The following is a 69,718-nucleotide window of genomic DNA, read 5'->3' as shown; positions in this document are numbered from 1 at the left end:
GGAGCTCACAGAGGTGGAGGAAGGGATGTCCAGGAGGCAGCCATCAGCTGCCATGTAGCTCGACAGGAGAGGACAAAAGTCTGAAAGCTGAGCTGGATGGGGGAGGGGTGGGAAGGGCCCCGACACGGATGTATTTGGGGGGGGGGGTCTAGGAAAAGCTCCCCTCATGCGCTAATCTGAGCCACATCGAGTACAGAACTTGTGTCCAAGCCCCATTGGCTGATCCCCCCAAATCCCCAAAGCCTCCAGCTGTGTGCAGGGGTCATTCCGCAAGAGCGCCAGGGAGGGGACCTCCCCTGCTGCAGAGCCACCCCAAACCCAAAAGAGCAGGTCTCCGTCATGTGCCTGCCCAAAGTACTGGGTCTGGTGCAGGGTGGGGGTGGACCACTGCTCCTACGGCAAGTGGGGAGGGGGCATCAGAGGCGTGGAGCCTTCTGGAGTGGACCCCAGTGTGTGGGGGCATACCGTCCTGTGGGAGGGCGCACAAGAAGACTGTGCACGGTGCGACCTCCCAGTAGAGGGCTGGGGGAGCCCAGGCCCAGGTGGGCCCAGAGGCAGGGGTGCAGGTGACCAGAGCGAGGGGTGCCAGGTGTCCTGAGGCCCAGTTGCTGGGCGTGGGGGGGGGGAGGGGGTCCAACTGGAGGGCATCTGACCAGCTTCCAGCCACAGCTGGGAGATCTTTGGGAGTCAGGGGGACTCAAGAAGCCCAGAGTGGGTGCTGGGAAACTTGACTGTCCTCACCAGTGTCTGGGACCCAAACAGCAAGCACCTATGGGCACTCGCCAAGCCCTCGAGCTCATTACCTGTCAAGTATCAGGCAAATAAGGTCCTCTATTATGCACAATGTCCCCACCACTGCCCGGCCCTGGCTTCTGGCCTGTGACCCTGACTCAGTCTGCTCCCCAAAGGCAGGCCACGGCTCCACTCCCAGGCTCGGAGTAGTGCCTGCCCCGTCCAAAGGGCCGGCCCAGGACTCGAGGAGATGTGGCCCCCTCCCAGGGGGTGCCCATGGTGGGGAGAGGGGCAGTGGTCTGTGCCTCCTTCTATCCTGCCCCGCTCCCAGCTCGGAGAGACCAGGGAACTGGGGCCAGGGGGGGAATGTGGGGGTGTGGGCTGTGTGCCAGGGGCCTGGCTCCCAGGGCACTCCCAGGGGAGAGTGGATTCCTGGAGGGCAGAGCCCGCAGCTGCCCCTGCCGGCGGGACACAGGGTGGAGGTGCCTCGGACTCCACTCACCAGGGTCGCCAACCAGGGTCACCTGCCTACCCAGCAGGAGCGTCAGGGAACCGGCCTACCAGCTCGTCCAGCTGGGGTGCTCCTGCTGCCCCCCCCTCCCTGGCTCTCACCACAAGTCGGGCAGGGTTGAGGGGGGCACCTCCAGGGGAAGGACCGGCCTGCTAGGTGGTCTCCGGGCGGCCACCCAGCTTGGCTCCCCGTCCAGTTCAGTCGGAGACGGTTACCCTTTGCCTCCGGACCCCGCTGGGGCACAGAACGCCCTGGACAGAGCTGCCCACCGGGCACCCTCAGCTCATGGGTCCTCCAGAGGCGGCCAGAGCCAGTGGTCCCCGGGAGCGTCCCACTGTAAGCCGTAGGGCAGGGGGCAAGGGACTCCGCGCGGCCAGACGCCTTACCTGGGCCAGCAGCCCGAGGGCGACGAGGAGTGCGGCGTCCATGGGCCGGCGGAGCGGGGGCCGAGTGTCGGGCGGGCAGCCTCCTGCTCGGACACAACGCGGGCTGAGTGACAGCACAAGTGCGCGGGCGGGGGCCCCGAGTGAGTGACAGCACATGTGCGGGGGCGGAGCAGGAGGCCGGGGGCGGGGCCTGGGGCTGAGCGGCAGCACGTGTGCGCGGCGGGAGGCGGGGCCTGAGTGACAGCACGTGTGCGGGGGCGGAGCCAGGGCCTGCGGCTGAGCGGCAGCACGTGTGGGCGGCGGGGCGGGGCGGGGCGGGGCGGAACCGGTCCGGAGGCGGCTGTCCAGGGCGGCGAGCCCTGGGAGTCCAGTAGTAAGAAGAGGAAGCCGGCAAAAAAGGCGGAGGTGGGTGGGGGCTGGGCTGGGAGCCAGAGTGGATCGATTCGTCCATCCACTAATTTTTACGTTGCTGCTCCGTGAATTCACCAGACACACTCTTGCCTCAGGGCCTTTGCACTGGCTGTTTCCTCTGCCCCTAGTGCTCTTCCCCTGGCTATCCCGGAGGCGTGTTGCTTGCCGCCTTGAGGGCTTTGTCTGATGGCAACCCCTGAGCACCCTATCGGGCACTGGCACCTACCTGCCCATCTTAGGTCACAGTCTCTCGCACTGGGGTGGGGCTCCCCTGTGGCTGAATTGTTTCTGTGGATCCTCAGGGCTAGCACAGAGGAAGGCCTGTGGGTTGGCCCTCCCCACCCCAGCCGCAGCCCTTCCTCCCTCCCCTGGTCCGCCCCCCCCCCCCCCCCCCGCCTCTTGTTCTGGGGCTGCTCTCCTCTTCAAGACCTGCGCCCCTGGTGTGTGTGCGTGTGTCGCTTACAGGCCCAGCACACAGTAATGGAGGGTGGAGAGCGCAGGACGGAGGAAGGACCCTAGGAGCTAACACACTGCCCTCCGAGCAGGAGGGGGTGGGGGATGTCCAGGGAGCCTGGGTCTTCTCTGTGGCAGGGGCGGGTCCTCCGCGCTCCTGTCCAGATCGTGGGCCGTGGAGCAGGTGTGGCACCATCTGTGCCCTTGGCCTGCCTGGAAGGAGGCCAGGCCGCCTGAAGGAGACTCTGGCAACGTGTCCCTGGCACTCACTGCTCCGAGGTGGGGAGTCAGAGAGGGGGCCTTTCCATCTCCAGGCTCTGAGACCCTGGGCCTGGGGAGCAGCCTCTAAGGGCCACTAAGGGTAGGGCTAACCTGTAGCCTTAAGAAATAACAGCTTTGTTTTAACACTATAGGTGAAGAGAGAACAGCCTTACCCTATCAATCGAGGGATGGATTAGCGAGTGATTGGACTGGGGCAAGGGCCTGTTTGAACTGTTTCCACCTGGGAACTATTCCTTTGTTCTGTTCCCAGGTGATGATAAGACGATGTGGTCGGCTATAAAAACTCTGTACCCCGGCTGTTCGAGGCTGCACTCTGGTCAAGAGAATCGGTCCCGATCGATCGGTTTGCCTTGCCTCTCGTTGCAGTAAACTTTGTTGTGACTGTCACTGGTGCCCGTAGCATTCTGTTTCAGGAGTCGTGTGGATGCATCGCCACCATGCTGCCTCTGAGATTAGGGACCCCGAACAGGGGCGGGACAGCCTTCTGAATGCCTGGGGCTCCTGCCTTCTGGTACTAGTGCAGGGGTGAGGTAGAAGGGGATGGGTGGCTGAGCCTCTGAGTCCCCTGGTTAACCTCAGGCACTCTAAAGGGGGTGAGGGGAAAAAGCCTTGTAAGACCCCCTCCTCTCTGCTTGTTTGCCCATCCTTCTGGCACCTTGCTCTTGGCCATTTGTCCCCCACCAACAACCTCTGGGGGTAGGGGTTCTCCAAGGGGTGGGTGAGCTGGGTCCGGTCATGGGTTAGCCCAAGCACAGGGAAAGGCCACTGCGACCGGGTGTGGTCCCAGGTTGGTGAGCAATCCTCCCCATGGGGGTCCAAGTGCAGGGCCTTGGGGAGGTCGTTCTCTCCGCCACCCTCGGTTTCCCCTTGTGCCCAAGCACAAGCATGGGGGGCCTTGTCCAGGGCTGGGCCACCCCAGCCGCAGGACCAGTTCCCTCTCCTTCCTAAAGCAGGACCGCCCCTCCAGAAGAGCCCTATCATTTTCCCGAGGACTGGAGGCACCCGACCCCCTGGACTCTCCAAGCCTGCAGCTCTGCCACCTCCCTCGGGGTCACCCCCTCCCCAGACTCTAACCTGCGGCCCTGAGGTGGCACCAGAGCCCACACTCCACCCCCAACCCCTGCAAGGAGCAAGGGCGGCTCAGACGTGGGGGGGGGGGGGGCGTGGGGGGCGTGGCCTCGGGGTGGCCGGTGGGCAGGGCACACGAGTGGGCGGGGTTCAGGCTGCTGGGTGGACGATGGAGGCGGGGACCGGTGGTGGACACAGAGGGGAGGGGAGCGGAGGATCGCCGGGGTCCGGAGGTGCTGAGAGAAGGAGGTGACCTGACCCCAGGTGTCGGCCTGGGCAGGGAGAGTTTCCTTGTGGACGTTCCCTGGGGTGCCTGTGGTCACCCACATGGAGATGCCTGGGGGACAGCCACCTATAAGGACAGTAAAGCCCAAATGGTGGTCCCCGAGACCCAGGCACCAGGTGGCCCCTGTCTCTGGGCCCCTCACTTCAGAGGCAAGAGCAGGAAGTCCCGAGGAGGCCAAGGTGACAGACCAATACAGGTGGGGCCTGGCCAGGAGCCCGGCCAACTTCTGGGAGCCTGGTCTGGAGGTGAGGAGAGAGGCTAGGTGGGGGCACGCCCACTGCCTTTCCTTTCTTCCATGGTTCCCGGGTCTGGGCTCTTGGGCTTTAGTGCTGAGGACAGTCCTGCTGGGGCTGCCTCGCAGAGGGGTCAGAAAGCACTAACAAATCCTAATGGGGGGGGGGGCAGCAGCGTAAGGGGTTCCTCAGTGGATGATGGGTGCAGAGTGTGTGGGGGGGGGGCGTCCCGAGGCCCTGACTAACTCTGGTGGCCTGGATGAGGCAGTGGGGTCCTGGGCTGATGGGCCCCGAGGGCTTGGCAGCCAGGCACTCACAGCTTGACCTGGGTGCTGGTTGCAGGGTTTGGGCTGCAGGTGACCCAGAGGCTCTGGTCTTGGCCTCCCTCCAGGCCTGTCCCTGACCTCCATGTCCCCAGCCCCAGTGGCTGTCCTGCCCAGTGGCCACGTGCCTGCACCTCTGATACAGTGATGGAGATTCCAGCCACGCAGTGGCCCCAGGTTCACTGGATGTGGTATCCTGTGTTCTTTAGGGGATAATCAGTCCCAGGGATTCGGTGGCTAGGGAGGCTTGGTGTCCTCACGGCTCCTGCCATGTCTGCTGGCACCAGCAGGGGGCAGTGTGGCTCTAGGGAAGCCCTGGGAGGGGTGGCCGGGACAGTGGGCTGGACCTCCCGCTTCTGGCCCAGAGGTCACCCTGCTCTGTGCTCAGGGGCCAGGTGGGTGGGGTGATGTGTCTTCGCCCCTACCCTGGACACAGCTGCCCCTTCCCAGGGCGAAGGGACCCCAGCACGGACTCCTCAGCCTTCTTGCTGTCCCAGGAGGAACAAAGGGAATGCTGGCTTTGGGACCTGCACAGATTCCTGCCCACGTCCAGCCCAGACCCCTTGCCCACCACGGCCGGACCATGCGCAGCCTGCCCGAGGTTTGTTTGGCCCTGGTGCTGGCCCTACAGGCAGCCTGGACTCCTCCCCGCAAAGTGCTGGGGCAGCCCGGCCGGCACGGACTCCAGACGAACGGCCTCTGCCACGGGCACTGCTGTCGGCTGAGTCAGGCCGCCCCGCGAGAGCCCCGAGGTCAGCCCAGGAGTGCTCAAGAACCCGAGGTTAGGGGAACAGCGTGGCCATAGTGATGCAGGCACACACACAGGGCTAAGTGGGGGCCAAGCCAGAGCACAGAGGTCACCGGGCACAGATGGTCAGATTTTAGAGGAATCTGTGAGCTGTCCCCAGGCCAGTTTTGATGGAAAACTCACTCTAGTAAAAACTCTCACCCAGACAGGCCGGGGGGCCCATGTACCCCAAGGCCCTAGGGCAGGTGTGCGGGCCCCCCATCCTGCTCGTTCAGTCTCAGGGTGCTGAGGACCCAGGGGAGGGGACGATGTGGGCGGGAAGGTGTGGAAGGCAGGAAGGGGGAGGGCAGGACAGAGGCGTGTGGTGAGACGGTGTCGGGGGGCCAGGGCGGTGTGACACATCCCTCAGGGCAGGCGCACCAGGCCGGGCCTCCTTCACCAGTGTCTGTGCTCCCAGCGGGCCTGGCTGGCGGTCTGTGCCCGTGGGCCCTGGCAGTAACACCTGACCTTGGCACAAGGAGCAGGGCGCAGAGGGAGCAGGAGGCACACACCCACTCGGGGTCTCGTGGAGCCTCAGGATAAGCTCCCTCTCTTCAGAGTGGCCTCCGTGCTCTGTTTCGCGGCTGTCACCACATGGGTGGGTTTGCAGGGTCCTTGAGTCCTGCTGAGTCCCACACACCCAGGCACATGAGGCCACCTAGTGGCTGGTGCTTTCCAGGCTGGGGGGAGGGGAGGCCAGAGGGCCACCCGAGGGGCTGCAGGCCGCACACCTGTCCCTCACGTGCCTTACCCTTCTGTGCACGAGGCCCAGGGACACGGCCAGCAAAGCCGCGTGCACACTGGCACCTTCTCAGTCTGGGTGGGGGAGGGCTGGGGGGGGTGGAGAGCCATGCAGGGGTGGGGGCTTCAGACAGGGGTCCCTGAGCCCAGTCAGCACGGCCCCCTCCACCCCCGCCCCGCTCCACTCAGCTAGCGTTGCCTCCATTGTCTCTCATCAATATCAAGTGGACTGGTGACAAATTCACGAGCAGAGAATCCAAATAACTGTATAAATCACATTAACGATCATTCAGATGAAATCCGTGGCTGTAACAGGATCGGTGTGGTCTGGCAACGCTGCCCTTCATTCTGGGGCCACCGGTGGTGGCACTCTGCCTAGGGGCAGGGTCTTGGGGGGCCTCCAGGGACAGGGCCCACGAGACAGATGCAGGGCATTAGAGCCTTCCCATCCGACCTTCTCCTGCAGACAGACAGACTCGGGGCAGAAGGGTCAGGTCGGTGCAGAGCCGGTGTGTGGCACAGAAAGCCCCCCCCCCACCCCCACCCCATCCAGGACTGCAGGCTGCTGGGTGAGAGGCCGGGCCACACCACACAGTCCCCCGTGGATGGCCTCCTTGCCTCTTTGGGGAGAATCGGCACGCTTCAGCCATTCTCCTTGGTCCTGACCCTCCCGGCCCTCCCCCGGATGTCGGGGGCCTGCGTGCACCTGTACGGGAGCCTCCGACCCTCACCTGCTCTCACCCAGAAGTCTCTGGTGGACATCCAGGCTTGCCCAGCGCCCTCTGCCAGCTCATGCTTAGCATGTTCAGGCCTGAGCCCCACCTTGCCCTCTCTCCAGCCCCCCGGTTCCCCCTCCTGTACTCTCCATTCAGGCTGCTGAGCTGGAAACCCCAGAACGTTCCAGACTCTTCCTCCTGCACCTCCTATACTCGGCATCCCCGAGCTGGCACGCACCTCCCGTCAGTCAGCTGCTCTCTCAAGTCCTCTGACGTCTCCGGACCCTGCTCTGGTCCTGTCCCTGCCTCAGGCCCTCAGGGGCCGACCTGACCTGGGCACCTGGCTTATTCCCGGCACCTTCCTCGGTTAGAGAGAGTCCCCAGCTTCCATTTTGGGGCGGTACTGCTGCCCCACTGTGGGGCTCTTGCCCTCCCCAGCCAAGGAGGCATGTGGCCAGCCAAGGCCCAGCACCTCGTCCCCCCGGGTGAGGCTCCATGGGGCAGGCCCGTACCTGTACCCAGTGAATCTGAGGTTTAACAAGTAACCGCATCTGGCAGACAGGCCACGGCTCCAGGCGGGTACGGGAAGGGGCTTCCGCAGACGCAGGGTTGTGGCTTTGGGAGGTGCCTGCCTGAGTCTCCGATGACGCTCGCACCTTTGGAGTGATGGTGTCGATGTGGGTGGATGGCCCGCCGGCAGTCTTCACCCGAGCACGGGGCCTGGCGGGGCCCACCCTGCCCTTGGCCTTGCCCTGGCAGGTGGTTTCATGCCTGCCTGGGACGCAGTCACGGTGGCCCAAGGTCTGTGTCTGTTGAGAAAAGCAAGATTCAGAACTCTCTAGAGAGCCTGCGGCACTAGCCCTCCAACAAGATGAAACCACACTCACGTGCCCAGAGACCAAGGCCTCTGCTGAGCTCCGGGCATGTCACCTGGGGTGCGGGGGGGCCGGCCTGGATGCCGTCCGCACAGAAGTGGGGTCAGCAGGGCGGGGCCGAGCGCCCCAGTGTACGTGGATGGCAGCAGAGGGGCGTCTGCGTGTGGACGGCGCTCAGGCAGCCGAGAGGACACGGGGACCGGAGCTGCTCATCTGAGCAAGGCCCCCCGTCTGCTGGCTGTTCCCGTCGTGGAGACGCACTGCCGTGTCCAGGTCAAAGACAGCCTCCACGGCATCGGAACAAAAAGGCTCACGAACTGGGAAGACGTGAACGTCAAAGGTGCCGGAGGCAGAGACACAGAGGGCTGGCTTGGGCCCGGGCAGCTCGTCTTTGAAGAGTGGCGACAAAACGGAGGCTCGGACGTGCGGAGGCCACGCAGGTTGACCACTCGGAGATGCTTGCCAAAACATCGGCGAGCGTTATTTATGACAAGAAATCCGTTGAGCCAAGAAATTCAGAAAACATCACTAAATTTATCCAGTCGCTGTAAAAACAAGCCTATTAATTTTTGTTTTCAAAACAAAACAAGACTGAAACTCTAGAGGTGTATCAGGATGGGAGGGGCAGGGAGGAAGGTTACATCCTGGCCACAGGGCCCGCCTACTGCGTAACTACAAACTTGGAAAAAGAACTGTGAGTGTTATAGTACGCATTTAAAAAAATTCAAGGGTACTCAACAGAAATTTAATTTATATTTATTATTTTTTTAAAAAAATTTTAATGTTTTTTTATTTTTGAGACAGACAGAAATAGAGGACGAGCAGGGGAGGGGCAGAGAGAGAGGGAGACACAGAATCCGAAGCGGGCTCCAGGCTCCGAGCTGTCAGCCCAGAGCCCGACGCAGGGCTTGAACCCACGAATAGCGAGATCATGACCTGAGCCGAAGTCAGATGCTTAACCAACTGGGCCACCCAGGAGCCCTTACCATTATTATTTTTCAGTCATTTCCATGCCCAGCATAGGGCTCAAACTCACGACCCTGAGATCAAGAGTTGCATGCTCTACCCACCGAGCCAGCCAGGTGCCCCAGAAATTTAATTTATAATTTCCAAATGCACAAAGAGAACAAAGTAGAGGATGCAGGATGAGGGGCGTCTGGGGGCTCAGTCGGTTCAGTGTTTGACTCGGTTCAGGTCATGATCTTGCGGTCTGTGGGTTCGAGCCCCGCGTCGGGCCCTGGGCTGACAGCTCGGAGCCTGGAGCCCGCTTCGGATTCTGTGTCTCCCTCTCTCTCTGCCCCTCCCCTGCTTGGGCTCTCTTTCTCAAAAATAAATAAACATTAAAAAAAAAACAAACAAAAAATGCTTGAGGGATGAAGTCTATTTAAATACATCAAATCGTCACAATAAATGGCCTACATTCAGTAACTAAAAGACAAGCCATCCCCTGGAGTCAGACACGTGGGCTCTCTGCTCACGACAGACACACTGAAACCAAACGGAGCCCATGAAGAAATGGCTCGGGGTTAGACGGTCTGTCTGTGCCCCCAACAGGGGAAGAGCAAGATTTCTCAGAAAAATAAAACTTACGGAAAAAACACGAATAGGTATAGAAATGCTAACTAACAATTCAGCAAAAATACATAATAATCAAGAATAAAAGGACCAAAGAACCTAGCGCTAAGACATAGGAAGGACAGACAAAGCAGCCTGCCGTGTGCAGATTTGAACAGGCCACGTCCCGGAGGGGAGGCTGACCCTGAGGTGACCACACTGTCACGTGTCCAGTCACTTGGCTCTGGAGCAAAGCTGACCACGTAGGGGGCACAAAAGGTGCCTGGGTTTCTAAGACCCGGGACCACAGGCCTGTGCGCTCAGGATGGCGGGAGAGCAGGAGGAGCTCGGCGGGCTGACAGGTGCTCCCAGGTAACTCACGGATTAAGAGATTAAGTCAAAGTCGAAATGACGACGGTTGGAACCAGAAGTGCCCCATCGCCAAGCACGAGGACGCCTCAGTGGTGCCTCGGCACCGGGCTGTATTCACAAGAACGAGCCTGGTGGGCCAGGCAGGGGACGGCCCAGCCGAGGCCACCGGGGGAAGGTCAGGCGGCCTTCGGGAGGCCGGGCTGCGGTGTAGGGTCCAGCACATTCCGAGTCCCGCAAGGGCGTCCTGGCTCACGGCCGTGTCTTCCGGCCGCGTCCCCACGAGGCGAGAGCGGCCAGGGCGCTCGACTCCCACGTCGTGACCTCACCGCCTCCCACAGCCCCACCTTCTGACACCTTCACCCAGGCCGGTCACTTTCAACGTATGGATTTGGGAGGGGGCACAAACGTTTAACTGTGCAGCATCTGCCAGATCGGTTTACCCCCAACATAAAAAAAAAAAAAAAAAAAAAAAAAAGGGCAACTTTGGTTTTTAAAGCTTCTTGGACTTTGGAATTGTAGATCAGAAACCACAGGGCCAGCTCAACAGTCGCATTAAACGGAGTACAGCTCAGGCCCCCTGACCCCATCCGCACACTGTGACCCCGCAGGGTTTCTTCCAGGGGCACGACTGTGCTTCGGTGCACAATACCATCAGCAGGGTCCAGAGTAACAAAGACGGGGGCGCCTGGGGGGCTCAGTCGGTTAAGTGTCCGACTCTCGGTTTCAGACCAGGTCACGATCTTATGGTTCGTGGTTTCTAGCCCCTCATCGGGCTCTGCACTGACCGAGAGGAGCCTGCTTGGGATTCTCTCTCCCGTCTCTCTCTGCTCCTACCCTGCTTCCTCTCTCTCTCAAAAATAAGTAAATAAACTTAAAAAAAAAACACAAAACAGTCAAAGACAGACAGGATGGCCAATTTAATAGAGAAGGAAACATTTCGGTGAAATTCAGCGTGCGTTCCCAGAGCATCTTAGCAATAAATGTGCTGATCTGCGCCAGGCGTCCGCCTGCACTCACCTGCAGAGCTGGAGGGTGGCTCTGGGCCATCTACCCCCTTTCCTGGTCTGTATTCCACGGGGCATTTCAGTGGCGCGATGAGAGGAGAAGGAGCGGGGAGTCACAGGAGGAGACGTGACCTGCTAACGGGCAGGCGTTGATGACCCGCGGGAGGAGCCCGCCAAGAGGCGAGCAAGGCCGCAGGATGGAAACGCAACACACAAACCATTTCGGCGAGCAGTTAAAACACGGGATGAAAAGTCCCACTTGGGATCTCAACAAAAACAAGAAGGACCTGTGACCAACCCTCTCGAAAGACGGGCACAATTATTACTGGGAAAACGACAACACTGGAAGGAGCCCACGACACAGAGCTGGGCCGTGTTTGTGGGCTGGAGGGCGCACTTTTGTGAAGACGTCAGATGTCACCGCGTTAACTTATAAATCCCATCACCCCCAGCAAGTTTCTTTAAAAAGGAACTTTAAGCTGCTCTTAAAATTCTGGTGTAAGAGCAGAGGGCCAAGAACAGCCAAGACGGTTCTGAAGAAGGAAATAGAGGTGCCGTGTGCTAACAGGCGCCTCGGCTTTGGAAACAGGGCAGAGGGCGGCACAGCCTGGAGCAGGACGTGCCCGGATGCTGGGCAGAGAGCGGAGGCCCACGTGCTTCAGTGGACAGAAGGAAACACTGGTCACTCCACGTGGGAAAAATCAGGGCCTTTCACCCAACGTGTGAAAATGAATTTGCAATGAATGAAGGGTTTACACGAGAAAAGCAAAGCTTTGTAACTTTTGGAAAAACACATGGGAAAGTGTATTTAAGAACTTGGGGTAGGAAAGGAAGTTTTAGACAAGAAAAACTCAGACCATAAAAAACCTGAATGCATGTGAACACATTAAAATTTAAAAATTCTGCACATCAATAGACACCATTAAAAAAATAAAAGGCAAGGGGCCGCTGGGTGGCTCAGTCGGTTAAGTGTCTGACTTCGGCTCAGGTCATGATCTCACGGCTTGTGAGTTTGAGCCCCACGTCAGGCTCTGTGCTGACAGCTCGGGGCCTGGAGCCCGCTTCAGTTCTGTGTCTCCCTCTCTCTCTGCCCCTCCCCTGCTTGTGCTCTCTGTCTCTCATAAATGTTAAAAAAATTTTTTTTAAAAAGGCAAGCCATGCAACCAATGCATAATCAAGAAAATTACCAACAACCAACTCGAAAATGGGCAAAGAACACAAACAGGCAATTCACAGAATAAAAAATTCAAATGGACAATAAACATATTCAAAATACTCCACCTAAGCAGCAATTAGGGGAGTACAAATTAAAATAAAGGGATCCTATTTGACACTGAGCACCGTGGCAAAGATTTAAAGTCTGTTTTGCGTGGAGGTGAAATACGGTGTCTTGTCTGCTGGAGGCTGTCTACGCGACATGGTCTTTTTGGGAAGAGGCCCATGCCTACGACCATGCAATCCACCCGTGAGACGGGTGGGCCTCTGCATGGCAACTCAGAGCTTAGGTCCACAAACACAGCCAGCAGCAGAACAGCATGAACTCAGTGGCAGATTTGTGTCCCTCTGAGAGAACATATCACGAGCACCCGGCACCATGTGTTCAGCTCCTGAATGTGGGACAGAGGCTGGGACTGCTGTCGTTACTTCTCGAAAAGGATCTAAGGCAAGTCCTGCCCGAGGCTAAGACCCAACAGGCCGGGTGGACACGGCACTGGCCGGTCTTCTTTCTTCTGTCCTCAGTGTTTAAAGTGGTTCTGAAAAATGTACTTGAGCCACTGTGAAGAGATGTCACCATTCTGGGGCTGGGAGGAGCAGGGTCCACATGCAGGCTGCTTAGGGGCGACAGGGTCCCAGGCTGGAGCCCCATGCCAGCTGCTGCCGGCTCCCAGCATGTCTCTGAGCTATCCCTGACCCTGATCTGGCCCTCACTGGTCACTGGGGGCCCAGGGGCAGCCGACACCTGGCAGGAGGCTTCAGAGCCCAGATCGGTGTTGTTTGTAAACATTTGTGTGTCTGTGAGCGTACCTATGTGTGTGTGTATACACCCATCAGTGTGTCTGTGTACGTCTGCTCGGCGGGCCGCCCGTCCGGCTGGTGCAGTGTGACATCGTCTTCTCAGAAGCGGCCCTTCCTCATTGAGGCAGGCGCTAATGGGAACGTCACAGACGCCGTGTGGGCGCGGCTGCTTGTTCCTGGTGTCATTTTAATGGTTATTGTGTGCTGGTGGGGACAGCGCCGATGGGCCGGAATGAAGCAGACTGACAGCTTAATGGCCTGTAACCCTTAAGGAGTAATTGGACGGCCGTGTATCTACGAGCAGACTGTTAGCGACGACGTGACTGGCAAGCCGATGACGAGACGCGGCCCGTGTGGGAGGGGCTGCAGTGGGGCCAGGGCCACTACGTGCAGAAGCACGCACATGCGTGGACCCTACACGCAGTCCCCACCATGCACACACGTGCACAAGGACGCCCTGCCCTGCAGGCATGTGCTCACTCCCTTACACTTGACACGCGGTGGGGAAACTCCACCTGCCAGCAGACGCAGGGGGTTGGGGCCTTCGGGGAGGGCCTTGGCCAGCCACCTGTCCCAGCCCCCCTCAGAGGGGCCGCGTGGTCTCGGGGGAGAACAGGTCAGGTGGGAGCTGCCCTCCTGGTACCTGCTCTGTGCTGGGCCACGGCTGCGTTGCAGGAAGGGCCCCGCTTCTCAGATGCAGCCTGAGCCCCCCGGGGCCCCGGCCGTCCTGAGCTCCTGTTCCCGTGCCTCCGCTCCTGGGGCTGGGCCCCTGGATAGAGGACCCAGAAAAGCCACCTGTTAGGGGCTGAGGGCCAAGGAGCAAACCCCTTGCCAAGCCTGCCACCTGCACCAGGCACAGGGAGGGACCTTCGGGAATGGGATTTCCACCAAGTCCTTCTGCCTCAGGCGTGGGCGCTTGTCCCTGCCTTGCCCGTGGAACAGGCTCTGAGAGGCACGTGGGCTGTCGTGCGGGTGCCCTGGCCGCCCACCTCGGTGCTTTCCCCACAGATCCGCCCCCGACCTGGGACCCAGAAGAGAGAAGCGAACGCAGGATTGCTGGGAGGTGTTGGCAAGGACACAGCTGGGGCCTCCTGTCCCGGCTGAGTGACCGTGCCTGGAGACCCTCCCCAAACCCCTCTGTTCCTGTGCCCAGACCCGCTTCCCACATTCTGCACCCGCCACTGTCACAGCCGCGTGGGCGTGGAGGGGCTGAGTCCACAGGAACCAGAGGCTGCCAGCTGAGGGGAGACTGCCACCACGCTCCTGGGGGCCGCTCGTCCTCTCAGGCTGGGGTGCATGTGCTGAGATGTCGCAGGGCTGCTTCCTCCTGGAGGCTCCAGGGGACGGTCCGTTTCCTCTCTCTCCCGGCTTCTAGAGGCATCCACGGCCGGCAGAGTGTCTGACTCTGGGTCCCCAGGGATGGCCCTGCTGCCACAGTTCCAGGCTGCCGACCAGGTCCCGGGCTCCCGGCTGCCCCACCTCCCTGCAGGCGGCCTCCTGCCCAGACCACCGTACGCGCACGGTTACGCATCTGTTGGCGGCCTCGCTGTTGGGCTTGGTTAGTCGTCTGACCTCACCCCCAGACAGAGAGTGGTTTGCACCCGGCCTCCCTCTTCCTGGGACCCTGGGCCGTCGCCCACCACACGGCGCCCGTTTGTCTGGACTACAGGCTGGGAACGCCCGGGGCGTCTGTCCGACACAGCCGGGCTACGGGAGCGCGGCCGGTCTGGTCCGGTTTGCTGCACGCAGGGGGGACCTGAGTGGGGCCGCCGCCCTTCCCTCCCTCGTACTCAGGGTGCACCCCACCCCCCACCTCGTGGCAGAGAAAACAGAAGCGGAGTCTGGCTTTCAGAGCTTCAGCCGTTCCAGGGGCTCTTGGGAAAGGACCTCCCGACCCTGGCCACAGGGCTCGTGCGTGCGCAGGCATGGCTGTGGCCCGAGCCCCTGAAGGCACGCGTCTCCCACACGGGGCTGCCTCCATCCGTCAGGCTCTGCCCCGCTCCACACGGTTACGCCGTCCTCCCGACACAGCGAGCAGGGCCCGTCTCCAACCCTCCCAGACGGGAACCCCAGCCTTAGCGCCCCAGGACCCGGCTCTCGGGGCGCTCAGAGCGCTCGCACGACTTCCTCCCTCGGGCACCTGGCCCCTGCCCTGGGCTGCTGGGGGCGCCCCACGCTCACCTGTGTTGGCGGGGGGGCCCCGCTGCCCCTGCCTTCAGCTGGAGAGTCCGATCCCAGGGCCCTCGTGGGGACTCGCCCCTGTCCCGACGGGAGAGGCCTCCGTCCTGGGCCCGAGGGTGCCGCACAGAGGATCCCTACTCTCGTCCGGTGTCCGTCCGGTCTCACTTCCCGCCGTGCCCCTTGGAGGGGCGTGGGAGGAGGGTTTCAGGAGAAGCCAGATGCCACGTGTGAAGGTGGCAGGGGGAGGCCCCAGGGCACAGAGGGGAGACACGGAAAGATCTGAGCGTGGACAGCAGTGGCCGTGGCCTGGGACAGTCCCTAACCATCGGGGACTCTGCACTGTTGACGGTGGCCGGTAAAGGGATTAGGCATGTGGCGACAGCCGTGCCCGTGGCGGACGTGGTCAGGGGCGCATGGCAGCCTGGCCTGTGCTGGCCCAGCCCTCGAGGGAGCTCAGGTGGGAGGCCACGCTGGGGCCACCAGCCTCCACGGACTGGGCTCCCAAGGAAGCAAAGCCCTCAGTCCTTGGCCAGAAGAGCCCTAAGGAAATGCCAGCCTCAAGTCACAAAGAGGGAAACTGAGGCAGAGACGAGGCTGTTTCCAGCCTTTCCCCCACGTCACGGGGCCCGGCTTCTGCTGGCCCCGGTGCCCGTACACGTGGGCGCGGACCTGTGCCGTCTGCACCAGCTGTGTGTGCTCCTTCCCTCCGGGGCCCGCCCGCTGCCCTCCAACGGCCTCAGCCCCAGGGCGGCTGACGCCTCCGCAGGAGTCCCTCTGGGGGTGAGGGGGACCAGGGGCACCAGCGGCCGCTAACCAAGCTGCCCACGGCCAACCTCAGGCACCTGCTCCTGGCCCTTCTTTGGGAGTGGAGTGCAGGACGGCGTAGGGCTGTCCAGCCAAGGGGGAAGCTTCGTCATGCTCGGTCACACGGACAAGGAGGACATGGCATTCTGTGTCCTCAGAGGCACATGTTCCCGAAACAAGCCAACATCCTTCTGTGGTCTTGTTGGTAGAAGGTGACTATTAGGCTTTCAAGGTATTTGATACAGAGTATAGCATAAACTAAATAATTTTGTAAATGGTTTCAGGAATCAAAGCTTTCAGGATTAAGAGGTGTCAGATCAGTGGGATTAAGTAAAGACCCTGCAACCTTCGATCTGATTCCCCCCAGTGGCAGGTGGCTCCCTAGTTACAAGGCCAGACCAGGGTCAGCCTGAGCACAAGCTGACCCGTGTGGTGCCGAGGGCCACGCCCCCAGAAGAGTCGGATGGCAGGCAGCCAGCTGAGCCCTTCCGGTGGCCAGCCTGCCTGGCAGGCAGTGACCGGTGTGCGTGTCCCGGGCTCAGGCAGGAGCACGGGCTGGTCACCCTGGAGCAAACACCACGCCTGGGGTCAGGCTTTCGGGGAGCCAGGCCGCACACTGCACGGGAGTAGGGGAGTAGTCGGCCGGCTTCCACAGCGTCTCGAGCACCTGGCCCCTGCCCAGGGCCAAAGTGGCCCCTCCCGCCCCTAGCCCCATTTTGCTGGTCTTTTAGGCAAGTGTTCCGGGCACGTAACGTTCAGAAAGAGCTCCAGACTCCAGCAGTCTTGGGCACAGCAGCTGCTGTGGTCTCCGATAAACTATCCAGAAGCTTCTGGATTTTCTGCTTGCAGTGTGGGTGGGGCACCCATGTGCCAGAGCCAGCACCACTAAGAGCAGAGGTGCAGGGCTGTGGGGCGGACGCAAAAGGGCGCCGTGGGGCCCTGGGGAGGGCGTGGCACAGATAGGTGGGTCAAGGCAGGGCAGCCGTCAGCCCATCAGCCGGACTCTCACACCAACAGCAGGATCGACAGCAACAGGGGCCGCGTGGCCACAGAGCCAGAAACTCGGATCCCCTGGCTCATCCATCACAGAGGCCCCCCGGCCCCTGGTCTAGAAAGCTCCTGTGGGGGATCATGGGGCCACATGTGGCCGCCAGCACGGCGTCCAGGCACTCTGCTCCGAGCCCTGAGTCCCCGTGGCGGTCTGCTTGGCCCTGTGCAGAGGGACGCCCCTTGGTGACGCTGCGCTCACGGTGCGGGGCTGTCCCCACCAGGATACCCAGGCCCACTCTCCCGGGTGGCTTCTCTGAGCAGTCGGGTGTCCAGCCAGGAGGGCCTGGAGGGGTCACAGGTCACCTGGGGAGGCCACATGGACAGCCCAGACTGTGGGAGACACTCGGCTGTGCACACAGAGGCAGGACTTCTGTACCCGGCACGCGGTGCCCCCCTGCGCCCCTGGGCAGACAGCACGGCACATGCTTGTCTTTTCTGCACAGACTTTACTGAATTTTGCTTGGAGGCCCGCTGCCCTGGGGCGTGCCCCTGGACGCTGCGGGGACCTGCCCAGCAGACGGCAGCACAGGGAGCTACGCTCGGTGCGGGTGTGGCTGTGAGGACGCAGCAGAGCCGACAGGGGGTCACGTCGGATCTGAAAATCAGCGCTGTGATCTCATTTCTGCTAGCCCCAGCACTGTTCCCTCTGATCTGGGGGGTTCTAGTTTACAGGGGACGCTGGCTCACCGGTGCCCGGCCTCGGGGCACCCTGGTCACTCGGGTAGAACTGCCTGATGAGGTCTCTCTTGTTGATCTTCCCCATCTGGTTCCGTGGGATCTCCTCCACCAGCAGCAGCTCAGAGGGCACGGCGTACGGGGCCAGGACGCCCCTGCAGACAGGAGCAGCGTCTGAGTGGCAGGCACTGGGGCCCGGACAGCCCCCTCCCAACGCAACAGGGAGCCCGCAAGGTGGGCAGATGTCCCACGGGGCCCCGAAGCCCGGCCACGTCCCAGCCGGCTCTGGAAGGGCACCCCGCTGCAGGACAGCAACATGGAGGGAGCTGCCTCCGCCTGGGTTCCAGGCTCCCTTGTGGGCAGAGGACGAGCCCTCCTCGGGGTCAGGCCTCCCAGGGCAGGGCAGGGCTGCAGGGCTGCAGCCAGACGGACGGAACGGGCAGGCGGGCAGGGCTGGGGGCCCCTCGCGGGCTGGTGCTGCCCTCCCTGCACTCCGCAGTCCCACGAGGGGCCCCATTTGATGGCCTGTTTTCCTGTGAGTGGCCATGTGGTAGGATCTTGCCACCCCCGGGCTCTACTCTGGGACTGCTCCTCGGGCCGTAGGCACTGGCTCCCCTGAGGCCCTGTCTGAGCCACCTGCCCCTTCGTGAGGAGACCACAGGATTCGGCCAGACAGTGGGGGCAGGAGAGCACAGCAGCTCCTGGCCTCCCGGGCCACTGAGCTCCACTCTCTGGGGCTGTTGACCACAAGCTTCAGGCCAGAGGGACACGGCATCCCAACGTCCGCCCGGGGCCAGCAGGCACATGTGGCCTCTGGTCTGCAAGCTGTGGGGGCATCTCAGCCGCTGGGGAGGTCATGGTGAGCTCGTGAGGGGCCGTGGCAGAGAACTCCCAAATCTCAGCCTTAGCGGCCGGGTGCTCATGAACACGCACTTGTCTTCGTGGGCCGTGTCCGTCTGGCCATGGGCAGTGAGCGTCACCAACACCACACTGAACGCATCATTAGTCTGGGGGGCTCGGGGTTCAGGTGCTGGCTCGTGAGGGGAGAGGGGGGCCCACCGGTGGTCCCGGCGGCTTCGACACACGGCCAGCTGCCCACTAGGGCCCAGAGGACACAGGCAGCTGGGCTGGACTTTGCTGCGAGGCCACCAGGACTGCCGGAGGGGCTCTGGAGCATGGCAGGGCGAACCTGGAGGTCCGATCCAGGGACGCAGCCCCTCTCAGCCCCCCACCCCGCCGCCCAAACCCCGCGCCTCCAGTGCCTGTGGGTGGCCCTCCCCTGCGTCCCCTTCGGCAGGCCAGTGCGAAGCTGGTGCCACGGCCCAGAGAGAGAGGGCAGAGGCGGGCCTGGGGCCACAGGACGGAAACACGCATCACTTCCTTGTGACTGAGCCCTGAGAGCCGATGCTCGAACAGAAATACAGCTGAGCCTTGAACACTACCAGTTTGAGCTGCATGAATCCGCTTGTCAGCGGAATTTTTCGATAAATACAGCATAGGACTGTACATATATCTTCTCTCCCTTGTGATTTTCCTAACATTTCTTCCCCGCATCCCTCCGGGCTGTAAGAGCACAGTAAGACACACGACCTACAAAGTGCCATTGATCGACCGCTATCCGCTCAACGGCAGGCCATTAGCAGGTAAGTCTTCGGGGTCAGAACACACAGAGTTTCGTCTGCGCGGGGGTCAGCGGCTCGAGGGTCAGCAGAGTGAAGAACGCAGTGTGGGTGAGTGTGCATCGGGGGTGGCATTCGCACGGAGGGGCAGGACGTCACGGGGGGCAAATGGTGGTTAAGTTAGAGCCCAGGGTTACAAACCCTAACTTAGCAGCCACTTTTGAAAAAAGGAACAAAAGCCATGAAAATCAGAAAGCGACCTAAAGGTGTGATGAAGGATGCAGGAAGGTTTAAATCCTGCGGACCCTGCCATTTCCAAGGACAGCAGTCCTTCTGGACCGAGGACTCTGACCCTGGGGACGGTGGGGTGTGCTGCCCCAGCCTCTGCCAGGGGGTCTCAGCTCAGCAACTGGCCAAGCAGGAAACTTTTAGAAACACCGCAAGGCAAGCTGTGCTCTCAGAAGGGGATCCTGCGGAGTTGTGTGCTAACAGCAGGCTTCCTGGGGAAATGGACGCGTGGACACGGAGGTGTCCCTCCCCCCAACCTGCTACTTCACGGCGCTTCTCCCGGGAGAAAGCCCAGCAGGCACTAAGCCAATGCCCACCACTCCTCCGTGGCCTCATCAGACATCAACACCGTAGTTCAAGAGCACAGACCCCAGATTCTTCCCTGGTGTGTAAATCCACACCCCTTCCCGACCTGGTATTTGGGGGGTGGAGGGGTAGTGGGTGGTCCACGTCCCAGACCCTGCAAACGTGGCCCTGTCGCCCCGTCCCAGGCCACACTCATCCCCTCCGAGGGGACGTGCTGCCTGAGCCCCCAGGTCTGGCTCGGGTACAGCACAGAGAGGAAGTCAGCCCTCCCTGAGGAGTGGAGTCTGTGAGGGCGGAACCTTCAGAAAGGAAAAACGTGGGAGCATAGAGGAAAATGTCATTTGCAAGAACCTTTAGAAAGACTCCCAAACGGCAGTGAGCATGACAGAGAGAGAGAGAGAGAGAGAGAGAGAGAGAGAGAGAGAGAGAGAGAGAGGACCTTCACTAAGAGCCTCATCCGGCAGAGCTGGAACCCAGGTCTAGAGTCAGACCTGCCCATTCGGAAGGAGGATCCCTCTTCTCCCTCCGCGGGGTGGGTGGCCTCCGTGCCACCGCCCAGTGACTGCCCCGCTCGAGGACACAGAAGCCCGGACACTGGCCTCACTGTGCTAGGGTCCTAGAGACGGCAGGTCGGCCGCCTGCCCTGGCCTCCCAGGGGGCCCCCCCGAGCAGAGAGAGCCCCACCAGGCGTGTGCATCCCCCAGAGCACGGAGAGCCTGTCCCGCGCCCTCCCCGGCCCCGAGCCAGGCGTGTGCACACACACCTGCGGGGTGGACACGAGCCCTGGGGTGCGGGGCTCCCCACACGGGGGCGGCCAAGACTGCGCCCTGACAGTCTCCGCAGAGAGCTCAGCTCAGGGTGTGTGCTTTCTTCTCCTTCACAAAGTAATTTGTCTAATCAAAGCAGCTACAGCCACTAGAACCTTCTCCTTTGTTAAACCGATTCTTCCAACTGTGACTTCGAAAATCCAGGGGAAGCTCCTGGCCCAGCTGTGCTGCCCCTCACGAAACAAGGCTCTCCTGCTGTTTGTGAAATCACGTTGGATGAGCTAAAAAGATCTTAGTGCTGAGGAGAGGGAGGCAAGTCGGGAAGAAGGGGTTGTAGGGGAGAGGGTACGGGCAGGAGAAACTTCCCAGAATCTGGGGCCATTACTGGCAGCTTCCTTTCTGAGCTGCCTCCAGACCCTGGTCCCTGCCCGTCGGTTCCCAGCCCGATGGATCACGGGGCACCGCAGACACAGGGAAGGGGGCCTGTGAGGCTGGCAGGCACAGAGGCCCCGGGGTCACGGCATATGGCACACAGGCTCCCGGGAAAGGGACACATGGTGAGGGACGGGCCTGCGGCTAAGGTCGGCGCGCAGGACGGGAGGGCTCTGGCCCCGACTCCCAAAGAGCACGTGCAAATGCCTGTGTCCAGCGGACAGAAGGGAGCCCGGGGAGGGGGAAGGGAGAAGAAGGGGGCGCCCTGCCCACAGATTCCTCTGGAAGGCTGGAGAGGCCCCCCAGCACGCACCCTGTCCCACCGCTGGAAGGACGGGGGCTCCCACCCGGCACCCTCGTTTCGCTGCCTCTGCTCTACCTGCCATTACAGACCTTTCCTGGGGCCCCTTGTGTATGTGTGTGTGTGTGTGGGGGGGGCGGCCTGGGGAACGTAACACGTCACCTGACCTTTCAGGCTCCCCCTGACCCCTAGATGGACAGCAGCAGGACCGGAGACCCCCTCCACCCCTCCCCCGACAGCAGGACCGCTGCCTGCCTGCCCCTACCTTGCCCATTCTTTGAGCTCCCTGTGGGACAGTGAGTGTCCCTCCTGAAGGGTCACCACTGCGGTGACCCGCTGGCCCCATGTCATGTCTGGAACTCCAATCACAGCCACATCTGTGGACAGAAGAGCAGGGAGGGACGCCTTGGAAATGCCACGATGGCTAACACGGGCCCGGGACATGCCCGGGATGGGGGCCCTGAAGCAAGGGCCCGGGAAAAGCCCCACTTAGCAGCCACCTGGAAGGGGCGTGGGGTCAGCATGGGGTCACCCTGCTGGGGATGGGGGGGGGCAGGTCCCCAATGGCCCTTGGATGGAGCTCAGGGTGGGGGTCGGCTTTCCCATGTCTCTGCCTTCCCTGCACGGCCCCAGGAGACAGTCACCGCTAAGTGGACTGGGCACAGCGACAAGTCCAGAGTGGGTCACGTTGGGGAGGCTCTGCCGTCCTCAGGGTCCTCACAACCTGTGACCTGAGGTCAGGAGCTTCCTGGACCCGCAACCGCCGGTGCCTCTGGGCACAGCTCCGGATGCCCACGCCTCTGCTCCAGCCCTCCCTGGGGCCGTGCTCCTGAGCACAGGGGCTGTGCGAGGGAGGAGGTGGCGAGGGAGGAGGTGGCGAGGGAGGAGGTGGCGAGGGAGGAGGTGGCGAGGGAGGAGGTGGCGAGGGAGGAGGTGGGCGGGCCCCAGCAGACGTGGGGGCGGGGCGTGGGGGCGCCGTGGACCTGTGATGCTGGGGTGCGCCAGTAGGAGCCGCTCCACCTCCAGGGCGCTGATCTTGTAGCCACCGCTCTTGATGATGTCTACGGACGTGCGACCCCGGATCCAGTACCTGCCGTCCTTGAACACGGCTGTGTCGCCTGAGGGAAGGGGCTCTGGTCACCAGCAGGCACGCGTGTTTACAGGTGCATACGCGCGGCTGGGTGCCCGTGTCTGGGAGCAGTACCCCCCAAGTGGTGACCCCGTGGGACGGCGGTGGATGCGGGGTCTCAGGACAAGGCGGCAAAGCCTGAGTTCCAACGGCTGTGACCTCAGCCTGAGGTCCCCACGCAGACAGCAGTGTCCCAGAAGGGCCGATGGAGACCGCCCGCCCGTAGAGACCAGGGCTCAGAGGCACGGTGGCTGCCTCTTGCTGCCCCTTCTCAGGCCCGTGACAACAGAGGCAGCGAGGCCCAGCTGCCTCGGCCATCCCACCGCGGGGTCCTGGTCCCAGCCGGGTCCCGGCGCGGCGGGTCCCGCCGCAGCTGCCTTTCGTCTGTGGGGTCCCCTGGGCTGCGCACAGTCACACGGGGTCTCTGACAGCAGAAAGTTCTCCTGCTCCCCCACCCCGACTTCGTGGTCCCCCATCCCGCTTCCCCCGGCGGTCCTCTCTCGGGCAGCACTGGGCAATATGACGCTCGCCCGCATCCTAGCGCGAGCAGGCGGGTGGCGTGGGGACAGCGAGTGCCAGCCCAGGACGTGAGGGCGCGGAGGAGGTGGGCGTGTGTCTGTGCGCCGACGTGTGTGAATACGTGTGGGCACGTGCACGTGGGGACGCCCCCCCCCCCCCAGCCCTCTGAGGACAGCGCTGGTACGCCCTGCAGACGACCGCACACCTCGCGCTCCGTGCCGGGTTCCTGGCTGGAATAAATCATAAGTGTTTCATTAGGAGTCACGCCGCCCGTGCGGGAAGGCACCATCCATCATTCCGCACCCCGCCCCGAGCTGCCGCAGCGTAGGGCGTGATCCAGTCTACTAAACCAGACGGAAGCCTGTGGGCAGCCGGGCGGCCGGCTTGCTCACGATGGCGCGGGAAGGCCAGGCTTCAAGAGCACAGGGCCACGAGCGTGACGGGCTCTCCCCCGCCGACAGGAAGCAGAAGAAGCCAAAGGCTTGGCAAGTGCAATTGGAAAGGGCGTCGTGGCCCCAGGACAGCCGACTGGGGGGCTGGCTGGCCAGCAGGGAAGGGGCCCAAGTGTGGAGGAGCACGGGGGCGGGTGCAGTCGGTCTTGGGTCCTGCGAGGCCCACTGTGCCCCCCATTCCTGGGATGCAGCCCCAGCCCTGGCTGTACCCCTTCCCCACTGGATGGCTGTGTGGTCTCCTGAGAGCTTTCTGACCGCCGGCCACCTGCTCCTTAAATACCCCAAATGGCCCTAGTCCAAGCAGTTACTGCTTCCTGCTTCTGGAGGGGACACCACGCTGGCACTCGGGTCCTCCAGCAGTTTTCGTGGGCCAGCCCCCACCATCTCTACTTGCCCAGAGGCCCAGCGGCTCGAGCGACCCTGCCCCGGGCTCAGGCTCCTGTCCCTGGTCCTGCTGAAGATGCCCCATGTGCCCACACCGGGGCGGGTGAGGCTGTGCGGCAGGCCACCTGCCCTGCCATACTGCAGGGAAAGGAGGCCCAGGGCTCTGGCTCGCTGCCCTGGACAGGGGAGGGGCCGGGTGGGGGACCACCGTCTCGGGGGCGAAGGGGACCAGGATGGGATCGCCCTGCTCTCCCAGGGACCCCTCCCCACTGTGCCTGGAGACCCTGAGGCCCCAGGCACCTCGGTTCTGAGTGCGGGACCTCGGGCGGAAGGGTGGGGGCTCCGGCTAACCCGGTGACACACTCAGAAGTGGGAGGCCTGGCCCGCAAGGCTGCTGGACGTCCCAGAAAGCAAGGGCCTTCACCACCCCCTTCAGGCGTTCTGCTCCATTTCCCTGGGCGCTGGCTGAAACAGAGGCTAAGTCCAGCAGAGATGGTGGCTGGCAGGAGGCCACTGTCTCCAAACCCCGACCCCGCAGACCCCACAGGCCCCGCGGCCACCTTGGTCCCTGCGTCCCCCCTCCTGCCCCCCCCAGACCTCGCAGTCAGCGACGCAGCCCTGCCGGAAGTCGCCGATCCCACAGCCCCCGCCCACCGCGCACCGGCCTGCCATTCACGGCGTTGAGAAACACTAGCGCCTCCCAGACCCAGGTGGCACCGGGACAGCACCCACCCGCCCCACGCGTTCACGCACCCGGCCTCCTCGACAGCACGCCCACTCCTTCCAGCGCCGACCCCGCTGCGCCGTGGACGCCACCTGGCCAGTGTCCAGCCCTGCCCCCGGGGAGATGGGGGGTGAGCCTGGTCGGCGGAGACACGGGTTCTGTTTTTGGGCGGTGACAGCCGACGCGGGACGGCTCAGGCCTGCCGCACACCATGGGGCCGCACCTGCTTGCAGGGACACCCTCGCGTGCTCCCCAAGTGTCCGCGTCCGGCGGGTTGGGTGTGGAGCCTGGAGGCCTGCCCGGAGGACGCGGATTTCCCGGGAACCATGCCGGGTACACTTGTAGGACCTATTTCGGCGCCACGCCCTAAACCACAGGGATGGGGGCGGAGGGAGGGGGGCCCCATCTACTCTTGCGATGAGGGCAGTGAGCACACGTGTGTGTAGGGCTGGTGGGCTTTGGTGTTGTGCGGGGGACGAGGACGCTGGGGAATGGTGTGAAGGTGACCGGCCTGCACGCCATCTGCACTTGCCGTGAGTCTGTGCCTATTTCAAAGAAAAAGTTTTAAGAAATTGCTGTTTGGCCTACGGAGAAGTTTCCGGCCTCCCCTGGCGGGCTCACTGCCAAGTCACTGCAGCCTCTGAACCGCCCCGCAAGGAAGCAAGAAGTCCTTAAAGAAAGAATCTGTGAACTAAACTCAGGACTGAGACCCAGCACAGGAAATTGCTCAGCAGGGTGCTAATCAACGTGCCTGGTGAGGTCCCCTCAGGTGTCAGCGCTCCACCCTTGCCGGGAAACACCTGCCTCGCTCTCCGGGGGCGGACGTGGGGGGGAAGGGTGCATGGGGGTGCAGGGCGGCAGGAGAACCTGGCCCTCCACTCTGTACCTGTGCGTGTCGGGCCCCACCAGGCCCCGCGACCCTGCGTCGCCCCCAGCCAGTGCTAGGAGGCAGCTCCGTGGTGGGTTGACTCCCTCTGCCACAGGCCTCTGCCCCCCAGGCCTCCCCACCCCGGGAGGTGCCCGTATGCGTGCAGACCAGCCAGGGCCACCACCGTACCCAGCAGGCCGTGGCTGCACACGGGGTTTCCACCCGCTGATGCGGAAGGCTGAGTGGGAGAGAGGACAGTGCGGGTTCAATGTCCTTCCCGAGGCACATGGTTTCTGTGTCGGGGAAGGAGGCAGCCCCTCGCCCGCCAGCGAGAGGCCAGGCAGCAGGGCCGAGAGCCTCATCCTTCCATTAGAGCCGGCTGACGGGCAGTCAGCCCAGTCCCGTGCCTGCCTCGGGGGGGCCTCGGGGGGGTCCAGTTCTGCATCCAGAGTGTGCACACGAACACCGGGTCCTGGGGCACGGTCAGGACTGAGTGCTGACTTTCACTCCGGCCACCCACCCACGACTGCTGCTGCTTCAGCAGAACCCTTGCGCCCGCTGGCCGCCTCGGGATGCCTTGCCAGCCGCAGGGGGTGGCCTCCTGGGGCCCACAGAAGAAATCCCAAGTCCCTTGATGCCTTTCACAAAGCCGAAGGGACACTTCTAGGATGGAATTTTCCAGCTCTGCCCACTCGGTCCCCGGGACCTGCCTCTGCGCCCACTAGGCCGCTGCCTTCTCACAGCGGCCCGGACCTCGGTCCGAAGGGGCCTCCTTATGAGTTCCCTCTGGCACGGGGCCCATCCTCGGGGCTTGTGATTCCCTGCTTCCCTGTGAACAGTCGCTGGAAGGCATCTGGGACCCTCCTGCGTGTCCCCGGGGACTCCCTGGGCCTTTCCTGCCCCACCATAAGGGTCTAGGGCACAGAAGCCACGGGTCTAAGTAAGTCCCAGCAGAGCAACAGAGGCTGGGCCCACGGGGAGACCACGCCTGCCACCCAGAAGGGGCCTCACACACACAAGACCCCAACCGAGTTGGTAACTTTCACTTTTTATAACAACGTATCTATCAAAGGGCGCGGATTCTGGAATCCGCGTCCCCTGCCAGTGACCATCCTACCTCTCAGCTCTGGAGCTCACTCTGCGGGGGTTTTATTCGGACAGATGCGGTATCACCACCCGTAAACCTTAGTGCGGGTTTGCGGGTTTGAGCAGGACATGTGCACTGCTCTCAAAGCCACGGCCACTTCCTGTCTCTGCCTCAGTCATTGGAAACAAACCTCCCGACGCCCGGAGGCTGCTTTTCCGGATGCGTGGGCGTGCACGGGCGGCAGACCTGGCACCCTGGGCCGCTGGCGGGCACACCGTCCTCGGCCGTGCAGGATCCGGGGCAGGCAAGTGACGGACCCAGGGGCGGGACCAGCTGGCTCTTCCAGCAGCCACGGGGACTGAGGCTTTGGCTCCTGGTCCCTGGGGAGATGGAGGTGGCTCCCCCCCACCGCTCCTGCGTCCGTCTGCGGGCACGGAAGCCTAGGCCGGGCAGCGGGGGGCACACGCGCCAGCCCCTCTCCTCGGCTCTGCTACCCAGACAGCTGGGCGCCTGAAAGACAGAGGAGCCGCTGTCACCCGCCTGCACGAGGGGGACCCCAAGGCCCCACTCCTCCCTCATGCGGTGGCCTCCCTCCTGCCGCCCGGGGACTCACTCCTGTGACCAAGAGGCCTAGGAAGACGCCGGAAGGAAATGACACAACTCCCGGGAGAATTAGCCCCCTAAAGCCCGCTGGTGTGACACACACTGTCTCCCTCTTGAGAAAACCAAGAGAAAACCAAGAGTGACCACGTTTCCAGGGCCCGAAGCCTTCAGTAGGGACGGTAGGAAACGCTGGAGGCTGCAAGCTGGGAACCAGCGGTCGGGAACAGCTGACCTGCGGGGTGTGGACAGGCGCCCCGGGAAGCTGGTCGGCACTGGAGGCTCGGCGGATGCGCCGGGGGGGGGCCGGGGGGGCGGGTGCGTCGGGGAAGGAGGCCTGTGAACACGGGGCTCGGCCTCCCGCCTGCCCTTCCTGCTCTCAGCCCCTGTGCGCCGGCCGGGCTCCAGGGGGAGAAAATCAGCCGACCGACTCCCAGAATCGCAGGCCGTGGGGATCCGAGCACCAGCATCAGGACAGAGTCAAAGTCGGAGCGGCCTCGGTGCTCGGCTTGTCCGACTTCAGGTGTCTGGGACGGAGAAGATTCTCCAGGACCGCAAAGAGGGGAAAGGCCGTGCAGCGTGAGGAAGGGCGCGGCTGCGGCAAACGCGGAGGCTCCGACCCCAAACTCTACCGGCCCGACAGAACGAGCACGTCAGACACACGTGCCCCCTGAGTGCCCCCCGAGTGTGCACCCGCGTGCCCGTCGTCAGGGGGCTCCTGGGCTCCGGAGCAGAAGGGAAGGAGGCGGCCGCGGGTGCAGGAGGGGCCCAGTGGGGGCGGCCGGCACCGGGGTCTCCCCCAGGAGGCGGGGTGGCGTAGACGCCTTGCTCAGGGAGGCAAGGACAGAAGGACCACGGTTACCATGAGCCTCGGGTCCGAGTGCCCCACGCACTGAGGGCGGGGCCTCCGGGGCGGGCTCCCAGACTGCCGGGGCCACAGGGGTCCTCAAGCCGCGTGTACAACTTTGACATAAACCGCGAACTCACAGTCATCCGCCGCCCAGGGTGTGGGGCCGAAGGAGCAGCACGGTGGCCCGCAGGGGGCAGGAGCTCGACATCCAACGGGGGGCGCCCTCCGCATCACTGCCCACAGGAGCCTGTCCCGGGGGGTCTGAGACTTAGCTTTATGAAAGCAGAGCCTGACAAGTGACACAAGATGACACAGGACAGCACCCCCGGGAGCCCTGGGAAACAAAGGATTCTTAAGCAAGACAAAAACTAAAAGACACGACGCACTCAGGAAGGAGACGCCAGCACGGGGGCCGGACCAGTAGCAGTCTGTGCCCCGTCGCCTGGCACAGCCTTCACTGTGACCCCGCCTCCCAGGTCGGTGACAGCCCTCCCTTCCGCGCACCCACACCCACGAACACGCGTGGCCGATGCCCGGCACGGCATCCCTGGGTGTAGGTCCTGACTAGGACTTATCGGCCAAAACGGAAGATCCCTGGTTGGAGAAGCAAACCAGAACTCAGGACAGCCGCGAGGCGGCAGGTGAGCAGGGCAGACTCGGGGCCCGAGCGCCCTTCTGGGTCCTTCTTCACCAGGGGAGCGGGGAGTATGAGCATGGCGTGTACCGCCGTGTCCGTGAGAGCAGGAGCTCGCTGTGGGAGCGCCGGGGGCCAGAGACCCAGGCAAAGAGGGAGCCCCTCACACGGGTGACGGGGGCCGGCGGTGTGCCCAGCGCACAGGAACCCGGCTCGCGCACGGCACGCGTCACCAGTTCACGCTATCATTGGTCTCCAAAGCATGGTTTCTAAAGGCCTCTCAACACCCACCGTTGGGCGCGCCTCACGACCGGCAGCCTCCATCACTGCCCTCCCGCCTTACCAATAACGCCCCAGTGGACGTCTGCACACCCGTCTCTGCCCATTCTCCTCATTTCCTTGGACAGATTTGCAGAAACACTCCTGACACGATCCCACCTGCAGGAGGAGAAGTACCAGCCTCATGGCGGCGAGTGCCAAGCGTTCAGAAGCTTTACCAATTTGGTGAAGGAGTAAATCTCGGTCTCTGTACTTTCCTCTTTCGTCACTACGAAGTGAGACCGTATTTTGTGTATTTTTACGGCCAACCGCCCTTCTCTGCTGTGATCCGCCCATCGCCTTCGCTGGCTCCCCCCGCCCCAGGGCTGCCTGGGCTCAGGGAGCGATCCTCTGGGGGGCACGGCTCTGGAGAGGACCCCTGTGTACCCCGATGCCCGCCAGGGCCCCTCTGTCGCCCTGCTGCTGAGTCGCTGTATTGTCGGTCCCCAGGAATGACGTCGTGTGCTCGCTGGGGAAGAAGGCAAGAACCCGCTGGTATTCTGGTGGATTTGCTCAGGGCACTTGCTTCCCACGCCCTAACGACCTTCAACCAACGCGTTAATGTGTTCTTAGCACGCACGGTTTGTGAGGTCACTTCCTAACACTAAACAGCATATGATGCAGTATTTTTTAAAGTCAGGCCGTTTTTGTTTCCTTATGTTCAGTTACCAGTGTCTTTAACACAAAACTGCTCAGGGGGAAGCATCAAAGGCAGCAGGAAGCATGAGGCCTGCCTAGCTCTGTCCCCGTGTCCATTCTACGTCCCCAGCTCGATGTCCCCAACTCCGTGTCCTCAGCTCCACCCAGTGTCCTCGCCTCCGTCCCGTGTCCTCAGCTGTGTCCTCTGTCCTCTGCTCCAACAGTAAGTTAACATAAAGGCCTGAGGGCACCTGGCTCCTGGGGTATCACCTCCCCCTGCCCGGGCCAGCGCTGGTGCCCACGCGCGATGGTTTCTGAGCCCACGTGGTGGCGCTCCGGCGGGACGAGAGCCAGGAGGGGTCACCGTGACTGCCAGAAGAGTTTCCCAGGAGACCCTGGATCTCCTCCCCGAGGGGCAGCCACGACCCTTGTAGGGAGCTTGTAGGCTTGTAGGGAGCTCCCCGCGCACCTGGGGAAGGAGGCAGGGCCTGGGCAGGGATGGCCGGCGACCTCTCTCCTCTCCTCCACGGCGGACTCGGCCCTTCCCCGTGCAGCCGCTGGCAGCGGCTCCCCAGCAGCCCTCCAGAACCCCACGGCAGGAGGGGCCGGCCAGGGAAAGGGTTAAGTTTCATCTATCCTGATTTCTATTTAATATCATGCTCTCCCCGCAGGAGCCGGCAGCTGTGAGCTGATTGCGCCCGCTCGTTATGCAGCCTGTATCGCTAATGGCCTGTGACAAAGGCACACGGCTTCCAGGCCTCACCCCCGAGAGCCAATTAAACACACACACTCCCTTCCTGTTTGCAGCGCATTACAATGAAATTAAACTGAATTTCAAAATCATTTTCTCCTAAAGACATCTCTTTACAATAATTAATGCAGGCTATCCCTTTTCAACGCAAAGATTCATCAGCGGCAGGGACTGGGTGCTTTCACGCCGAGTGCCCACACTGTGCACGCGGCCACCGGTGCCCAGGGAGCTGCCACCGGCAAAGTCCACGGGGCTTGGGCTCCCGGGTTTTCAGAGAAAAAAGCATCTGCGGCTTTTTACCTGAACTTAAAAATAAAAGAAGACGGCCATAATGCAAGTAAGGGACCATGCAGAGGGCTACAGACAACAAGATTGGCTCAAAATAAGCATTTCTTACACAATGCATTTGAAAGACAATGACACGGAGAGGTTTGCTGCTATGAGACTGGCTTGTATGAACGTGGTGTCCACAAAGGGACACCACGCAGGTGCGAGCTAACGTGCTGACCACGTCCTGTCGTGGAGACAGGAGGTTCCGAAACAGGTGATCAGGGTTCCTGGGCCCTGACCCCTGAGCCCTCTGCTGACCTGCCAGGGTTCTCAGGGCCCGGCCTTGCTCCGAAGGCTGACAGACGTCCCCTCTACAAACCCTTCACAACCATCTGCACACCTGCTTTCTCTGCCTGGCACAGAGGGAAAGGGGAGCCTGGACGCCTCCACCCGTGGCCGCTGGGATGTCACTTTTGCAGGCAAGCGACAGAACCACGGAAGCTGCAGGACCAGCAAGTCTGGACCCACGTGCCGCCTGGCCAGTGGGACAGGAAGGGGACACCTCCACGTCCCCCCCCCCCCCCGGAAGATCCTTCATCTGTCCCTTCAAACCAAACCCCCATCTGACGGGCCCACACGGCACCCCGAGACTGTCAGGGTCTACGTGGGTTCCCGCTCTGCCGCTCGGTGACCCCAGGCCCACGACAGCAGCAGATCAGAGTGGACGCGTGATCCTGCCGTCCACAGATCCACGCCGACATGAGCCCGGTGAGGCGCCCGCGCGAATGCCAGCCACAGGCACACACTGTGGGGCCACGAGGCTCAGGGCCACAGCCACTGTTCTCCTAAGAGGTGCACGGTGACCCCAAGGCACCCTGCTCCAGCTGCCTGCCGTCTCTCCTCGGCTCTGCTCCCCACAGGAGAGCATGGAATGAGGCAGATTCCTGCTTACGGGGCCGCGTATGGTGATATGTGAAAACAGGCCTTTCTTTTTGGAAAACAGTGTCTTGAGATTCTTATGAAATGATGCATTCTCAGCACAAAACTTTTACAAATACAGACAAACAAGAAGGAAAGGAGAAACCACCCGGAAGCGGACCACGCACACGTTCTAAGTGAGCACACACAGAAGTGAGTTGCTGTAGTTGCAAACCTAGCGTTCACAAGGTCTGCTGGGACCAAGGAGGGGAGGCGGGGGGCGGGGGGGACAGAAAGGGCGAGGACAGCGGAGGGGCCGGGGCGGGGGCACGGAGCCTGAGCAGGCTCTAGGTCCCGCTGGGGGTGGGGGCCCCCACATCAAGGCAGCACCACAATCCACCCAGGCACGTGGGGAGAACAACGTAAAATGACCCGGATAGAAAAGGAAGCACATAGTATCGGAAGGACCTAGGATCCTGCGTGGGGGGAGGGGGGACGAGAAGATTTACAAAGCAGGGGGGCTTGGGGAAGGTGGGAGGGAGGGGCGAGGAGGGTGTCTGACACTCAGGGGGCTCCTGACCCACGGCATGCGGCAGGACCACCAGGCCTCATTGCTGTTCTCATTTCAGAGGTTGGTGGGCTCTGGGGGCAGGTGGGGACACAGCCTCGAAGATGGGGTGTCCCCTTCCCTCCGGCCCCCCTCCTACCTGTCTTGAACCAGCCGTCGCAGGTGAAGGCATTTCTGGTTTCTTCTGGTTTGTCCCAGTATTCACGGAACACGGATGGCCCCCTGACCAAGAGCTCTCCTTCCTTCTCCGTGAACCCTGGGGTCACCTACAGCACGGGAGAGAAACACATACCTCAGAGCACACACCTCGCAGTGCGGGGCTCCCCCTGCCTCCCTCGTGACCCCTGGAGACACGCACCCTTCCAAAATTAGACATTTTGTTGGAAATGATTGAAAAATGCATCTTTCTTGTTTTGTTGTTTTTAAATGTTTACTTGAGAGAGCGGGAGAGGAAAAAAGCAGGTGAATGCATGTGTACAAGCGGGAGAGGGACAGAGAGGGAGAGAGAATCCCAAGCAGACTCTTCACTTTCAGCACAGAGCCTGACACGGGGCTCAATCCCATGAACCGTGAGATCATGACCCGGGCCGAGATCATGACCTGAGCTGAGAACGAGCATCAGGTGCTTAAGCCGCTGAGCCCCCGGGTGCCCTGAGAAATGCACCGCTCAGTCCCAGAGCCCAGGCAGGCGGCGCTGTGCGGGGAGCTGTGAGGCACCGCGTTCGTCCTACAAAGCCCCGTCCTACAAAGCCCCGTCCTCTAGTGGAGGACGTGAGTCACTGACCCAGGTCTCAGTCGGAGCCTGGCTGGATTTGAGCCGCCTGTCCACTTGTAAAAGCTGCGATCCCGGCACCTGATGAAACTCCCGTCTTCAGGGTGCTTCCTGGAGAAAGCACACACACAGGACGTGTGTGTGAGGAGGCGTGCATGGCCGGCTCGCGCTCCGGGGCGGCAGCAGGAGCTGGGTCCTGGCAGCTCCCGCGGGGCCTCCGCTCGGTTAGAAGGAGGCTGAGCGGAGAGCCAACCGAGAAAGGCTGGCTCGCGAGCAGGCCCCAGGTGTCCAGGAGAGGGCGCGCCCGGATCACGTGGCCCTGGGAAGCAGGGGGCTCTCTCCGTTGTGACCACAGCGCAGGGCAGGAGGGAGACTGGGTTTTGTAAGAAGCTGAGAGGCTCTCCGTGAAGCCAGAAGACCGTGCAGAGGACGAGCACGTCAAGAGGCCCCGTGGGAAGCTGTCAGTGGACCCAGGAGAGGTGACTGAACCGAGGCCAGTGCTGTGCTTTGACTTATCAACTCCCACCTGGAATGAACTTATTCTGGGGAAGAACCATCCCTCTTTAAAAAAAAAAAAAAATCAGAGACCCCTTTAAAAGAGGCTGTAAAACTGTCTGACTCGTTTGTCTGAGGCCTGGACAGAATGGAATTCCAAGAACGACGCAGCAGCTGTCTACTGACTCCTGAGCCCCCTTCCCACAGACACAGCAACCCCACCCCAAGGGGACAGGGCTCCACGTGCAGGGCCCAGCTGAGCGCCTGCCATCTAGCCTGCTTGCAGGAGGCAGCGTTTGTCTTTCAGCTGAACCAGAGACTTGATTTGAATTTCACCCATTTTTCCACTGCTGCCCTCTATCTGGTTCCACTGCCAAGGTCAGACTGGCCACAGGGCGGCGAGGCAAAGGCCCCGAAAATAAACAGGCAGGCACCCAACCCCAGAGAAGGCTGGCGCTGGATGACTGAAGCTAACTGGGTAACAGTAAAACAATAAAAAAGTCAGCATTCTCCACTGGAAATAAACAAGGCCCAGAGTCTCATAACATAATACTCTTGCGTCCTGGGCGCAAGATTACTCAGCACGTGAAGAGCCAGCAAAATGTCAACTCTTCTGGAAAAAGGCCATCTGTGCAGGACAAGGCCGGGCGGCACAGATGTTAAGCGCCCCTAACGAAGACTTTAAGACAGACATCATAAACGTGCTCCAAACGGAAGGGCAAACACTCTAGAAGTACATGGAAAAACTGAAAGCCCCGGGAGAGAAAAGTTCTAAAGCAAAACCAAAAGGAAATTTTAGAATTGGAAAGCACGGTAATAACAGCAGTAAAAAAAATTCACTGGATGGGCTCAGTAACAGCATGGGGGTCACAAAGCAAAGTCTGAGAACTTGAAGACCGGTCAGTAGAACTGGCCCACCCCATCTGAGCAACAGGAAAAACCTGCCCTACCCTACTCCCTGCCGTAAGGGCCCGCATTCCTGCTACCGGATTCCCAGGAGACGAGCAGCGAGCAGCCAGAGGGGTCGTGGGTAAAATCTGCCTGAAAAGTCTCAAGTCTGGTGAAACCCGCAGATTCAAGCAGCTCAGCGGACCCCCAAAAGGACAAACCCAAAGAAACGCCAGCTCAGACACATCACGATCCAAGCACTGCAGGCCAAGGATAAAGGAAAAGCCTGGCAGTGGCCAGAGCGGATTCGCACCTCCGACGACCACCACCTTCTCAGCAGAAGCCGCGGAGGCCAGAGAAGCGGGACAGAACCGTCCAAGCATCAGCCCGGAACCCCAGGTCCAGTGAGAGTAACGTTACGGATGGAAGAAGGGACAAAGACACTCTTAGATAAAAAACAAGACAACCTGGGGCGCCTGGGTGGTGCAGTCGGTTAAGCGTCCGACTTCAGCCAGGTCACGATCTCGCGGTCCGTGAGTTCGAGCCCCGCGTCAGGCTCTGGGCTGATGGCTCGGAGCCTGGAGCCTGTTTCCGATTCTGTGTCTCCCTCTCTCTCTGCCCCTCCCCCGTTCATGCTCTGTCTCTCTCTGTCCCAAAAATAAATTAAAAACGTTGAAAAAAAAATTAAAAAAAACAAACAAACAAGACAACCTGTGGCCGGCAGGTCTGAATTAAAAGAATTGCCCGAGATCATTCTTCAGACAGAAGGGAAACGATGCCAGAAGAAAACAGGGAAGCTCAGAAATGAAATAAAAGCATCAGAATTGGTAAGTACCTGGGTGAAGAAAACTGACTATTCTGTTCCTCATGAGGTTTTGCAGTTTTGAGCGCTGAAAGCAAACATTATAATCTTGCCTAATGGAGTTTATTACCTCTGTAGATGTTACACACGACAATGGTGTTTGCTGAACACAGAGAAGGCAAAGGGACCCGTATGTGGCGACAAAGATTCTTTACTTGACCAGACTTTAGTCAGGCTCCCAAAATTTATCATAGGCCCACCTGTGCCCTTCCTGTAAAATCCAGGGTTTTTTTTAAATTTTTTAAAAAATCTTTTATTTTTGAGAGAGAGAGAGAGAGAGCGTGAGCAGGGGAGGGACACAGAATATGAAGCGGGCTCCAGGCTCTGAGCTGTCAGCACAGAACATGATGTGGGGCTTGAACTCACGGACCTCGAGACCATGACGTGAGCCGAAGTTGGCCGCTCAACCGACTGAGCCACCCAGGTGCCCCTGTAAGATCCAGCTTTAACAAAACCCTGCTGTTTGAGTTTAGCAAGAGTCCCCGCTCTGATGCCTGGTCAGCCTCACCTCTGGTATCACCCCCAGGTGACATCTGATCACCCGGCCTGCCCTCAGCAAAGATCCCGTCGATCCCTGCTGCTTGCAAGAACATGTGCACAGACCACACTGCACTCAGAGCTGAGCCCAACCTCTCCTCCGCACTGAAAAGCCCCACCGCAGGGGGCCCTACACTTATCCCAGTGTCCTGGATGAAGTCTGCCCTGCCATTTTTAACAAGCGTCACTGAGCATTTTTCTCTTTGACCGTGGTAGGGATTCTACATTCTTCTGGGAGTGTTAAGTGTGGAGTCTAAGTAGATTCCAAAAAGGGAAGTATATATGTTATAGTCCCCAGAATAACTACTAAGAAGCTGCACAAAGGCAGATAGTCAAAAACTCAACAGGTAAATTACAACGGGCTGCTAAAACACGGGTCCAAAGAGCGCAGTGAAAGGGAAGCGGGGCAAGGAGAAACTGGGCAAACAGACAGCGAGCAAACAGCACATGGTGGTGGGTGGGGGTGGCTGGAGTTCACTCGTTTCCATAATCAAATTCAACGTCAGTGCTCTCAGCACGCCAATTAAAAGACTGTCAGGTGGACGGGAGAAGCCATACGCGATCCAACCGCACACCACCTCTACGACACTCACTTCAAGGGCAGTGACACGGGCAGGTTAGAAGCAAGGGCGTGGGACCATACAACCACATAAACACCAATCACAACAAACCGAGCACCTGTATTAACACGAGACAAAATGAACTTGGACGAAAGAACGTTACATACAAGCGGTATCACAAGATGACACAGTGGCCAAGTCACCAAGGAGACGTATCAATTATCAACGCGTATTCACCAAGTGACAGACTTCCCAAATACATCAGCAAACACCAGAAAGCGGAAACGGACTATTACGGAGGAGAGTTCACACCCCTCCTTAGCGACAGAACCGGCCGGACACCCAGCACAGACCTGAGGAGCTGAGCACCCTGACCACGGGGGCTGGACCCGCACGCGCTGTGGCCGGAAGCAGCAGCATGCGTGTCCACCACCAGGCCACGTTCTGGGGCACGCGATACGCCTTCACAAAGTGAAAACAACTGGAATCGTATCCAGTATGCTGACTGCAAGGGAATTAAACTAAAAATGAGGAACCGAAAGATAATAGCCTGCAAACACTTGGAAAATAAACAACATACTTCTAAATGATCCATGAGTCATGGAAGTCTTAAGAGAAACTAGAAAATCAGAAAATATTTTGAACTGAACGAAATGACAACACATAAAAATCGGGGGGATAGGTAAAGCTTCAGCAGTGCTTGCTGGGAGATTTGCATGAGCAAACTCATGAATCAGGAAGGAGAAAAGGTCCCAAACTGACAACCTAACGTTTCACCTTAAGAAACTGTAAAAAGTGTAAAACGCAAGCTAGAAGAAACGATGAGGATAAGAACGAGAAACCAATTAAAATGAAAAGAGAAAAGCAACAGAGAAAACTCAATGAATCCAAAAACAAGTTCTTTCAGAAAAGACCAATAAAACGGATGAACTTGTAGCAAGAATAACAAAGAACAAAGAAGGAGAAGGCACAAATTATCCACAAGAGTAACAAGAATACTTCAGGTTATGCAGACACGGAAAGGTTCGTAAGGGGTTGCCACGGAAAACGCTATGCATAGAATTCAACAACTTAAATGGACCAATTTCTCAAAAAACATAATCTGCCAAAACTCACCCAAGATGCATTAGATGACCCGAACAGTCCTATCTATAACTGTTAAAGAAACTGAATTAATGGTTAACGTCTTCCAAAAAAGAAGCCTCCGGGCCCAGATGGTTTCACTGGTAAATTCTATCTAAATAAATATATAATACCAATTACATGCAGTCTCTCCTTGAAAACAGAAGAGGAGGGAATAACTCCCAACTCACTTTATGACACTGGTATTACCCTGACACCCAAACATGACAAAAAAAAAGCACAATGAAGGGAAACTACAGATGCAAAACCCCTCAGCAAAATGCTCACAGATCCAATCCAGCACCATATAAAATAAATGATATACCATATGCAAGGGGGTTGGTCCTGGGAGTTCAAGGCTGGTTTGATATTAGAAAATCAACCAATGTCGGACACCTGGTGGCTGAGTCGGTTAAGCATCTGACTTCAGCTCAGGTCATGATCTCACAGTTCGTGGGTCCCACGTGCGGCTCTGTGTTGACAGCTCGGAGCCTGGAGCCGGCTTCAGATTCTGTGTCTCCCCGTCTCTCTGCCCCTCCCCTGCTCATGCTCTGATTCTCTCTCTCTCAAAATTAAATAAACATTAAAAAAAATAGGAAAAAAATAAATGTAGTGGGACATGTAAAGGATCAGTGAGCTAGAACACACACACACCAAGAAGACCTAAATGAATGCAGAGGCATACCATGTTCATGGATCAGAAGACTTGTCATAGTGAGGATGTTAATTTTCACCAAACTGATCTACAGATTTAGGTGCAATCTTGATCAAGATCCCCAAAGGATTTTTTAATACATACAAACGACCTAGTTGTAAAGCTGGTATGGCAAGCAAAATAGTACCAATAACTAAAACAGCTCTGAACAAGAATAAACTTGGTGGCATAAGGCTATAGTTCTGAGACTCACCATAAAGCGACAGTAGCAAGACTGGTGTTGGCAGAGAAAGAGATACACAGTTCAAGGGAGAAGAGCATGCAACCTCTGTATAGACCAGCTCAGATATGTACCACCCCTCATGGGTTCAATACCATAAAGACACACATATCTACCAGTCCTAATTTTCCTACAGATTTGCCAGGGGGTCTCTGGACTATGGAAAGCAAGTACCAAGTAACTAAAATAGGCCATCATTTTCTTTATGCAAAAAAAAAAAAAAAATTTTTTTTTCATTGCTTTAGGGAAAGAGGGAAAACGAACCACCAACTTGAAGCTCTAAATACACATGCACCCATTACACAGTGGTTTATGTGATACTGACTCATCAGACAGACTTTGGGACAAAGGAGTCAACTTAATTTTGGTCACTGACATTTATAAGTTTTAGAGACAAGGGTATGAAGGCTTATCAAGGGTGAAGATAGGGGGCCGCCTGGGTGGCTCAGCTGGCTAAGCGTCCGACTTCAGCTCAGGTCATGATCTCACAGCTTGTGGGTTTGAGACCCACGTCGGGCTCTGAGCTGACAGCTCAGAGCCTGGAACCTGCTTCTGACTCTGTGTCTCCCTCTCTCTGCCCCTCCCCGCCCCCACCTTGTGCTCTTTCTCTCTCTCAAAAACAAATAAACATCAAAAATTAAAAAAAAGTGAAGATAAGCCAGGAGAAGGGGAACACTGATGAGAATATTATCACAGAGAAATAAATGATCTAAAATAGTGCGTAACAATAAATGTTACCTTAGGCTACATTCCATCACCTGGATCACTGGGTCACAAGTGGGACCAGAGCCCTGCAGGGGTTTCTGCTGTGATTCCTTAGACCTACTCAGAGTTAACACCCCACATCTGCTGGGACGAGTTCAGAGGTAGGCAGGCGATCAGCAAGGCCCACACCTGGTGTTCTGGGGGCCCCAGCTGTTCCCAAGGATACGCGGGTGCAGGTTGGATGGGGCACACCCCCAGACTTGGGTGCCCAGCAGTCACACACAATGCTGCTTCATGCTGCAGCCAAAAGCCTGGGCTGTTTTCATGGGGACTCTCGTCTTCGTCTTCAGAGGACTCACGTGTAGGACTGTCATGTGACTGAGGGCATGGGCACCCACGCAGAGGTACCACTCTGCTTACCACAAGCGGCCATACTAGAGAACCGCCAGCACTGGAATGAAGCCTTCCCCGTCTGAAAGCAGCCTGAATGTCTTTCTCTGGCAGCGGCAGGTGCTAGAAAGCCCCCAGGTACAAGCCGGGACACCTGCCCAAGTTCACAGTGAGGGATCTGCTCTAACCCTCTGTGGAGAAAAGCCTGCTGGAGTAAGAGGCAGGAATGCAGGCAGGTAGGCTATGGGCCAAGGAGGCCGGTGAGGGCGGGTGGGACCCATGGTAGGGCCCCTGTCCCTGAAGGTCCCCAGGTCCCTCCTTGGCTGTGGGCTCCCACCGTGTCCCGATGGACGGCTGTGTCACTCAGTGCCGCCCACTGCTTGGGGCTGGAAGGATCTGGGTATGCACGCGGGGACGGGCTCAAGGCAGGAAGGAGTGGCTGCTCGCCTTCCGTGGCTTGAGCGTGCCCTTCAAGGGCACGTGGGGCCAGCGTTGGTGCAGGCGGGGGGAGAGAGGCACAGGGCAGCTAAGGGCTGGCAGACACTCATCCGGCCCATCCATCCTGCCCATCAGGCGCCGCTGGCCTTCCCGTGAAGATTCCCAGTTTGGGGTATGGCCACCTTCTTCCTGGCCCTCGACACAGAGTTGGTAAGCCCACTGCATCCACGAGGCAGGGGACACGTGGCAGATGATGGTCTGTCTGTCAGAGGGGAGTGCCTCTGCGGGGACAGCCTGGTCACCCCACCCCCCACTGAAGGGCCAGAGCACGAGCAGGCCCTCCGGCTCTCCGCCCCCAGTCCTCGCCCTGCCGCGGGTCGCATTCAACCGTCGGTGGCACACAGCAGCGACAGATGGCAGGGACAGGCGGGGGCGGGGGAAGGAGCGGGAGGGGAGCCCAGGAGAGGCTGGTGGCCGTCAGGAGGACAGGCGGCCGAGCAGGCTGCTGTCCAGAGCGACAGCCCGCATATGGACAAACAACAAGATAATTAATTTTTAAGGGGAAACGAGGGAAGCAGAGCTCGCTGCCACCGCCCTGCACCAGCCGGAATGCCACACGCGGTGTCTCCGCGTCCTCGGCGAGAGACGACGTTTCGTGTGCAGGCCAGCGTGTCACATACAGCCGGGAAGCCGCTTGTCTGCTGCCGGACCTCACTGGTGCTGGCCGGTGCTTGGCGCTCTTGAAAGTGAGCACTTGGAAAACGAACAGACGCCGCGCGACGTGCGTGTAGGGTTAAAGGCGACGCCGGCTGGGCGGCCGCGGCACGTGGAAGATGCACCACAGCAAACAAAGCTGCCGGGTCCTCCAGGCAGGTGCCGCCTTGACCGCGGCCCGGCAGCCAGGCGAGACAGACACCGAGAAGACGGAGCCGCTTCCTGTGCATCCAAGAAGCGTCCGGGCAGGGGAGCCCGAGGTCCTGCCAGACAAAGCTGCAGGCTTGGGAAGCGCCAGCTCAGAGCTGCGGACGGCGGGACGCTTGGGTGCCCCCGGGCTTCCGGCCGCGTCAGCAAGCAGCCACAGCCGGGGCGGCCCGCGACGGGGAGACGAGGACACACGCTGAGGACCGGCAGCGAGAGCCCAGACGGTGCCCCGGCAGACGCGACGAGGCCGGCACTCACAGGCCCGGGCACGTGAGCCGCCCTCTGGAGCCGTCAGGGCCTTCTCAGACACGGGCACCACCCAGCTGCCACGGCCACCGAGCGTCACAGGCGTGCGCCCCTCCCCGCCTTGCTCCGGGCCCGTGAGAGCAAACACGGAACCTTCCCGCCATCTGGGAAGCACGGCTCGGCCCCGCTGTTCCCTGCTCCTGTCTTGCCCAGGGCTCCCCTGTGCGGCGCAGAGACCCTGGCGCCCCCTGCCCCCCGGCCACTCACGCCTCATTCCCGGTGCTGGGTTCTGGCCAGAGAGGCGGCAAGGACCGTCAGGCTGCACAGGCCCCGGGAACGCCGCGACTGGGAGCCGGGCGACGTGCCGAGGGCTGACCCTCCCCACGGGGGCCCAGGGGCGGGGTCTTCTCGGCTAAACGGAACACCTACTTCTTCACTGTGAACACGTTCGTAGCACTACACCTAAACCACCAGCTCCACCCGCTTGCTTGACCGTCTCCTCGACCTCTCACTCCACACATGGAAACTGAGGCCACGGGGCAAGGTCACAGGGCAAGGCCTGGCACAGGTACGGAGCCGGGAGCCACCTCTCCGGGGACAGAAGCTGACACGTGGGTCCAGTAGAGATCAGTCACACGGACGTCTAGCATGGGCTTCGGCTATAGAGAAGGTGATTTCCTTTTACATCAAGGTTCCAGTCCCACCAACCCTCAACTTTCCTGTGGTTTCTACTCACCGACGATCAGATTTGCAGCTACCAGAAACTTCACTGAAATAAGACAGTAAGTAGTATCCCCTTCCTCACCCTGGTCAACCTAGAGTAACAGCCAAGCCACCACTGATTCCAGCGGTTGGCGGCAGCCTTCATCCTCGGGGCTCCGTGAGCTGCCCGTGGTGGCCTCGCAAGGAACCGGCCGCACCCAGCCTGGGTTTACTGAGTGGAGACAGGGCCCCGCCAGCACGGCGCTTTTAACCAGAGGCTGCCTCCAACAACCCGTTTTAACAAGGGCTGTCCAGAGGCTGTCACGACCCACAGTGGATGGAGGGTCAGTGCCTGAGGAGGCGGGCAGAGTCTGGAGGTCGGGGCCCAGCTGGGCCTTGGCCCTGCTCTGCACACCGTCCATGGGGCATGGTGCCCGGAAACACCGGTGGGGGCCCTCGGGAAACACTAGCCTGAACCTGTGTCGGGGCCCCAAGGAAGAGACCTCCAACCTCTGGCCTGCTGGGCGGTCCTGGCCAGGGGACACCCGTGTGCCACCAGCTGAGCACCGAGCAGTGGCCCACCTTTGTCTCCTTCTCATTTCCTTCCGCGTGGAGCACGTAGGGATAGCCGTCCTTCTTGGGGTTTTCTGAGACAATGCGCACCTCCACACCTGGCAGCGGGGTCCCCACGGAACCTGCAAAGACAGAGAAGGAGAGGGCTGCACGGCTGGACGTCCTGCACAGAAGACAGTAGACGCCAGAGCGGAGGGGACCCAGTCACCTTAGGGAGGCGCTCGACACCCGGGCCGAAGGCTGGGGCTGCCACCACCTCCCCCTCCGGCACCTAGTTCTGCTGTAAGGGCACAGGCGCCGGTGGCCTGTCCCCGGGGTCACCACAGGGCACCTGTGTGCAGAAGGCCCAAGAGGGACGAAGCAGGCAGGGAAGCCTGTCACCCGCTTTCTGCTTCATTTATTAGGCACCCATGGTTTGCTCGGTGTGTTCCGGAGCACGGGGGCAGCGGCCTGCCCCCACGTGAAGGACCGTTGTGGCGGAGGTCCCGAGACCAAATGCTCAGCGTCTGTGAGGACTCGCGTCCACTGGAATCAGTGAGGGATTGTCACGGGACAGACACCCGGGAGGCCAACTCTGAAACTCTACGTCCGCACAGGATTCTGGGATCCTGGCCTCGTTTTGCCAGAATGACGCTGTACTATCCTCGCGGCCCGCCCGTCTCTGCATCTGAGGTCCTGGGGGGCGAGGCCAGGGCGGTGTCCCTGATTGGCGGGGCGTATCCGGACCAGGTCCCCTCTGGCCCTTCGCGTTCTTGTTTTGCTTCCAAAGATTTTAAAAATCAAAGTTAAATCGGTACAAGATACAATCACTCGTCACGAAGCGCACAACTCAGTGGCCTTGTGCACGCGCGTGACGTGGGGCAACCGTAACCGCCACGTGGCTCCAGAACTTGCAGTCACCGGGCGGAAACCAGAGGCGTCAGCGGTCACGCGTTCTCCCCCACCCCCACAGCCGTGCAGCGGCTGCCTCGGCGGGTCTGCCCGTTCCGGACACTCCTACGAGGACCTGAGACGCGGGTCCTCCCCAGTCCTGCTAGCGGCGCATGTGCATGGAGCCCGCGGCCGCGCAGGCAACAGGACTCTCGAGACGCCACACGGGAAGCGAGGGAGTCTCCTCCCCAGTGTGAGACACGGATACCAGACACAAGAAGCAGCCTCTGAACCCAGCCCCTCCGGCCCCCTCCTCCCGGCACCGGGCTTGGCATCCCCTGGGCGCAGTGGAGACCACACGCAGTCTAGACGCACTTGCCAGGGGACCTCGAGGTCACCTTTTCTAGACTAAATGGCCCCTTTCCCTTAGACTGTGGCAGTGACAAGTTTAACTCTGTTGCGTAGACTGTCCTTTCCTGGGCCTCCCGGCCTAGAGAGGTTGACGGGCCGGCGGCTCACAGAACTCGGCAAACACGGCGCTTTCTGGCACCACCGTACCACAGAGGGCAGGACTCGGGCAGCAGGTGGAAAAGGCGCCCGGGAGGAGCGGTCTCTGTGCCCCGTGCCCTCCACGGCACCACCCGCCGGCACCGTATGGGAGCACCGACCGGACACGCGCTTCTTACCAGAAGGGGGTCTGTCCTCCTCTCTGAGAAACGCCAGCGCCCCCCGTCCTCCTCCCCAGCTTTCAATCCACTGGTTTCTCCTTGGAACATTTTTTAAAAGGAGAAAGCTGTCCTCCTCGGCTCCCCCTGCCCCTCTCTGCTCTTTTCTCCCTCTGAACGGCGAGTGCTGCCAGCCGTTGGGATTTGTAACGGACGAGCCAACGGAATCTTGATTCATTACAGCGTCGCAGACACGACAATACAGCTAAAACCTCCAGGCAGGGACGACCCTGGTTTCAGAGGCCTGACGTCCTGCAGGGTGAGGTCCACACAGAGAAGACGCAGTTCGGGGCGGGGGGAGGGGTCAGCAATGGAGCCTGACCCGTGTCTGTCCCACCCCAGCTGGCCTGGCCGGGCGGACCACAGGCAGCCACCAGCCCGCACCCGCGGGGTCAGCTCCGCCCCCTCCTAGCGTCCCCCCCCCCCCGCCCCCCCCCCCCCCGGGACACAGTCATAAAATGCAGTCTTTAAAACGGTCGTCAGCTCTCCCCAGATAACCGCAATTGGCCCGTGGCTCCGTCCGGAGTCTGGGGAGGGCGGCCAGTCCGCGGCCGTCCCGAGAGAAGGGGGACAGGCTGGTAAGGCTGGAGCTGCCCTCAGCGCTCCCCCGAGCCCGCTGCAGGAGCCGCTGGCGCCTCTGATCTCCACCGCCAATTAGAGTGTGATGAGGCCCAGCGGCGCCTGGCCGTGAATTATTCATCTCGCTTCGTGGTACCGTGAGGGCCACGGAGAAGGAACAACCGGAAGACCCGACCCGGAGCCTGACTCTCAGCAAACAAGCCTCTTGCAAGGCTGGCCTCGCCCTGGGCGCCCACGTCGGGGTGTGAGAACCTGCAAAAACGGATCCTGGCGGTCCCCGGACCCACGGAGAGCGCCACACTCGGAGGCCACACAGGCAGCAGAGAGGGAGGGCCGGCCCGGGGCGACCCCGAGCCGGGAGCAGGTACGGGGGTCCCCGAGTGTGACGCGAGCCCAGCCCAGGCATCAAGACGCGCAGACAAGACCGGAAGGTGCCCAGGACGCCCTGTCAACCTGGTTTCTCCAGAAACGACGCCACTTTACTTTTTTCCAAAGCAAACAGGATCGCACCCGCCTGCTGGAGGCCTGCACTACAGAAAAAGGTCACAGGTATTTGATTCAAAGGTAAGACGAGCGACGAGGCCCCTGAGGCCTGGAGGAGAGCTGCAGCCGTGACTGAAGATTCCAGAATTTCTGCCCAATAAATCTTTCAGAACCTTTGGGATCCCCCTTCCGCAGAGGGGGCCGGAAACGGCCAGGGCAGCTGGGCACGCTTGCGTGACCTCTGTCCAGGGCGGCTGCTCTCCCTGCTCACCTGAGGACCCTGCCCCCCCCACCCCCCCACCCCATCTGCGGTGAGCCCCACGCGGGGCCTCCCTCGTGCACTCCATCCGGTCCCGGCTCCTGGTCTTGGCTCTTGGCCTTGTGTCTGCTCTTATAATTAAGGCCCAGAAGGCTCTCTGTGCATCTCTGTGCCCCTCTCTCTGCCTCCCAACCGGGCCGTGCTGCTGCACTCCCGACAAAGCGGGTGTCCTAGTGCAATGGCACAGACACCTGCTCCGTGGCACAGCGGGTGTGCAACCCTGCCGCCCCCCCAGCCTCGGGGTCCTGGTCTGTCAATGGGTAAGAGCGCCCCAGTGCCAGGAGCCGCTCTGGACACGGTGTGGCATCTTCTCAGGCAGTCAAGTGCTCATCTGCCTTCGGACCCCACGACCCCCCTCTGGAGACTCTCCCACGAGGCATATGTCCGCACGGCACCTGCACACGGACGTTTATGACAGCCCTACTGGTAACTGGCCCAAACCAGACACAGCCCAGCGTCCTTCGGCTGGCGAAGCGGTAGCAAACAGCGGCTGGTCTGCCCCGTGGAAGTCCGCTCGGCGTGGGAAAGGACATGTGTCCATGTGGATGCCACACCCCGCGAAGGGACCCAAAAGGCCACGTCCTGTAGGACATTCCAGAAAAAGCACAGAGACGAGGTGCATGCCTGCCTGGCCTGGGGTGGGGGGGTGGGGTGCCGAGCACGCACAAGGGGAGGGTCTGCGGCATCGGACGTTTCTGTGTCTCGAGTGTGATGGGGGCTACATGGTTAGGTGTGTTTCCAAGACTCACAGACTGAACGTGGACACGGTGAGTTTTATCGTACGTGCGAGATACATGCACGTGTGGATATAATCACAGACACAGAAGTGTTTGGTCTTATTTCTAAATGGGATCCCTTTCATGTTGTGGACACCATGGAGGGGGTGCCTTGTGAGGACGGGGAGGGAGCTGAGAACAGAAACGGGGCACATTCACTTCCCGGGCTTGGGCTCCGCTGTGGACTCCTTGCTAAGGACCCAGGACGTGAAAGTCTGAGCTGAAGTCGGAGTGGGGCGCCGGAGAAAAGGCTGGACTTAGGAACGGTCATCCAGACAGATAGAGGGCTCCCTCACCCCTGCCCCTATACCCTGCGTGGTTCCTGGATGGGACGCTCTGGCCAGCGGCAAGCCTGGTCTGCGCGGAAGTGGCAGGGGGACAGGCCCCAGCCACCTGGCCAACACCCCAAGAGAGTTCTCCGGCCCAGCAGGGCAGCGCGCTCCCCAGACTGGCCCCCCCCGCCCCCCGAGGGCTCGGGGCGCAGGGAGGGAGAGGACGCGGCTGGTGGGTACCTGGCGTGCGAGCCGTGGTCAGGGGGTTGGACAGGGCCATGCCGATCTCCGTCATCCCATACCGCTCCAGCAAAGTGTGGCCGGTGACCCTTTGCCACTTCTCCAGCACAGGCAGGGGCAGGGCAGCGGACCCCGAAACCATCAACCTGCCAGCACGAAGGGGACAGTCTTAGGGACCGCAAGTGGACACACACAGCTCTTCACTCGCCGCCACTGCCCTACGGTTCAGGACGCGAGCGGGAGTTGCGGGCTAAATTCTAAGTCTGTTTTTTGAAATGAATTTGTTGGGTGTATCTTAGGGTGCAAACGAGTCTTCCAAAGGAATGGGTAATCGAGGTAAAAAAATAACTTTAGGGCCTTTGAAGGCATTCTTTGCAAGCCATACGCTATTTATGAACCAGCCCAAACCTCAGCAGAGGTAGTAAGGCTTTGGTTTGGGAGAAACTGCTTCCAGGTCAGAGGGCAAGAGGCCGCCGGAAGCACACGGCCCACGGGTGGGCACTGCTGTAGCCGGCTGGCTCGTGGAGGGGAGAGTCGCTCAGGCAGCCCCCGGGCACTCCTGTCCCCGCCACACAGCTGGTTCTGTTTCTAGTTCACGAGGTGAGCTCACGAGGACCCGCCCCACCACGAGCCCAAGCCGGTGAGGCCTTGGGGCCTCTGCCTCTCGGAAATCACCCTGGTTTCCTCTCTCTGATCCCACGCTTGCCCTTGGCTCTTTAGGTCTGGGGAACATGTACGACTGATGCCGCTCTTGTCCTGGGGGCCAGATGCCTCGTGAGGGGGCTGGGGAGGCGGGAGGCAGGCAACACCGGATGGGGAGCAAAGCAATGGGGGAGGGGGCAGAATCACGGCCATGTCGGATATTGGCTCGGATGATCCGGAATTCTCTCCAGGAAGCACAGTGGACGACCCTCCTGTGCTCCTCCTAAGAAGCGGGAACCGGGGGCGTGGAGCGGGGTGGAAGCCACAGGGACACGCGCACAGATTTCAAGGTCAGGCTTGCGCAGCGGCTCACTCGGTGTTCCGCTGACTGGCTGTGCTGGCCTCATGGAGCCACACTCGGGTGACGTGTGTCTGCCGGTCCTGTGAAAACTCACGGACTCTCAGGACGCCCACTGCAGCGACAAGCAGGGAGAAGTGTGTGGTGTCTGCAGGTGCACGAGACAGAGCGGAAGAAGCCTCACGCCGCCGAAGGGCCCAGAAGATCCTGCGTGTCTCTGTCAGGAAGCGTGTTTGTCCAGGGATGTGGGAGGGCGGGGGTGGGGGTGCTCCGGAGGGGGGGGCGCTCAGGGCCAGAGCTAGAGGACCACGGCCGAGAGAGACGATGGGGGGCTGCGAGGAGCCATGCTGACGAGGGGTCAGAGTGGATGGGGCAGCCCTCTTCCTTCAGACTGGACCACCAGACAGACAGACAGGCCGGCAGAGAGACAGATGCAGCTGGACAGACACGCAGCGAGATACAATACGGACGGACGTGCGGAAAATACAAATGGCTAGATGTAGACTTTACAGGAGAGGGAAAGCGCTGCCTCCTAAAACCTAGAACTGTTTTACTGGAAGTAAGTTGTATGTGTGACCTTTCAGACTTTCTGGGTAGGAGAGGGGACTGTTTTCACTTACCTAATTTTCTCCTCACAGACCGCACGTACAAAATCCTGGACGTGAGGCTGAGTGAAATGTTTGTCATAATAATCCATCAACTTGGCATATATTGTAGGCACCGCCATAAATATGTTAATGCGTGGAGCTTCAGAACTTAAGAGCTTTTCCCAAACCTCAAAAGGAAAAAGGAGGGATACGGCAAAAACGTGAGAAACCACACACACACACACACACACACACACACACACACACGCTCAGACGCGTGCCATCTGCTTCCAGAACAGTTTTCTTCGTGGAGACCGCTCCTTTCCTTCGGCTCTGAGGGGCCCGTAAGCGGCTCCCGTCACTTTCACGGGGTGACACAGCCCCTGGCCACTCCGTGGACCTGCTGTGCCAGCGACACTGGTGTCCGCTGCAGGGTGACCTGTGAGGGACAGCAAGTCGCGAGAGGGGGCGCGGCTCCGGCATCGGCCCGGCGTCAGCAGCGGCGGGGCACCTCACGCCCTCCCGAGGGGCAGCGGTGAGCCCCGGGTCAGCACAGGGCCTGGCGCCAACAGAGGTGGTAAATGCGCCACCGTCCCGGCTCATCGGGAAGGCACGTGCATTCTGTGTCACTCGGCAACAGACGCGTCTTGCTTTCGTACAAAAGCGCTTCACGTGTCGCCTAGCCCTGGAGGCAGCTGGGGCAGCACACTCCCTCCGCGGCTCCCCCCCCGATGGTGCTGCCGCGTCAGCCCCGGTCATGGGGGGGTGGGGGTGGCGCAGAGCTCACGGCACTGGGCCCCCGGTGCCCCGGACACATGCGGACCTCGGCCCACGGCATTCGAGGGCCTGGCACCTCACACGCTGCCCCTTGACTGGGCTCTCAGGGGAAACAATACTGTTCCTTTACAGACAATGATGGGCACCCCCACGTGACAAAGCATGTAAGGCAACAGGAAGATGTGACCCATAATTAGGAAAAAAAATGTCTTTGAGCAGAGCCTCAAAGATCCAGATGTTGGAATTATCAGACCGGGAACAGGAAGCGATTACAACAAACAGGCTACAGAATTTTGAAGAAAAGGTGAACAAAACAAGAGAAAATCAAGGATCTCATCGGGAATGTGGAAATACAAAAAAGAACCATCACAAAACCAGGAGACATACTGTCCAAAGTCACGAGTTCCCCGGACAGACTCAGACACGGATAGGAAGGCACAGAAGGACAGAAGCAGTCGGGCATAGGCCGGTGGCAAAGGTCTACACTGAAAGTGACAGGACAGGACAGGAGACAGAGCAGTGCGGGCGACGCACGGGCGGCCGAGGAAACGGCGGCCGGCAGCCGCAGCACTGACGAGACGGCAGTCCTCTGCCACCTGGCCGCAGTGTCACCACGTCCCCCGGGGCCCCAGGCCCCTGGCTGCATTCACGTGGGAGGGTAAGGACCCAGCAGAGCCGAAACAACTGTGACAAGGGAGAGCAAGCGTGGACGACTCACAGCTCTCAACTCCCCACCTGCTCTAAAGCAACGGTGGCCAACGCAGCATGCTTCTGGTCCAAGCTCAGACCCCCAGATACGGGCCGACCAGAGCCCGGAAACAGACCGCCACGCACGGCCAAGTGGGTGTTGGCAAGGGAGCCCCCCTTCAGCCGGGGAGAGGTCATCTTTCTAGCGGACAGTGCTAGGACAACTGAACACGTACCCATAAAGGATGAATCTGAGACCCTCACCGCGCACAAAAATTAACCCAGAGTGAACCAGAGACCTAAATGCATGAGCTCAAACCACAAAACTTCTGGAAAAAAATCTTCGTGATCTTGGTTGGGCAAAGATTTCTCAGCGGTCACACCACAAGTGTGATCTATGAAATGAACAGATACGACGGATTTCACCAAAACACGTGTTTCAGAAGATACCATTAAGGCAAGGAAAAGACAAGCCAGACTGGGAGGAAATGTTTGCAAACCATCCATCTGATAAAAGACTTACATCCAGAACATATGAAGAACGCTTACGACTCAGTAAGATAAACAACCCAATTTAAGGGGCAAAAAACCTAAACAGACAGCTCACCGAAGAGACAGGGGTGCAAATAAACCGTGAAACATCACTCCACCTGACTAGTCAGCAAGGAAATGCAGATCGGAACCTCGAGGGATCTCGCTGCACATCCTCCACCGTGAGGACAGCGGTCACTTAGAACAAGGCTGGTGAGGATATGGAGAAACCGAGGTCCCCGCACACCTGGGTGAAAACGTAAACCAGGAAAGAACGGATCTGGAAAACAGGTTGGCGGTTTCGGAAAACACAAAACGTAAACCCGCGCTGCGATGTGGCGATCCTGTCCCTGCAGATCCCCGTAAGGCAAACGGAGACAGGGCCACACAAGGGTCTGCGTGCGAACGTTCACGGCGGCGCCGCTCCCACCGGGCAAAACTACGAGTCTCCCACGAGCCCGACGGACGGTTCGGAGGCGAGCGGAGCACGCGCGGCCGCACGACGGGGGCCGCTGACCCCCGCGCTGCAACGTGGATGGAGCGGCGACGTTGTGCGCGGTGACAGAAGCCGGACACGGGACACTGCGGGCGGTAGGACTCCCCGTGCGTGCAGCGTCCAGGAAGGGGAATGCGCGGGGACGGCGGTGGGCGGCGGTCACCGCGTGGGAGCAGGGGTTGAGACAAAGCCCGAGAATCCACATTTATGAAGACTCCCTGAATCATTTACGGTGGCGACTTGCATGGTGTGAACAACGCGTCGACAGCCGCAGGAAAGACGCGACACAGTTCAGGGAAACGAGCTGGGAGGCTCACGAGCCGGCGGGGGGGGCAGGGGGAGCACCCCACAAGGGAAGGCCGGGTCATCACTGTGCAAGTTATGGACTCCGGACTGTTTAAAGCAGCACGGGTGCACTGGAGGAAAGAAAAGACTGACAGGACCGCGAGCCCGGACACAGGAACGATCAAGAGAACAGAACAAAAGCGCCAACCGCCGACATCAGAGTTAAAGGAGACACCACCTCAGAGCCCAGGCACCCCGGAAGGACAGGGAGAGAAGCACAAACTACTTCATGCCAATGCATTTCACAATTTTAATGAGGCACAATTTCTTCTGGAAACAAAAATGGGGCACCCGAGTGGTTCAGTTGGTTGAGTGCCTGACCTTTTTTTTTTTTTTTTTACTGTTTGTTTAATTTTGAGAGAGAGAGAGAGAGAGAGAGAGAATGGGAGCAGGGGAGGGGCAGAGAGAGAGGGAGACATAGAATCTGAAGTAGGCTCCAGGCTCTGAGCTGTCAGCGCAGAAACCGACATGGGGCTCAAACCCACAAGCTGTGAGATCATGACCTGAGCCAAAGTCAAATGCTTAATCGACGGAGCCACTCAGGTGCCCTGAGGGCCTGACTCTTGATTTCGGCTCAGGTCACGATCCCAGGGTCGTGGTATGGAGCCCCATGTCGGGCTCTGTGTTAAGCGTGGAGCCTGCTTGTGATTTTCTCTCTCTGTCCCTCCCCCCCACGCCCCCCTGGCCACACTGTCTCTCTCTCAGAAATAGAAAATAAGCACAAGTAAAATAAACACAAAAACTTGCCAAAACTGACACAAGAAACAAAACAGGAACCATTAGAAGTCTTGAATCCGTTAAAGAAACGGAACCCTTCGTTAAAAGCCTTCCCGGAGAGGTCTGGCCTGGATGGCTGCCATGGTGAGTTTGAGCAAACCTCAGGGGAGGGACAGCCGCGGCCTTACGTCAACCTGCCCGGTGGGGGAGAGGCCCTTCCCGAGGGGAGCACGGCCCGACACAGACGCCCAGCGAGGACGCCCCCAGAGGGCTACAGACCTGCCTTCCTCATCAACACAGATGCAAAAGCCTTAACAGAACGTCAGTAAATCAAACCTAGCAACACATAAAAAGACAGCACATCCCGACCACGGGAAGTCTGGGCCGCAAGGTTAGGAAGCTAGAAACGTGAAAACCTTTGATCAGCATAACTAGCCTTGTTAGCAGACTAAAGGGAGAAAGAGATAATAAGCAAATCAAGGGGGAAGAGGCTGTGTGATCATCGCAATAGGTAAGACACCTGTGATACCCTGTCCCCTCTAAGAGAAGAAGTTTCCACAGACAGGGACGCGACAGGGACGTCCTCAGCTGGTAAACGGCATCTACAAACCCAGCAGCTGGCATCACACTGAACCGGGAACCGTCAACGCTTTCCTCGAGACCGTGAGTCAAGGACGTCCACGACGGTCACCACTTCCAGACCAGAGTTACAGAAGTAAAAATTGTCTGTATCACAAGACAGTGTTAAAAAAGACACTGTTTGTGAAACACCAGATTGGGGAAAGGTTCATAGTGTGTAATTCTGACCAAGGCCTTCTACCCAGATTGTATAAAGAAGACCTACAAGTCAATAGTAAAAAAACACCTCAAAGAGATTTTGAATGGCCAACAACATATGAAAAAGTGCTCAGGAAAAATACGAATATTATAACGAAAACAGGGTGGTGCTGTGCACGCAGGAAGGTGGCTGAAATGCAAAAACCTGGACAACTGTGCTGTGCTGCCCTCCTCACTGCCGACAAAAGCAGGGAGCAGAAGCCACGGTTCGGCAGTTTCTCCTGAAGTCAAACGCACACGACGTCCTGACCCAGCAGTCCTACCCTGGGGTATGTACCCCAAGGAAAGGAAAATCTGTCCCTACAGGAAGTTCCATGACGATGTCCTGGCAGCTTTACTTGTAAAGCCGAAGTGGAAAGCACCCAATGTCCCCCAACAGGAGAAGGGAGGGACAGCAGCAGAGAAGGGATGAGCCACTGTCGCGTGAACAGACACATCTCAAGAACGGTCAGGGACGGCAGTGAGACACAGTCTCTGTGCCCCCATCACTCGTGAGGCTCAGGAGACCAACTGCCCTAGAGCAGGACGACAGAAGAGGTGGCCGCGTCCGGGGTTGGGGGGGCGGAAGGGGGCACGGCCAGCCTCGCAGGGCAGGGACGGCGGGCCTCGCACACGCACACTCACCTCAACGCGGCGAAATACACACTATCTGGGCATCACACCTCGACAGAAGGAAGCGAAAACACACACACGGGCACAAACCCAACCCTCTCGCTGCAACGGCTGAGAGCCACACGACCGCGATGCCAATGTGCGCGAGGACACGGAGCCACCCGCACGCCTTGCCGGTGGCAGTAAGCGCCCTTCCACTCGTGTGTCCGTGGCAGGTCACGGCCGAGAGACACGTCCACAGAAAGAGCCTTACGAGAGTGTCCTCAGCAGCCTGACTCACAATGTCCTCGGACTGGAAACCATGTCCTTCGATGGCAGCACGGGTAAGCAGTGGGACCCAACACGGTGACACAAGAGGCCAAGGGAGCCTGAGGGCAGCACAGGAATGAACCTGAGCACGGTGCGATGGGCTGAAACGTCAAGTCCGTTCTAGCGAGTCCGTTCAGGGCAGCCGTGCGGCCAGGGGTGAGGGGAGCAGGGCGGAGAGAGAGGAAGGGAAGGGCCTGGGTCAGAGCCCCGCCGGGAAGAGGCGTGTGCATGCCAGGACCATCGCTCGACCATCCAGACGGGTCTGTCTGTCTAGAAAGTGGGCGGGGCCTCAGCCATCTCAGAGCTGCAGACTCTCTGTTCACTCAACACCACCAAGGACCCCGCGGTTCAGAAACAACACAAACGGATGAAGGGCAGAGGCCGAGAGCCTCAGGGGAGGAACACGCCGTAAGGACGGGCACACGGCAGGCCCGACAACGAGGCCCCAGCTGGACCTCCCGCTGCGGAACGAAGGAGAGCCGGTGCGGTTGGCTGAGCCACGGACCCCAACGTCCGATTCTTAATCAACATGGATACGTCACCTCGCGTGGCAAGAGGGGCTCTGTACCTGCAGTTAAAGCTTTTGAGAAGGGAGGGTACCCTGGACACGCAGGTGGCCCGATGTGACCACGGGGTCCACGTGAGGCAGGCAGAGCCCAGGGCGAGGTGGCCACGAGCCAAGGGCACAGTGCCGCCCGATGCTGGAAGAAGCCAGGACCAGCCTGTCCCGAAGCCCGCAGATGGCAGCCACCCTGTGCGCACCCCGACATCACCCTAGAAGACTCATCGTGGACTTCTGACTTGGGAACCGTGAGGGATCTGTGTGTTGCCGTCAGCCCCCTGCCCCGCCCCGCTCTGTATTCCTTTGTTACGGCAGCAACGCAGAACTCACACAGCCACAGGGTCTCACTGCAGAGCAAGGCGCCCCCGGTCCCCGGGCGCCCAGATCCAGTCATGCCCGCAGCCTGTCCCCTGCTTACCAGCTCTGCGCTGAACTCAGGCAGCATCACACAGGTGGCGCCCACCCAGAGGGGACACAGCAGCTTGTTGACCACGCCGTGCACGTGGTGGAGCGGGAGACTGTGGAGGATCACGTCGTCCTTAGTCCACGCCCACTTGTGGACCAGCCCCGTCACCTGTGGGACGAAGGCACGGCCTCAGATGGGAAGGAAGCCACCAGGCTGGGGCAGGGAGGAGAGGGGAGGGGATGGGAGGAGGGGAGGGGATGGGAGGAGAGGAGAGAAGGGGAGGGGAGGGGAGGGGAGGGGAGGAGGGGAGGGGAGGAGGGGAGGGGAGGGGAGGAGGGGAGGAGGGGAGGGGAGGAGGGGAGGGGAGGGGAGGGGAGGAGGGGAGGGGAGGGGAGGGGAGGAGGGGAGGGGAGGGGAGGAGGGGAGGGGGAGGGGAGGGGAGGAGGGGAGGGGAGGGGAGGGGAGGGGAGGGGAGGGGGGAGGGGAGGGGGGAGGGGAGGGGAGGGGGGAGGGGAGGGGGGGAGGGGAGGGGAGGGGGGAGGGGAGGGGGGAGGGGAGGGGAGGGGGGAGGGGAGGGGAGGGGGGAGGGGAGGGGAGGGGGGAGGGGGAGGGGAGGGGGGAGGGGAGGGGAGGGGAGGGGGGAGGGGAGGGGAGGGGAGGAGGGGAGGGGAGGACAGGGGAGGGCAGGGGAGGGGCAGCTCCCACTCTGGTGCCGGGTGCCCAGTCCTTCATGGCTTCTGAAGGTGACAGTGGCCTCGTGACCTTGGTCTGCTGGCTCACATTCCGACCCCCGTGTCCAAGAGCAGAGCTGGACACGGCCAGGGCTTTAGTGTGGGGGTCCCAAGTCCCCTGCATGTGCCCGTGGTGGCTCCCCCCGTCCCCGCCCCGCCCCCGGCAGTCAGGGTGCAGTTCTGACTCCGGCAGGCCCTGGGATTCCGGGCCTCGGCAGAGTCTGGCCGCCCACCCTCCACCTCCTGGTGCGGCACCGCCCTCACCCCAGCTGAACCGTCACAGAACCCGGAGCTGGGTTTCCTGCCACAACCTTGGCTTTCAGTGAGAAGCAGTGTGGGACACCCCGCTTTGAATGTTCTCAAGATCTCCAGTGGGGACGTCGTCCTGCACACCTCAGTGACCGCTACGGGCAAACCCACGTGACCCGCTCGCCCCTTTGCAAAGATCGGCCGAGGGATGGGGTCTCCTCAGACACAGAGTATGTCTTGCAGGGGAGACAGAAAACACATCGTGACACCCTGCCTGCAGTCAGCCCGGACTCAGTTTACCCCGACGTACAGGACCGCTTTGGGCCAAGACTTAACCACTTCACCTTCGTGGTCCCGAGCATCGGTTCTATTTTACCGCTCCTAGCGTGTAAGGGTCTTTATCATCCACGCAAACGGTTTCCGGAAGTAGGAAGGATGTAAATTAAAGGTAAACAAAGCGGCTGGGGAGTTTCCCAGGGATGCCGAGGCCACAGAACACAAAAGTCACACCCAAGATGTGGGGTCCACGAGTTCCTGTTTTCAGGTTTCCCAAAGAAGCCCCATTTCAGGTGCCGATCACGCGTCTCGAACATTCGCCTCACGGCTGCTCTCCCCGAAACCCCTCAACGTCACGTGTCGGGGCACGTTCGGTCTCTCGCTCGCGGCACGGCCCCGCGGAGCCCCTCGGGGGGCCGCCAGGTCCCCCTACACCCGAGTGAGCCCCCTTTCCCAGAGCCGCCCCACCCGGGGTGGCGGGGCGGGCGGTCACGTCTCGCCGTGTGCTGCCGGCAGGGTCGGTAGGACGGGGGCAGCCGCGAGAGGCCCCCCAGAAAAGGACAGGAAAGCCGGACCGACCCCAGGGGCCCCAGCACAACGGCGTACGAGCACTCACCATGGCCCTGATATTGTGATGAGTGCTCAGGACGCCCTTGGGCCTCCCTGTGGTCCCGCTGGTGTAGATGATCATGGCGCCTCGGTCTCTCCAGTTCTGCTCCGGCACCCGCCACTCGCCGGGCGCCTCGGCCGCCGCACCGTAGACCGTGGGCGGGAGGGGCAGCAGCGGGACCCCCAGCCTCCCGACCACCGGGCCCAGTAGCTCCACGTACTCCCGGCCGGCGAGGACCACGGCGCTCCGGGAGTCCCGGATGACATACTCCAGCTCGGCCTGCGGGTGCTTCCTGTAGAGGGGGACAGCGACGCCCCGCTCATCCACGAGGCCCACTGCGCGACCACGTAGGAGACGTCGTTGGAGCACATGAAGGAGACCCTCTCCTCCTGGAGGTCCCCGCCGGCACACCCGAGGAGCCGGCACAGCTCCCGAGACAGGCGGAGGCTGTGGTGGTAGAGGTCCTTGTACGTGTGGCGGCCGTGCTGGTCAACGAGGGCAATCCGGTCCCCGAAGGCCAGGGCCCGGCCGAACACGGGGGCACTCCTGTCCGAGCAGGCCGCCGGGGCCGTGTGCAGGGGGCTGCCTCGTCTGCATCTCACGGGAGCCGGCCGCCGGGAGGCCGCAGCACAGAGCAGGCGCCGGAGGGACATCACGGGTGGGGGGCAGCACCGCACCCACAAACGTCCAAGTGGATTTACCTGGGGTGGGGCTGGGAGAGAGAGGGCGCCACAGGTTACCGCCACCAGAGCGGGGGTGGAATTGCCCAGATGGCGTCGGCCGGCCCCCGGGCCCCAGCTGACATCCCGAACCGAACGCCACCGCGACACGGCTCCTTCGGGACCCGCTGCCCAGGGCCCCGGCCTCGTACTTGCTCGTTAAAGGACCTCAAAAATGCAGTTTCTAAAACAACTAACCTAGGCAAAAACCAAGGAAAAGCAAGTTCAAGGCCCTTCAAGTAAATTCCGAATAACTTACTGCCTGGAGAATTACTAGCTACGAGGAGGGAGCACCGAGGGCCGCTGAGCACCTGTTCTCTGTGCCCCCCGCGGGCGCAGCCTGGAGGCCGGGGCACCCGGAACCCACACACAGGCCGCGCTTCGGCTCCGCACACACCCCTCCCTGGAGCGCGGTCCGGAACGTGGCGGCCTGCAGAGGCCCAGACAAAGCGAGTCTGCGGGTCTCAGGTGCGTCAGTCTGGGTTTAAGCCGAAGGGGACTCTTCCCTCTCCGTCAGAATCAGGACCCCGGGGCCAGGAGAAGGAAGAGCCCTCCGGGAGGGGCTGTGGCCGGCTGACTTCCCCCTGCACTTGTGCTGAGCGCCCAGAGAGGGGACCCTCCTGCAGCAGGCCGCTGGCTCGGCTCTGGGCCACCACCTCCTGGGGACAGCCAGGGGCATCAGCACCTAGCAGGAGGGGGCGCAGGCTTTCAAGACTGCTTCCGCTGCACCGCAGTTTAGAGCTGAAGTTCAGCTCAATTCCAGGGGTCAGGAGCCCACCTGCTACCTGGAGCCTCTGCCACCAGCACGACCGGAAGACCCCAGCAGCGACCGTTCGCTCTGGGTCGAAATCCCCAATTTCGCAGCTCCTTCAGCTCCCGCTGCCCCTCACTGTGCCCCCCTCCCTGGGCGCAGCCCGCGGCCTCTGCCCCTTCTGGGCTCTGGGTCGCCGGCAGTGAAAATGCACCTCCCGCACTAGGACGTGTTTGCGCCCCGTAACCCCCCTCGGCTGCGGCCGGGCTGCTCAGTGGGCAGGGAAACCGCCTCGGACTTACTTCACCCAAAGAAACTTCCAAGGTGCCCAGCCCCCAAGTCAGAGACAGAGCCCAGCCCAGCCCACGCGTCCCCCCATCCCGGAAGAGCCTCCCGCCCCCAGGCTGAGCCTCCCATCCCAGCCAAGCCCACCAGAGCCCACAGCCGGTCAGGAGGCATGAGCCCAACCAATGACCGCACACCGCCCGGTCCCTGGAGGGTGGGGTGGGGGAGGACAGGCACAGGGACCCCAGAGGGCACCTCTGCATGTGCCACAGGCTGACGGGATGCCTGCCGTCCAACAACACTGTAACAGAAGCTGTACATCTTGCCCCCTTCCCAGCAGGCCCAGCAAAACGGAGACCAGGAGGGGCCCGGGCGCCCCCGCCGCCTCCCCCATGCTCTGTCTCCCACTCTCTCCCCCCACTCCCCCTGCTCAGCAAGTTCTCCCCCTGACAAACCCTGGCTTTACTCTTTCATTCACATTCATTCCCCTGCCACAGGGGAAGACTAATGTGTTATTGTTTGTTACACGAAGGAAACGGTTTTGTTCTCTGTTCTTAATTTAAAAACAAATTATACACAACACTTTATAATTACCCAACAAAACAAACAGGCTGCGGGAGTGTGAACTGTGCTTTGTGCGAGCCCCTGAGCCCCTCGGCAAGCAAGCGGTGCGCCAGGCAGTGTGGGGGCCCCGTGCAGTGTGGCAGGCCGAGGCTTTCTCCTGCAGCCTGGAGGCTCCGCAGGGCGGCTCTGGGCAGCCTGGCGGGGGGCCTGCTGCAGCAGCCACCAGGGGGGACCCCGCCCGCACCGCAGGCCTTTCGGGACCCCCTCAGCTCCCGCTGCTGGCGGAGGCCCCGGGCGAGTCCGCCTTAACAGTCCACAGCCTCCATCGCCTAAGGGTCGGTTCTCAAACATACTGGACCCCACGCTATTTCCAGATGAAAGAGGCAGTCGTTCAAAGCCCCCGTGTCCTATGACTTCTCCGGGTCCTTGTCCTGCCCTCTTCCCGTGGGTCAGAGGCGGATCCGTGGCTGGGTCTGCACGTCTGCTACTATGAAGAAATCCGACAACTGGTAAGGAGAGAGCTGGGCTCAATCAGAGAAAACAGTAAATGTGAAAAACATTTCAGAGACGCCAGTTTCGGAGAGAAAGTAAGCTCGTGAAGAACAAAGCAGGGTAGCTTTGACAGGTTTCCTTTCCTCACTTCTAGCAAATTCTTCTCTATTAGCCGTAGTGGCCAGAGGGAAAAGAAAAGAGTCTGCAAACAGAAAGCCTGCTACCAGGCATTTCTGGGCCACACGGAGGCCGGCTCTTCTGTGGGAGAGCACAGGACAGGTGCTCAGGGCGCTAGCTGGGGGTGCTAAGGATCGGAGCACCCCAGCAGCCGCCAACAGCCGCCTCTTCCACCTCTGTCCCCAGGAGACACCAGAGGGGGTGTCAGGCGTGGGGCCGTGACTGCAGCCACAGAAATCCACGCCACTTTCCGTTCATCCACATCTGCTCCCACGTCTCCCCTCCAGGCCCTCAAAGAACACACACCTCCTGCCTCCCTGTCACTGGGAGATGGGGGTATGCTGCCTGCGTGTCCCGGGGTCCCAGGAGCTGTGCCACACCAGGGGCAGACGGCACTGAGAAGCTGGAGTCTGAGCCCTTGGACCCCGTGCCCTGGGGTCAGTCCTGAGAACCGGAAAGCAGCGCTGAGCCCACCCTCCCTCCCTCACCGGGGCCTCGGCTGGCCCCGTAAACAGGGCTGGGGACGGACGGGGCAATGGCCCCAAGAGGCAGACATCTGACTTCCACCCAACAGGCTTCACCAGCCACAAGCCAGGCTGCCCAGGGCATCGACTCAGCCACCCAAAAGGATACTTCACAGTCAGCTCAAGATGAGCCCAAAAAGCCCCAGAGAACACAAGCCCCGTGTTCCCACAGTGGTATTTTTAAAGCATAGCCTCAGAAAATACTCGAGACGTGCACCACGACGCACAAACGGGACGTTCGCTGCAATGTTATTTACGATACGGAAAACTGGGACTCAACCAGAGGGTCCAGAAGAGGTTTAAGGAGATCAGGGCGAGCACGGGGTGCTGGGGCCCCAGCCCAGCTGTGGAGGGCGCGTGCTGACCGCCAGGAAGCGTCCTGCAATGCCACTGAGGGAGAAAATGGTTGCAGCTGAGAAGCCTTGAAGGCAGACACCAGGTGATTGGGGGGTTGTGGGAATCAGGTGATTCTTGGCTCCCCTCAGTGATTCCCAATTTTCTCCAATTTTTCTGAAATGAGCACGTACAACTTTTACAGTCCAGTGTTTGAAAAGCCTAATAAATGTCATTTAGTTTCTAAAAGTGGAGATGGTCCAACTGCAGCATTATTTTCTTCTACACAAAAGAGACAAAAATATTAAACCATTTGTTTTGGATGGTGGGTCTGCAGGGTGTCTGTAGCTCTCCATAGCTCTTTAATTTCTCAAAATGATAGAAGCAAATAAAAAGGAGACAACAGCGTTTTTCCTTCAGTTAAAACTGCTGGCTCGTAAGAGGCTTGTCCAGACGTGAAAACATCGGTGCCGATGAAGCAGCTCCTGTGGCGGCCGCGTGGACGGTGACACACTAGGCATCTCCCGCTACCAGTCTGAGCGTCTGGCGGCCGGCGAGACCAGGACAGATGCCGTGAGCGGAGGGCTCCCGGAAGCACGGCCTCAGGCCAGAATCGCCACAGCTAAGGCAAATGTCCGGGGAAGGAGACACGGGGCGCACGTACTGGGCTCCCAGGGGGTAGTTCGTGGAGCAGATTCTGAGACGTGGCCCTCCCAGGGCTCACCAGGGGGCCTCACAGCAAAAATTACTTTTCATTTGGGGAAATACTGCCAGAGTCCCCTCCAGAGAGGATGCGCTAATTTATTCTGGCACCAGACCTTCAAGACGGCTTTTAAGTCGCCCACGTAAGTGACCCTGAAATGACTCGTCATGAACTCTTGTAGACAGGGCTAGTCTTCAAGATCAGGGGATCAGGGCCCCGACGGGAACAGGCAAAAACATACCTCTATCCAGGGCAGATGAGTGTGTGTCATCCTCCTGGACACCTTTGGGTCCAGAAGGACCAACAGACCCTTCAGGAAGACAGCCCCACCTTCCAGCCACAGGGCCTCCACCACCCCCAGTGGCTCAGCTTCGACTGCCACTGCCACTAAGTAAACGCAGTCAGGCCACGGGTTCTCCCTGTCTCAACGACCCAGCTCCACGAAACTGCTCTTGGGTCACCAGCCAGCCCCAGATGGCCACAGGCACCGGGCTGCGATGTGGCAGGATCCCGGCCAAAGACCAGAGGAACCTGCATTTTGGTTTTCTTCTCCCAGGACACGCTGCTTTCAGGTTCCTCCAGCGGTGACAAGCCCAGCCCGAGACCCCACAGAGGCCGCTGGTTATGCTCACCACCCAGACTCTCCCACGGAACCGAAGCCCGCAGGGCATCAGGAAGGTGGTGGGGTCACACCCATGGCTCAGAGCACAGGCTCCAGAGTCAGCACAGGCCTGCCCCGGGGCCTCTGCTCCTCCCCCCTGGTTTCTGCACCTGCCTAAGCCTTCACTTCCCTTTGGTTACAAGGCCTGCGTGCAGCCTGTGCAGGAAGGACCCAGGGGCCCCGCAGCAGGAATCACTTCCTGAGTGATACTTGCATTCAAACGAGGGTGGCTGCTTTCTAAATGAGTAAGAGCGCACGTGACGGCCCCCAGAACCCGAAAGTCTGTATTTCTAAGTAACAGGCATCACGGTGCGTCCAGGACCGCTACCGTCAAATCAAAAAACCCAAAGGGGGAAAGTCACGCTCGAACCCGGATCCGTATCAGGAAGTAAAATACTGTTTCAAAAGCGCCGCCTGGAGGCGTGACACGGGCCCAGGCCGCGTTCCACCCGGCTGATTCGGTCCGCCCTTTGGGCACGGCCCCGCACCTCGCGAGGCGCCACCCGAGGCGCCAAGACGCTCAATGGCAGCAGCGCGGCCCTGGTGCCCCCGCAGACACCTGCCCCCTGGGGGCGGCGACGCAGCCATTCCCCGGCGTGACGGGCGCTCCCACCGCTGACTTCTCGTCCCTCCCCGGCTGGCGCCCCACTCATCGCCTCTCAGAGCCCGGCTGCTCAGCCGGGCCGCCCCGCACCCTGGGCGCCCGCCGCACGCAGCAGGCAGCGAGGACGACGCGCAGGGGGCGCGGGCACCTCAGGCCCGGCGGAGACGGGAATGATTTACTTTACACGCGGCGACCCGGCGACCCCGGCCCGGAGGCCGAGCACGGACAGCGGGCGCCCGGCCCCCTCCCTCCCGCCTCGGCACGGCCGCCGGCGCGCGGCCCAGGCGCCCCCGCGGCGCGCGGCCGAGGAGGCGGGGCCGGGACGCGGAGGCCTGCGCGCGGGGACGCCTGCGGGGCCGGGGACGGCGGGCTCTACCTCGGCCCGCGCGGCGCTCGCTCCTCCTCCTCCGGCTCGCGCTCCTCCTCCGCCTCCCCTCGGGCCGGAACCGGAACCGCGGCTGCGCGCGCACCCCGCGTCCGGCGCCGGAGCGCGTCCACCCCCATCCTCCCGGCGCGTGCGGCGCCGCGGCGGCGGGTTCCGGGCGCGAACGTTCCCGGCGCCGACAGCGGGAGGCGCCCGCCGGGAGGGTGTTCGCCGTAACCTCGGTCGGTGGACTAGCCACCCGGCCGCTGGGCTCCCGACTGGACCAGAGCGTCTCAAAACTGTGGCTACCGGCGGGGCGTGACGGGGCTCGGCTGCGCCACCGCTGCGGGTGTTTGAACTCGGGGCGAGAGTCCGTTCGTTTGGCTGAAACGTGTGATTTTTTTTTCTAAAGTAAAAAACAAACGCACGCAAGCTGTGCGGTCCAGCGGTGTGTGGGCGCAGGTCGTCCTGGATCGCGGACGGCCCTCACTGCGGTCGGTCCTCCCGGGAGGACGACGCTGGACCTGGGGCCGCGGGGACTCACGGGTGGCGCTGGACCTGGGGGCGCGGGGGACATGGGGACACGGGACACACGGGTGGCGCTGGAGCAGGGGTGGCGCGTGGGTGACACAGGGGGCGCGGGACCTGGGAGTGCAGGAGGCACGGGGACACACTGGTGGCGCGGGACCTGGAGCAGGGTGACAGGGGTGGCGCGTGGGTGGCCCAGGGGCAGGGGCCCAAACCTTCCCGGCTGTGGTGCAGAAGAGAGGAGCCCCGTTCTCTGTCAGGAACATTGCGGACACTCAAGGGAGCTCCTGGAGAAGGAGAATGCCATGGCCCAAGGGAAGAGGGGCTGGGGATCCCCCAGAGACAGAAAAAAAAAAGACTAGGAGGTGGAAAACCCGAGAGGAAAGATAAGGAAATGGGCCCATCCGGAAGGTCCTATATGAAAAACAGTTTTGGGGAGGGAGAGCAGAGAAGGCAGAAATCATCAAAGAAATTCATGACAACGAGCACCTTCTGGGTGGAGGGCCACAGAGTGCCTGGTACAGTGAGTGCACGCAGACTTGGGTCCCTGGTCGCAGATCCCAGCTGCCTGACGTCTCACTTGTGTGTTCCAGAGGGTCGAACACCTGACATGGCCCACCTGAACTGGGTCTTTCCTGTTAATGGGCTGAGTGTTTATGTCCCCCTAAAATGCATATGTTGAAACTAACACCCAGTGGGATGGTACCAGGAGGTGACCCTTGGGAGGCGCTTAGGCCACGAGTGGCTTCCTGCCTTTACAACAGAGGTCCCAGGGAGCTCCCTCGCCCTTCGCCACGCAAGGACGCAGCCAGACGGTCATCTGTGAACCGGGAAGCGGGTCCTCGTCAGACACTGAGTCGGCCGACACCTTGGTCCGCAGCTTCCAGCCTCCAGGGCTGTGGTTTCTGAGCCCCCATCTGTGGTTCCCCGTTTCAGCTGCGGGAGGGCTGTCTTAACACTTCCCCTGCCGCCTGCCCAGCTCACCGCTGTTCCGGGACCTCGGTCATGTAGACTCCTCCTTCCTTTGCACCTCACGTCCAGTCCTGGTCACTTCTCCTTCAGAGTCCCTCAGGAGCCAGCCCCTTCCCACCAGCCACCGTGCGGCCACCCCAGGGGCCCTGGGAAACCCTCATCTCACATCCAGATTACTGATCTAGCCTCCTCCTGGTCTCCCCGCTCTCACTGCCCCCACCCCCCTACCAGCTGCCGGTTTCCAGTGCAGCAGCCAAGTGGCCCAGTGAGAACCTGAGTCAGATCCCAGCTTCCCCCCTGGTCCCATTCCCACTGCTGCAGAGACCTGCACCTGACAGGTGGGAGTGGTCATTCCCTGCCCCCCCCCTGCCCCAAGATGCAACTGATGGAATTTCTTTTAAAAAAGCGCCCAACATTTATTTGTTTTTGAGAGACAGAGACAGGGAACAAGCAGGGGAGGAGCAGAGAGAGGGAGACAGAATCCGAAGCAGGCTCCGGGCTCCGAGCTGTCAGCCCAGCGGAGCTGTGGATGCGGAGCTCCAACCCACGAACCATGAGATCATGACCTGAGCCGAGGTCGGATGTTCAACCAACTGAGCCACCCAGGCGCCCCTAAACTGATGGAATTTCTGTGTTTGCTCCTTTGAGAGGAGATTCGAACAATCGAGGCAGAGTTTGGGCACAGAAAACCGATCAAGAGAAAGGGTGGTGATCCACGCAGGGAAAACGGGCAGACGTACAGCCACGGCAGAGAAATCGTGTTCTAGGAGGCCGTTCCCTTGAGCAGTAGCTGCACACATTGATGTTGACCTAACCAAGTCCATGGCCGCCTCTCAGGGAGGGACGGGTGTGGTGGGAGAGATGAGCACTGGGCGTCCACAGCAGGAGCAGACAGTGACAGGGAGCACCACGGAGGCTCTGCAGGCACGCGGAGGTGATCAGCGTTGCCTCTGGTGGGCGGGAAGGGGACGGTCGTCTCTCAAACTGTGTAACTGATAAACAGACTGTAAAATGATTTTTATTTATTTGTAAAATAATTTCTAAAGGGGGAGGGGGCAAGGAAGCCCTTCGTGTAAACTTCACGGGTCCTCTGAGCCCTCAGCAGCCCCTGCCCAGCACTGCCACTGTGGCTGTGTTCTTGCCTCTGGCCCCTAAACACACCGAGGGCCCCCTAGGGAGGGCTTTCCACCAAGCACAGAGGGGAAGGGGTCACTGTCTACACATAAATCCTCCTCACCACGGCTCCACCCTCCCCTGAGTGGCACAGGACCCTAAGTGCGTCCGCGGCCTCCCCCTGGCCTGGCAGTTCACGGGACAGACGGGTGGGTGTCTGTGCAGGTGCCCGTGCCCCCCAGGCCTGCTCTAGGCGCAGAGAGGAAGACAGAGCCCCTCGCCCTCCTGTAACTTACACGCTCGCAGGGGAAGCGGGGAGAGCGGTGAATAAACAGACACACCAAGTAATGTGCCGTGTGACATGTGGACTGAGCGGTTGTGTCCCCCCACAATTCACATGTTGAAGCTCTGCCCCTTATGTTAAGAAGTGGGGCCTTTGCAAGGCAATTAGGACAGATGAGTGTGTGAGGTGGAGCCCACGATGAGGAGAGCCGGGAGAGCTTGCCTCCTCTCTGCTCTCCACCGAGCGAGGACACAAGCAGGTGACAGGTACCCGCCAGGCAGCCGGTTGTCACCAGGCACTGGACGAGCCGGCACTCTCGTCATAGGCGTTGGGCTATAGGTGACGTTTTGTTAGAGCCGCCGGGCTGGCTGAGGCGGACGGCCGGTGCCCTGAAGAATCGAGCCAGGCAAGGTGACCGGAAGGCTTTCAGACACGGAGGCCCCAGGGCCCCTGCCAGTGGGTGCCCTGAGCCGCGACGGAGGGCAGTAGGGCCAGGGAGCTGTGTGACTGGCAAAGGGTTGCGTTGTGCCCGTTCTGCAGGTGAGGAAACTGAGGCTCAGAGAAGTCATCGTGTGTCCTTGCTCCTGCCAAGTGACGGAGCTGGGATCTCGAGCTCAGAACCCACGTCCCGCCCCCTCTGCCCCACGCCTCCCTCCTCCCCACGGCTGTGAAGCTGAATGAACAGCCCGACACGTGTCCCCTTTGCTTAAAATCAGACTCCACCCCACATAACAACAACTCCCATAAAGAATGAGTCATCTGCACAAGCTATGTCCCCAGAGATGTTCACGGCCGTGCTACTCGCGACAGCCACAAGCCAGGATACAACTCATTAGGGGGCCAGAATAACGAGACGCTGTGTCTCCAATGAAAGGAGAAGAGTGAAGCTGTACAGAAACCTAGAATTACTGATAATGATCTACGGTTGAATAAAGATAGCACGAACATACTTTCTTAAATCCTAACGTAAAAATAGAACCCAAGGCGCCTTGGTGACTCGGTTGGGTGTCCAACTTCAGCTCAGGTCACGATCTCACAGTTCATGAGTTCGAGCCCCGCGTCGGGCTCTGTGCTGACAGCTTGGAGCCTGGAGCCTTCTTCCGATTCTCTGTCTCCCTCTCCCTCTGCCCCTCCCCCGCTTGTACTCTGTCTCTCTCTTTAAAAAAGTAAACATTAAAATTTAAATTAGAGCCCCAAATCGCACGTGCGGTAGGATTCCCCACTATGTGTGTGGACAAAGCAGGCGGGACAGCGTGAGGAGTGGAGGCATCCGTCTTCCGAAGGCAGGAGCTCCTGCAGTCGCCCTCAGCGATGCCCGGTGAGCCCACGCATGCACCTTCGAACTGGTGGGGAGCTGGCCCCACACGTAAAACAGCTGAGGGTCCCGGAGCCGGCAGGCCCGTGTCCGGGGGGAGGGGAGCCCCTCACCCCCCAGAGGGAGGTCCCACCTGTTGTGGACCTGGCTGCACGTGGATCTGACCCCGGGAGGAGGGGTGCCCTCGGGAGGGAGCCTCGGGTGGGCAGGGCCTCCACGCCAGGCTGCTCGCCTGCTCCCGCTTCCGATAGGGAGCCCCCGAGAACGTGAGGGGGTGTGGTTGGTGTCTGAGGCCTCTCGTCCCCGCTCAGTCCCCCTGCTAGGAGGCCACATGGCAGGACACTCGCAGCTGCCCCTGGACACTAGGCACTGTCACTGTTCATCAGCGGCTCGGGCAGCAGCCCCTCCACACAGGCCCCAGAGCAGGTGCTCAGGGGGCGGACGTCAGGTCACGAGCTAACACACCGTGAGCCCTGTGGACAGGCCCGCGAGCAAGGCACCGAGGCCTCCCGTCTGCGGCCGCGGGAACAGCCACCCTGGAGGTGGTTCCTCCAGCCCCGTTCGGGCCTCCAGATGAGCCGGCGGCCCCTGCTGACCTTCGGGGCCACCGGCCGGGGAGGCCCCGAGCCAGGCCGCCCGGCTGAGATGCGCCCACACGCCTGCCCCCAGAGGCCGTGAGAGATAACAAACGCGTGGGATTTTAAGCCATGGAGTTCTGGGGTGATTTGAACACAACTGCTTCTGTCACCTGTAGCTGTGTGACCTTGGGCAAATGAACTTCTCTGGGTCCGTTTCTACCTGCGATAAGAATGCCCACTTCCAAGGGATGCTGTAAAAATTAAGTGTTGTGCTCCACGTAAAGCTCTTAGCACTGTGCCTGCAGCACAGCAAGTGTGCGGTTCCGTTACCCTCATCCTTACGAACCCTCGATAGAAGCATCTGCGTCACAAAGTAGGAGGGGGTCTGGAGGTCCCCGGTTCAGACCGGGGAAACGCTGCTGTCACCGGTCTACCTATTTACTCTGCAAATCCAGGAACACAGCTCTGGCAGATCACGTTCATACCCACGTGACACCACCCCACCTTCCCTCTTTCCCCTGGATCCCGGTTTTCTTCACGTTGGCACTTTCCCCAAGAGGCATGTGCTTCAAGAAAGGGGGGTGGGGCGGACCTCCAGCCCCAGAGGGCAAATTGTGACCCCTAAGCCAGTCACAGTGGTCTCATTCTCCCTGCCAGCGACACCGGTCCATGAGACGTGAGTGCAAGTTGCGAACGCTGTCCTCACCGACGAGGAGAGATGCTTCGGAAGAAGCAACCCCTATGTGTCCCTGGTGGATTCTGTGTCTGCATGTGATGTCTGGAACCACTGCAGCCATTTTGTAACCAACGGAAGCGCCGTCCTGAGAGTGAGCGAACAGAAGAGGCAGACAGAGCCTGGGTCCTGGGCCATATCCCAGCCAGTGCACTCATTATATCAGGAACCACCCTACCTCTGGACTTCTGCTTAGGCGAGCTAAGTTGCCACGGTCACTCTGAGTTTGGTTTTCTGTCCTTCACAGTCGAAGTCACCCAAAGGTAGCGGCGGGAGGAGGGGACAGACTCATTGACGACCAGTCAGCTAGTCAGCCTTCCTCACTAGCAGGGCCCGGGGAGGAAGCGGTGAGGAGGGATGAGCAGGTGGTCAGACGCGAGGGGCCTCGCCATGCCTCCAGGGCTCGAAACCAGGCCCTACCCACGGCCTAGAGCAAGTGACCGCGGACCGGAGGTTGGGAGGCTGCTCTTGGCCGGGGCAGGGGGGCCGCCGTGCTCAGCTGGGGAAGTCCCGAGCGGAGGGCCACAGGCCAGGGATGGCCAGGATGTCCCCGCGGGGAAGGCCTCAGAGCGGAGCACGGCGCTGGCACGCGGTCCTCTGGGCCAGTGCCCCTCAGAGGCGTGATCGCAGGACCCGCGGCCCTCCCCAGGGGTCCCCAAGGCCGAAACCAGCTCCATGGGAACACTCGGCCGGCCGCCGGCTGCCTTCCCACAAGCCAGCCTTGCCCTGCGGCGCTTGGAGGCGGCCGCAGCCAGAGCCCGGTCCAGGCCGCGGCCCGAGCGCCCCGCGGTTCACACGCGCACTCCAGGAAACGCAGCCGCTCCCCGGAGACCGTCCTCGATGAGGCAGCAGGACGACTATTTATATGAAGTCAGCGTCTGGTATCTCGTGCGACAAACAGGAAGCGCGCACAACCACCGCTCTTGCTCTGGCGGTTAGCTCGTGCGCCAGCCTGCCCCGGGCTCGGGGAGGCGCGGTCGCGAGGACGTTTCCTGGAGGACCGGCCTTTGAGCCCGTACGTGTGGGTGGGCCTCGTCCAACCCCCTGAGGGCCCGGAGGGAGGAAAAGGGGGGGACTTGCTCCCCGTGCGACACGACGTCCACGCGTTCCCACCTTCAGAGGTCGGCCCCCCGGGTTCCCGGGCCCTCGGGCGCTGGCTGGATGGCACTCCTGCCCGGCTGGCCTCCAGCTCGTCGTACCCGGCGGGTCGGGGGGCTTCCTGGCCTCCATGATTGCAGGAGCCGAGCCGGGTCGCGGGGGAAGCGTGCTCCCACGCACGTGCGCCTCCCGCCGGCTGCTTCCCTGGAGGAGCCCGGACCAGACGCTTGCTAAGGCCGACCTTGGAGGGCAGGGAGGCCAGGGGACACCGGGAGGGAGCTCGCAAGAGCTGCAAGCATCGTGTGGGATAAGATGGGGTGACACGGCACAAGCCACCAGCTGGACTCGTGTTCAGGGAGGGCCCCCGTCCCGCGGAGCCTTAGGACTCGTCGCCTCATCGCCTCCCGCCTTCTGTCTCCCCGCCGGCCTCAGCACGGCAGAAACGGGAGCCAGGGGTCGGGGGACGCCGGAAGCAGAGGCGGGGTGCACGGGGGCCTGGGAGGCAGGCGAGCTCAGGAAGCTTCCGGCAGCCACCCCCGTCCATGCCGTCCCGGGCCGTCTTCTCTCTGCCCCGCTGGGCTTCTGGGGACGGGTGCAAAGGGCATTAGCGGGACCCACAGGGAGTCAGCCCGGGCCCGGCCTCTTCACAGCACGTGTCTTAATTTCCCCAGTGTTTTAAAGCAACACTCACCCTGAGATCTGATCAGAGAGGGTGCATGGTGCACAGCCTTTCCCCCAGCAAGACCTAGGGCAGGATGGGCGGCGTGGAGCCCAGGCACCCGCGAGGACGGAGGCGGCTGGTGTCGGCAAGGGGAACGCTGCGGGGACCTCTTGGACCACGGGGCGGGAGCAGCTGAGCCAGACCACACAGCTGGAGCCCCGGACACCTGCACGG

At 60.7% G+C, this 69,718-nt stretch overlaps 2 protein-coding genes across 2 annotated transcripts in view; both read right to left on the bottom strand.

The window, feature by feature from the left end:
- Positions 1 to 1,704, bottom strand: part of CDH15 (cadherin 15) — an 18,626-nt gene extending 16,922 nt beyond the window's left edge. Inside the window, exon 1 of the mRNA XM_042970269.1 lies at positions 1,630 to 1,704. Coding sequence (XP_042826203.1) covers positions 1,630 to 1,671 — 42 coding nt within the window. The 5' untranslated portion in view covers positions 1,672 to 1,704. The remainder of the gene's footprint in view (positions 1 to 1,629) is intronic.
- A 15,510-nt stretch (positions 1,705 to 17,214) lies between these two features.
- ACSF3 (acyl-CoA synthetase family member 3) lies at positions 17,215 to 62,253 on the bottom strand. Its single transcript, XM_042969147.1, is given in 11 exon segments — positions 17,215 to 17,615; positions 21,439 to 21,550; positions 22,157 to 22,291; positions 32,024 to 32,150; positions 42,040 to 42,152; positions 46,295 to 46,440; positions 47,915 to 48,069; positions 54,173 to 54,328; positions 56,033 to 56,343; positions 56,346 to 56,738; positions 62,216 to 62,253. Coding segments are annotated over 10 exon segments (1,758 nt in total). The 5' UTR covers positions 56,680 to 56,738; positions 62,216 to 62,253; the 3' UTR covers positions 17,215 to 17,446.
- Between the last annotated feature and the right edge of the window lie 7,465 nt (positions 62,254 to 69,718).

Source organism: Panthera tigris, chromosome E2, assembly GCF_018350195.1.
Source record: "Panthera tigris isolate Pti1 chromosome E2, P.tigris_Pti1_mat1.1, whole genome shotgun sequence".
Classification (NCBI taxonomy): Eukaryota; Metazoa; Chordata; class Mammalia; order Carnivora; family Felidae; genus Panthera; species Panthera tigris.
Note: the sequence above shows the minus strand (reverse complement) of the source record. Positions and strands in the feature narration are given on the sequence as shown.